Genomic DNA, 72,089 nt, shown 5'->3' on the forward strand with positions numbered 1-72,089 from the left:
TGACTACATTAAAAAAACTGCATGGTGAAAAAAAATAAATAACCAAAGTCAAAAGACAAAAAATAAATAACAGAAGTCAAAAGACAACTGATAAACTGGGAGAAAACATCTGCAACAAATACATCAGACAAAGTGCTAATAATATCTCTAATATATAAAGAACTCTTAAAAACTGAGGGACAGTTACGGGGATGGAGGGTTAGTGAGCATGGGAAGTCATTCCTTAGCAGATACAGAGGTGTGCTTGGGGTGATGGAAATGATTTGGCGATAGCAATTAATATCACTGAATCTACATATGAAATGATTAAAATAGGAAATTTTGTAAAATATATGTTACCACAATTAATTTTTATTTGAGGAACAAAAGGATCAAAACCCCACAGAAAAATGGAAAAACAATACATGAACAGACAATTCACAAAAAAAGATATAAAAATATTCAAACTCACACATACTTGATTGGCAAAACTTAAAAGGATGACAACACATTCTGTTGGTGAGGCTCTGGGAAAATAGGCACTTTCATACATTGACAATGGGAACCCAAACTGATACAGTCCTTCTGGAGGGAAATTTGGCAATACCTGACAAAACTATGACCCAGCAATTGAAGACAAACCTTCAACAACACACGTACACACACACACACGCAAACCCATATGCTCAAGATTATTCACTGCAGCAATTTTTGTAATTCCAAAATATTGAAAACAACCAAAATTCCCATACACAGGGGAGTGGTTGAATAAACAATAGTATATTCAAATAGATGAGCACTATGCAGCAGTAAAAAGGAATATGAAAGATATCTATGAACTGATGTAGATTGACTCCTAGGCTACATTGTTAAGTAATAATTTAAAATAGAAAAGCGAAGTACAAAAGAATATCTGCAATATGCAACCCTTATGTAAAAGAGAAGGGGATATAAGAAAATATTTATGTATCTGCTCATTTGTGAAAATTGAAAGGAGATACAGGAAGAATAAACCAGAAGATAATGAGATCGGGTTTCTACACGGGTTGGATGGCAACAGGGGGAAAGAATGGGAGAAAGGGAGGAGGGTAATGAGAATGAGGGGGAAAGGAGGCTTCTCTGAGTGTGTTGTCTGAAAGGATTTATGTACCCTAGAAAAGCCGTGGAGACATGTCTTCACCCATTCTATGTGGGTCTTGATTACTTTACTGGAATCCTGTAAAAGAGGCGACGTTTTGGAGAGAGTTCCTTCTGAGAACGAGGAGAGAGCTGCATCACTATGACAGAAGGACGAGAGAACCACCGAGCCCACCAGCCAGCGGCCTTTGGAGATGAAGAAGTGGAAGGCTGCTGGGGAGCTTCATGAAGCTGGGCATCTGGAGAGAAAGCTAGCAGGTGCTGCCGTGTTCGCCAGGTGCCTTTCCAGGTGAGAGAGAAACGCTGATCGTCTCGGCCATCTTGAACTAAGGTATCTTTCCCTGGATGCCTTAGACTGGACATTTCTATAGAATTGTTTTAATTTGGACAGTTTCACTGCCTTAGAACTGTAAACTAGCAACCTATTAAATTCCCCTTTATAAAGGCCATTCTGTTTCTGGTATACTGCATTCTGGCAGCTAGCAAACCAGAACTGAGTATACATATATTTCAAAGCTCTGACTTTTTTTTTATTAGAGGAGTTGTAAGTTTACAGAAAAGTCATGCAGAAAAGCTTCTTAGGCTGCTTAAGCAAATACCATGCCATGGATTGGCTTAAACAGTGGGAATTTATTAGCTTACAGTTTTGAGGCAAAAAGAAAGTCCAAATCAAGATGTCATCAAAACAATTTTTTCTCCCTAAAGACTTCCACTACTGGCTGCCAGCTGTCCTTGGCAACTCTGTGACACGGCAAAGCACATGACCATGTCTCCTATTTCTTCCCTTCTTTTCTGGATGCCACTGATAAAGTTCTTTTCACTCTCACTGTCTGAATCTCATTCCATTTATAAAGAACTCCAGTAATAGAGTTAAGACCCATCCTAATTGAAGTGCCACACCTTAACTGAAGCCACCTCATTAAAAGCTCTTATTTACAATGAGTTCATATCCATAGGAATGGATTAGATTTAAGAACATGTTTTGGGGGGTACATAAGCTTCAAAACACCATGGCCCCTATTATTAAGGCCTTGCATTACTGTGGTACATTTGTTTCAATTGATGAAAGATTATTATTATAATTACACTAATTAACTATAGTCCAGAGTTGACATTAGGAGTTCTTGTTTGTATTGTACAGCCCTATATTTTTTAAAACTTTATTCTAGAAATATGTACACAGCTATAAATTTTTTCTTTTAACCATATTCAAATATGGTTAATTACTTTTACAATATTGTGCTACCATCACTACCATCCTTTACCAAAACTTTTCCATCACCCCAAATAAAAACTCTACAATTTAAGCATTAAACTCCATTCTCTCCCCACAGCAGTAATGTGTATTTCAGATTCTGACTCTAATGAATTTGTTTATTCTAATTATTTCATAACAACTGAAATCATACAATATTTGTTCTTTCGGAACTGGATATGGAACACTCAACATGACATGTTTAAGGTTCATTCACACTGTTACATGTATCAGAACCTCATTCCTTTTTATGACTGAATAATATTCCATTGTATATATGCACCATATTTTGTTTATGTGTTCACTGGCTGATGGACACTTCAGTTGCTCCCATCATTTGACAATTGGTAAATAATGCCACTATGACCATCAGTGTACAAATAGCTATTTGTATCTCTACTTTCAATTCTTTTGGGTATACACCTAGAAGTGGGATTGCTGGGTCATATGGCAGTCCTATGCTGAACTTTCTGAGGAATTGGCAAACTGTCTTCCACAGCAGCTGCATCATTTTACAGTCTCAGCAATGGCTGAGTGCTCCTGTTTCTCCACATCCACTCCAACACTTGTAATTAATTTTCTGTTTTTTTCTTAATACCAGCTATTCTAATGTGTGTGAAATGGTATCTCATTGTGGTTTTGATTTGCATTTCCCTAATGACTAATGATATTGAGCATCTTTTCAGGTGCTTATTGGCCATTTACCTATCTTCTTTGGAAAAATGTCTACTCATATCTTTTGGGTTGTTTGTCTTTTTGTTAAGTTGAAGTATTTCTTTATAATTTTGGATACTAAATCCCTGTTGGATATGTAGTTTCCAAATATTTTCTTCAATCCATAGGTTGTCCTTTTTACTTTCATTATGAAGTCTTTCAATATGCAAGAGTTTTTAATTTTGAGGAGGTCCCATTTATCTGTTTTTAGATTTGTTGCTTGTGCTTTGAGTGTAAAGTCTAAGAAACCATTGCCCTACTCAAGGTCCTGAAGGTGCTCCTCTGTCTTCTTTCAGTAGTTTTATAATTCCAGTTCTTATATTTGGTCTTTGATCCATTTTGAGTTGATGTTTGCATAATGACTATTAAAACCATGATAGTGTTTCATATACAAAATATAAATAAATAATTAAAATCAACTAGAATATGGTAAACCTCAAATAGAAAGCAAAGAATAACCAAAAAACTTAACTGTGTTAGAAATGAATAACACAACCAAACTGAAGAGAGTGGTGAAAAAGCACAGCCTAACTATCTTTGGTAAAGAGTATTTTGAGTGGATACTGGAAGGTTAACAACAACAACAAAAAAGTGCACCAATTACACTCTAGTTAGTACGGGTTAGTAATTCTGAAACTATTTTACATGTAAACTAGGTTCAAACAATTAAATCAACATATTGCAGATAATAAAAGTCAGGTTTCTCACCATCAGAGAAAGAAGTTAAAAATAAGGAGGAAGACTAGCATAAGCCCTGTGGTGTTGAATCAGAGGCATCAGTATGAATGCATGGTTAGCTGCATAGATAGTGACAGAAATAAATACAGATGTGCATATTTCCTAGTTCTTTTGACTGAGAAGGAATAGAAGCAATGACATCCTGTAGCAATGAGCACACCTACAGCCCAGATCTTGGTTTTAAATGCCATTCTTCAATAGAAGGAACCAGGACTCTTGGAGAAATGGTTGATTCCAATTCTAGGAGAAACCTGAAGGAACCACCAAAGACCAAAGCTGGCTCTAGTGGCGTAAATGACAATATTGAGTAGTATCAGCAATGTTTTTATTATGATCAATTGAATAGAATAGGATAAAAATTAGAGTCCACATTGATATAAATAAATATTATTTTATTTATCATATATATGATAAATAAATATATATTTATTTTATATTTAAAAATATATATATATTTTTATAAAAATATATATATATTTTATATATATATATATTTTTTATTATATTATATATAAATATTATTAGAACTGTAAACTAGTATAAAATATATATAAAAAATATATATATATATATTTTTTATTATATTTTATTATATATATATAAATATATATATATATTATATATATATATAAAATATATATATAAAAATAAATATATATTTATTTTATATATATTTATCATATATATGATAAATGGGTGAGAAGAGAGTATTCTTCTTTATAATAGATTTCTAATTAATGCCTTTCAAAAAAATAAGGGAAATGGAAAATTATTAGTAAACAAAAACTACAGTAGTAAATGTTGCAAGCAATGGACATTTAAAATTGTGGGCAAAGGTATGAAGAAATGGGATATTTACAGTCTTCAAGTATCTCCCTGTAAATACTTATAAATTAAAAAGAGAAAAATGAGGGCTTCACAGTTGAGAAACCTAACATCATTATTCCTCCTTATCAACTACAAATAAGTCATATTGACATCATGTTACCCCCTGATATGCAGCGCTAAGAAAGGTGCAACATCGTGTCAGGAGTAATCTTACCAAAACTGCATAACCTCAATCTAACCATGAAAAAAAAAATCAGACCATCCCAAATTAAGGGACATCTATAAGTAAATGGCTAGTTTTCTTCAAAAGTGTCAAGGTCATGAAACACAAAGAAAGATTGAAGATAATGCCACAGATTGGAGAAAACTAAGGAGTCATCACAAGTAAACATGATGTAGGGTCTTAGATTGGACCCTGGGCGAGAAAAAAGACAGCAGTGGAAACTGGTGAAACTCAGATAACATCTACGTATAACAATATTACATCAATGTTAATAACATTATCATAATATCATTATGCTAAATGCTAACATAATATCAAGTGTTAATTTCCTGGTCTCCAAACTTTTACTATGGTTATGAAAGATGTTAACATTAGGGGAAGCAGGGTTAAGGATATATGAAAATTCTCCTCACTGTTTTTGCAACTTTTCGGTAAGTATAAAATTACTTCAAAATAGAAAGTTTAAAAATAGATGGAAAAAGGTAAAACAATAAAATGAAATTTTTCTATCTGCAAAGACTTCAAGACTGTTATCTCACTAAGAACATTAAAAAAGTTAACTCTGATTCACGGATGATCAATCTCTTTTTGTTGTTATTGTTCCAGGTAATTCTCATTTTCTTCTTCCCAGAACATAAAGTCCCTTATCACAAACTTGCACAGAAATGGACAAGTTTGAGGAAATAGGATTTATGTGGGGGAAATTGAAAGACATTGTCATAATATTTGTAAAATTCTTCCCTTGTTTATAAGAGAAATGATCATCTTAACATTAGCATGTGTTTTTATGATCCTTTTCTAAGAAGCAAATGCTATCAGGTACAAAAGTCAAAGGAGTGTGATATTAGAAATAGAAAAATGTAGTAAGAGAAGTGGAAACTGGAGGCTCAGGGAAGGCCTCTGAAAAACTTAGCCTGCAGTTGCATGATGAGCAGTTAAATGGCTTTTTGGTCAGAAGGAGCAACTTAAATCAGTCTTTCACTTCCATTAGCCTAAAAATATATTTTTAAATGTCAAAGTTATTTCTGTAATTTTTTCATATTTCTAAAAATATATCCATTTACCTTGTCTGTCAAAGAGGTGAAGAACATAAGTACATTTCTATTGTCCTTCTTGCCTAACTTTATGTACCCTACAGACAAAAAAGAAAGCACCACACCTATGCTCTTTCTTAGCAGTGACATCGTAAAATTCACTGGCAAAAGAAGATTACAAATAGTCAATAAACATATGAAAAGATGTGCAAATCATTAGCCACTAGGGAAATGTAAAGCAAAACCATAGTGAGATACCACTTCACATCCATTAGGGTGGCTAGTGTCAAAAAAAATAATAACAAGTGATGGTAAGGATGCAGAGACATAGGAGTTCTAGAGTACTTCTGTTGGGAATGTACAATGGTGCAGCCACTGTGGAAAGCAAATATGGAAGCTCCTCAACATGTGAAGTATAGAATTACCATATTACCTGGCATTACACTTCTAGGCATATCCCAAAGAAAGTGAAAACAGGCACTCAAACATACTTTTGCACCAATGCTTATAGCAGCATTAGTCACAATAGCTAAAAGGTGGAAACAATCAAGTGACCATCAATTAATAAATGGATAAACAAAAATGTGGCATATACATATGATGGAATATTATCAGACTTAAGAAAGAATGAAATTCTGAGATACATTGCAACATGGAAAAAATTTGAAAACATTATGCTTAATGTAACAAGACACATAAGGACAAATATCGTATGATGTCACTTATAAAAGATGTCTAGAAATAGCAAATCTGCAAAGACAGAAAGTAGATTAGAGGTTTCCAGGAGACAGCAGGGATCAGGGAGGTAGACGAGTGTATGTTTGGTGGATGACTGTGGGTAAATAAAATTTAAACAAATACCTTGTTGGCAGTTTTACCTCACTTTGTCCAGGGTCAGAATTATTTTTTGCATGTCTTATTTCTCTATTACTATATAACCCCCTTGGGAGTAACACTGCATTTGGTAGCCTATTCTAGTTTGCTAGCTGCCAGGATGTGATATACCAGAAATGGAACAACTTCTAAAAAGGGGAAATTATTAAATTGCAAGTTTACAGTTCTAAGTCTGTGTAGATGTCCAAATTAAAGCAAGTCTTTAAGAATGTTCAAATTAAGGCAGCAATGAGAGGTTACCTTCACTCAAGAAAGGCCGATGAAGTTCGGGGTTTCTCTTTCAGCTGGAAGGGCACATGGCAAACACAGCGTCATCTGCTAGCTTCTTCTCCTGGCTTCTTGTTTCTTGAAGCTCCCCGGGAGGCATTTTCCTTCTTCATCTCCAAAGGTCGCTGGCTGGTGGACTCTGCTTCTTGTGGCTATGTCGTTCTGCTCTGCTCTCTCTGAATCTCCCATTCTCCAAAATGTTTCCTCTTTTATAGGACTTGAATAAACCAATCAAGACCCACCCAAATGGGTGGAGACATGTCATCACCTAATCCAGTTTAACAACCACTCTTGACTAAATCACATCATCCAGGGAGATGATCTGATTACAGTTTCAAACATACAGTATTGAATAGGGACTACTCCACTTTTATGAAATGGGATTTTGATCAAAAACATGGCTTTTCTAGGGGGCATACATCCTTTCAAACCAGCACAATACTCTAGGGAAGTTTCCAGTCAGTGGGATAGGCAAAAGCCGAATGGATCTGGGGTGCCATGACCTAAAGAGGTAGGGAGTCCCCAGCATGGTCATACGTAAGATGCAGTTGTAAGGCAGCCAGACAATAGAGAAAAGAGGGGAAAGGCAACACAAAAGGAATCAGAGATGCCTTGACCACGTGACCAGAGAGTGAAGGAAGTGGAAGAAGAGACAGTAGCTCAGGTAGCCTTGATTCACTTGAGGCAGCTTCCTTCAAATCCAAATAGAAGGCAATTTCTGTCCTTGGATTGCTCTGAAATTTCTGAAACCTAAGGAGGAGCCCTAAGCAAAGCAATGGGTCTTAGGGTCAGTACACTTCTTGCCAGCCATCTACACTTTCTATATCTGCAGGAACTGACACTCAGGATAAAAGACTCTGATTAACCAAGGAAACAATTTGCTGGAAAGGAAATCAGATCCACTGCAATTTATGTGATCTTGGGCCTTTCCGATATCATCCACACCTCAGTTTTCCCTTCTATAAAAAGGAACAAATTATAGGTTTGTTGCAGAAATTAACAATAATGTATGGAGTGTTCCTGGCCCCTGGACACTCAAAACTTGGTAGTTGTCCCCTTCATCAAAATAAAATCTAAGAAAAAATCACACACAGGGCTACATTGCAAAAGCTATTCCAAATGCCTGTTTTAAGTTAAAGCACACATCTAAGAAATAATACTTAGGACCTTTAAATAATTCCTACTACTAACTTTAAACTGTCAGTACTTCTTCTAGATTGCTAGCTGCCGGAATGCAACATACCAGAGACAGATTGGCTTTCAATAAAAGGGGATTGATTTAGTTAACTATAGTTCTTCAGAGGAAAGACAGCCAACTTTCAACTGAGGTTGTTTCTTACGTGGGAAGGCACAGGATGGTCTCTGCTGGCCTTCTCTCCAGGCCTCTGGGTTCCAACAACTTTCCCCGGGGTGACTTCTTCCTGCATGTTCAAAGGCCTGGGCTGAGCTCCAAGTGCTGAAATGAGGTGTGCTGAGCTGCTTGGGCTGTGCTACTTTGAGCTCTCTCATTTAATCACCAGCCAACCAAGTCAAACATCATTCATTGCAGCAGGCACACCTCCCAGCCGACTGCAGATGTAATTAGCAACAGAAAGGTTCACATACCATTGGCTCATGTCCACAGCAACAGAACTAGGCACGTTCACCTGGCCAAGTTGACAACTGACTCGAACTACCACAGTACTACTATTTAGAAAATCTGATTTACTTAACAGTACCTTTTGCAGAAGAGAAAATAACATTAGCTATAAACTCTATCAACATTTAAGTAACCTGTGCTACCCCCTTGTACCCAGAAAACTGCATTCCTTCTAAAAGGAAGACAGTCTTTACTTTTTGGGCTTTGAAAGTTTGAGTTATAAGAACTACAAATCTCACTACTTTTAGAAGGCTATGGAAAAATTTTTAGAGAAAATAATAATCTCAAATATTAGTCACACTGTTGAAATATTCATCCATTATTAATAATTTGTTCTTTGGTAATAAATAGAATTCTTCATAGCAAATGCCGCAGAATTGCTTCACTCAGTTACCACAGCCATTTTTCTAAACTTGGCATGTGCAGTCTAATCGTTGATTGATTAAAGTTGGATCTTTTTCTATGCCCATGATAAGCAGTGAACCATGAAGTAAATGAGGATAGATGATGCCCAAATGAGTCAGATAATAATAACTACAGTGGTTGCTGATGTCAAGATTGTTAAAGTGTAATTAATAATTTGGATGGTGGTACTTATCACTGTTGTAAAGTCTAGTAACTGAATTGTTGAAGTATTAATTCGTAGAATTTCAGTGCAGTTAATTTTAATGGGAAATCTGAAATGAAATTACAGATTTAAAGGTACTATAAAACCACTGTATCTGTAAATAACTTAGAACATTTTTGTCATTTAGAATAGTATGCAATACTACTTGAGTGAGCTCTTTTTGGAAAAAATACCAAGTTCTAGTGTTTGCTTCTGTGTATTTTTTTAGTTTGTAAGCTGCCAGAATGCATATACCAGAAATGGAATGGCTTTTAAAAAAGGGAATTTATTAAGTTGCAAGTTTACAGTTCTAAAGCCATGTAAATGTCCAAACTGGGGCATCCAGAGAAAGATACCTTAATTTCAAAGAGGGTGCCAGTGAAGTTCAAGGTTTCTCTCTCAGTTGGGAAGACACATAAGGATGTCTGTTAGCTTTCTCTCCCAACTTCTTGCTTCATGAAGCTCCTCCAGGGGCATTTTCCTTCTTCATCTTCAAAGGTCTTTGGTTGTGTGGGGTCTATTGACTCTGTTGTCTCTGAAGCTTTTTCCAAAATGTTTCCCTCTTAAAGGGCTCCAGTAAGCAACCCCACCTTGAATGGGTGGAGACACATCTCCATGGAAACCAACTAATCAAAAGGTACCACTCACAGTTGGGTGGGTCACATTCTCCATGGGAACAATTAAAAAGATCTCACCCAGCAATATTGAATGAAGATTAAAGAAACAGCTGCCCCCACAAGATTGAATCAGGATTAAAACATGGTTTTTCTGGGGTACATAATACTTTCAATGGCACAGTATTGAACTGAATTTACAGTTCTATCCTAGACATTTTTTTTTTTTTAACATGGGCAGGCACCAGGAATCGAACCCGGGTCCTCTGGCATGGCAGGCAAGCATTCTTGCCTGCTGAGCCACCATGGCCTGCCCTATCCTAGACATTTTGCACTAAAGTAGTCAATTCCATTCTTGTGTCTTTTTTGTTAAGTGCTCTGTACCACTGGTGAGTGCTTCTTCGTTTCCTTACCTGCTGCTACAGAATGTCACTTTATATCTCCTATGGCTACAAAAAAGAAAAGCTATATTTGTAAGCAACACTAACCTTTGACTGCTAAAGTATGCTTGCATTTGCTGTGCCTTGTTACAGCTGCTTTTCTTGTTCATAAGATATGTTTGATGCTCTCCTTGTAAAATCAAATAAAATCTAAGACTTACACTGATCATTTCCACTCCCTTTGTCTAATTAATGGACTCTTCAGCCTGGGGAAGTAGGTATGGTGTAACTATCCTCATTTTACAGACGGCTGGTGGAGGCCTGTGAGTATCCCAGGGCAGAGAACAGTGGAAGAATGCAAATTCGAACACAGGGCTTATGACTGCTGGCCAACTTTTATCTTTCACCATATAGCCTCTCATTCATTCTAGCCCAGAGAGTGCACCCATGGATTAGGAAAAAAATTTGCAACCAAGAAAAAAGTCTTGATTAACCCTCAGTTCAAGAGAAAAATCCATTTCATTAACATCCCCTTTCCCTGGGCTTTCCTGATAATTGAGATTTTACAGTTCTTTGAAATACCCTGAGGTCAACAAAATGCACACACTTACAGCTACCTAAAATAATGGAAATAATGGCGTTCCCTTTGGTAAAGAAAGGGAAATTCATCACATTAGACAATCCCAAAAGAATGACATGAGAGACCAAGACCAGTGCAAGTAAATGTAGAATAAAGGTATGGAGAGGGAGAAGGAAGAAATTATTTCTGGCACACCTAATTACTACAGAAACTCATCTCCTAATCCTCAGGGCAATTCACACTTTTGTAGATCAGTATGTCAAGTTACCTTTTCAGATATTAGAAAATAATCCTGAGAGTTTCAGATTCAAACCATGAACAAATTTTGTATGGAATGATATGGAGATTCCAAATACAAGCTAGTTGCTAAATCTAAATTTGTAAAGCTTCCCTTTCATCTAAGAAAGGTTATAATGATTGTGCATGCTTACCTTCCAGCAATTTTGATAGCTAAAACTATTAAGACACCTGTAATGTCCTAGTATAGACAATTTCAGAGGGGCAAAATGCCACATCACAGTTCTGTTTAGCACCGGAACACTGTGAACACATTATAAGAATTAAGGACCACTCCCTTTGCATTCTTGATCCAGGTGAAAGGATGTGAGACCTGCAGGGCTCTCATCTAACCTCTTGCAGGTCTCAGTTTCCTGGTCCATAAACTAAGAGGCAGGGACAGCATAATCTGTAAGGCCTCACCTAGCCCTACATTTCTAAGTTCTATGAACCTTTCTGTCTCAGTCACTCCTTTTAATCAGGTTTAACAAGGATGTCAGATGACTAAACCCACTTCATTAGCTCAGTCAGTGTTCATTAAGCCTGTCTTGTGTGGCTATAAAACCAGCAGGAGCAGAGGCTCAAGGTCAAGAACTTAGGCTTTGGAATTTACTAGCTCTGTGGCCCTGGGCCAGTGCCCTAACTTCTCTGTACTGCAGTGTCCCCATATGTAAAATTGGGTAATGACCACCTCGCAGGATTGTTGTGAGGATTAAATGAATTATGACATAAAGTACTTGAAAGAGTGCCTGTGCACTGTTAGCTCTCAATAATTATTAGCTGCTCTTTTATCTTTCAACTATGCAACATTCTTTAATTTACACAAGTACAAAGTCTACGGGAGCACCTGCCACCAGGGAGAAAAGATGAAATTCAAACGTTCACTGAGAACAAGAAGAGGAATACAGAACATGCACTGCCAGCTGCAGGCTGCCTCTGGCTAGCTGACCTGAGCTGAGCTGAGTTTCAGGATCATTCCATAAGGCAGACTGGGTAGTAGAAGGTGGGTGAGCCCACACAAATTTTCCCCACCACTGGACAAAGAAGCTGGCCCTGCATTCTCTACTCGTCCTGCTTTAGAGGGCATTGGATGTGACTGACTGCCTGGAACCCAATACTAAGGGTTCCAGGGACTAAAAGAACTTAGGGCCTGATGGAAGAAGCTGGCACTCAGAGTATCTCTGTGAAGCAGTCTTGAGCATCATTTTGAATAAGGGTGGGAAGAGGGCTTGGGAGAAGGGAGCAGAGCTTTCCAGAAGGGAGAAGTAGCATTTGTGCATCCTTGGGCATGAAGTTTGGGAAAGCCCAAATGGAAGAAGGCTAATTGTGTTGCTAGGGAAAGAAAACAAGAAAGAAGGTGCAGCAGAAAAATGGGCCCAGTGATAATCAAGGAAGGTATGTGCCTATTTTGTCAGTTCCCAGAGAAATAATCTCTACAGCCAAATATGCCTTGGGGTCAGATTAGCTACCTTTTACAATTCAATTTAGGCCCATTTTTTCTCTTAACTTGGAAAACCTCCGATGATTGCAACTTCCACATAATGTTCAAGTAGTCACCAAAACCAAGGAGGGCTTTTTTCTCTCTCTCAAATAGACCCCTAAAATTCTAGGTTCCAGAAAAATAGTTGCTAATTCCCTCATTCTTCTGGGAGACAGAATGGCAAATTCTACCTGCCCCACTCTCATCTCCTTCCACTCCATTTACTGGCTATCAGATCATGGTTCAATAAAAGGAAGGAGTATTTTTCTTCTGTGCTTCTGAGAGAGAAAACCAATTCTCCAGGTAAAAGAAAGCTGGGTGAGGATTTCTAATACAGACTTCTTATAGAAGTCAGGGCATTTTCTATCACTCAAGAGAGATAACCACAGGGATTACAGGGATATCATTATAGAAAAAAAAAAATAACATTTAAAACCTCAGATCTCACAAAATTCCTGGTGTGTCAACCAATAATCATGCTCAGTATGTTACCATGGCCCAATAGTTAGATGTAAACCTCAACCCAATCACGAAACTCTTTCATCCGTGCTGCTCACACACAAAACAGAAAAATAACGGAAAATCTTCCAGGAAGGATTTTTCTTTGCTTTTGAAAGTTCATCCTGGGGTTCAGGGAGAACTTGAAGACAAGATTCTAATTAAGAAGGTTATCCTCATTAGAGCAGGCACTCTCCACCAGCCCCTTTCACAAACTACCAGCACATGCTTTACACATTTGCTCACTCTCCTAATGGCACCTACTTCTAGTTCTGTTCAGAACTAACAGAAAGTGTTTTGCTCTTTTGAGACTGGCCAAGGCGACATTCTGAAACCTCTTGCGCTAGACAGTGTGATGGTTTGAAGCTGTGTGTACCTCAGAAAAGACCATGTTAAAGCTAATTCATTTCAGTGAGTGAAGACCTTTGTGGGTGTAACCTTCTAATTAGGTTATTTCAGTTGAAGCATGCCCCAGGTGGACGTTTTTTTTTCCCTCAGGTGGCTCTTAATCCTCATACTGAATCCTTTATAAGAACCTAAGAGAGTCAGAGAAACAGAAAACCCACAGAAGCTGAGAGAGAAGGAGACACAGAAACAGATAGAAAAAGAGATGAAGCCAGAAGCTAGAAGCAACAGAACCTGAGAGAAAAGGGAGAGACCAGCAGACATCACTACGTGCCTTGAGGATCATGGGCAGCCAGTCTTCACCTGATTATTCCTTGATTTGGACATTTCCATGGACTCAGAACTGTAAACCTGTAAGTTAGTAAATCCCCATTGCAAAAGCCAGCCCATTTCTGGCATATTGGATTTCAGCAACTTTAACAAACCAACACAAATAGTGAAAAGGCTCCATGGATTTATCTCTTGAGAGACTGTCTACTGTACATGTATGGAAACTAGGACCCCCATCTCCACCAGCAGGAAGAGTGTGGGGTCTTTAACCCTACTTTCTTAGCAGGGGTGCCCTGGTCTCTGGAAATTCTTTCTCCACGTTCTGTTTCATTCTCCAACCATTTCATTTGCAATCTCCTAGGATATTTGCTTGCAATTCTGCTCCCACTATTTTTTTTTTTTTAGTGTTCATTCAATCATTTATTCATTCAATGAAGCAATCAATATATTTAGTATAGTGAGTGCTTGAGAGCTGTCTCTGGAGCAACACTGCCTGGATTCAATTCTAGCTCTATCACTTTTATTAAAAATATTTTTATTGAGATATCTTCACACCCCATATAGTCCATCCAAAGTATGCAGTCAATGGCTCACAATATCATCACATAGTTGTGTATTCATCACCAAGATCATTTTTAGATTTGCATCACTGCAGAAAAAATAACAAAAAAGACAAAAGACAAACTCATACATTCCATACCTCTTATCCTTCCCTCTCATTGACCACTAGTATTTCCATCTACCCAATTTTTCCCCTTATCCCCCTCTAATATTTATATATTTTCTGCCCTTATTTTTTACTCATCAGTCCATATCCCGGATAAAAGGAGCTTCAGACACAAGGTTTTTACAATCACATGGTCCTATTATAAAAGCTATATCGTGACACAATTGTCTTCAAGAATCAAGGCTACTGGAACATAGTTCAACAGTTGTGGGTACTTCCCTCTAACGATGGCAATACAGCATAAACTAAAAAGGGATATCTATATAATGCATAAGAATAACCTCCAAGATAATCTCTCAACTCTGAAATCTCTCAGCCACTGAAAATTTATTTTGTCTCATTTCTCTCTTCCCCCTTTTGATCAAGAAGGTTTTCTCAAACCCAAGATGCCAGGTCCCAGCTCATCCTGTTTGTTCTGTCCCACATTGCCAGGGAGATTTAAACCTGTGGGAATCATGTCCCATGTAACGGGGGAGCGCAGTGAGTTCACCTGCTGAGTTCCTTAGAGAGAGAGGCCACATCTGAGCAACAGAAGAGGTTCTCTGGGGGAGACTCTTAGGGGTAATTACTAGTGGGCTTATCTTTTCCTTTGGAGGAATAAGTTTCATAAGGGAAAACCCCAAGATCAAGGACTCAGCCTATTGAATTGGTTGTCCCCATTGCTCGTGAGAATATCAGGAATCCCCAGATGGGTAAATTGAATATTTCTTCCTTTCTCCTCAGTCCTGCAAGGAGAATTTGCAAATACTTTTTAAATCTCTGCCCAAATTACTCTGGGATATGTCGGGACATCACATTAACCTGTACAAATCACAAGATCTCATACCCTATTCCAGATTTCATGTCATTATGGTGTTCGAATAAACTGACCATACTAGTTAAATTAGATAATGTGCTACCCAAAATACAATTTTTTGCACCAAGTAAACACCTCTTCCTTTGGTCTCACAAAGGAGTTGAAGTTTTAAAATATGGACCGTATCACCCTTTACCTGGTATTCTGATTTACATTAGTCCTAACCATATCAGCTTCATTAATAGCCCTCGTCAAAATCACTTTTTTTTTTAAACTTTTTTAACAGTTGCTGTTTGGGGTACTGCTGATGTTCGTAGCTTCAGAGCTGTAATTCCGAGTCTCAGAATTTACATGGTGTCATTTACATGACACCAAAGTTTCAGGGAACGATCATGTTACATACAAATAGCTCAGCATCTCAGAATTTAGAAATAACAGTTACAACTCCAGAATAGATGTGACCGCTGTAAGAGCTTACAATCTAGGGCCCTTTACAATAGGCCCCATCCTGATAACCCACGCTCTCGATTCAATTCTCCAAGTTTATATATTATAGATAGTCCGTATAAGTGAAGCTTGATAATATTTGTCTTTTTGTCTCTGACATTTCATTCAACATACTGTTCTCAAGGTTCATTCATCTAGTTGCCTGTATCACAACTTCATTCCTTCTTGCAGCCACTTGGTAGTCCATTGTATGTAAACACCACAGTTCTCCCTTTCATTCCTCAGTTGATGCACCCTTAGGCCTCCTCCATCCATTGCAAAGCACTGCCACCATAAACGCCAGTGTGCAAATGTCCATTTGTGTTCCCACCATCAGTTCCTCCAGGTACTGACAGTGCCATAATTTGGCAACCTCACCCCAGCTTCCTGTGGACCACCAACCACACTGCTCTCCAGGGGGGCTGCACCTCTCAACTTCCCTACCGAAATTGAATAGATCCGTCTCTTTCTCCACATCTTCTCCAGCACTTGTTTCTCTCTGCCATTATTAAACAGTTTTATTCACACATCATAAATCCAACCTAAGGAAAAAAAATCAATGGTTCCTAGTATAATCACATAGCCATGCCTTTGCCACCACATCTCCTTTTCTTCCACAAAGAATCCCATACTCCCCTCCATATACCCCCCACTTGTTGACATTTAGTTTTGGCATATTGCCTTTCTTACATTCAGTGGAAGTATATTACAATGTTACTGTTGACTACAGACCCTACTTCCGTTGATTGTACTTTTTCCTGTGTACCATTCCATTTTCAACACTTTGCAATGTTGACATTCATTTGTTCTCTCTCAGGCAAAAACATTCTTATATTTGTACATTTAATTACCATCATTGTCCACCCTTTGCATTCCTCAGTTATACCTTCTCAGTCTTTATCCTCTATCTTTCCTTCTGGTTTCATATGTGCCTCCGGCCCTTCTCTCTCAATCACACTCACAGTCACCTTCATTCAGTGTACTTGTATTATTGTGCTACAATCAGGTAGAACAGTGCTGTCCATTTCTGAATTTTTACTATCAATCCTGTTGCACATTCTGTATTCCTTCAGCACCAAATGCCTAATCTCTGCCTTCTTTCTATCTCCTGATAACTTGTGTCCTTAATTCTAACTCTCAAAGTTCACTCATAAATATTAGTTCATATTAGTGAGGTCATACAGTATTTGTCCTTTTGTTTCTGGCTGATTTCACTCAGCAAAATGTCCTCAAGGTTCATCCATGTTGTTACATGATTCATGATTTTATTCTGTGTTACAGCTGCATAGTGTTCGATCATATGTATTTACCACAGTTTGTTGAGCAACTCATCTGTTGAGGGACACTAGAGCTATTTCCATCTCTGGGTAATCATAAATAATGTCACTAAAACATCAGTATGAAAATGTGTACTTGTGTCCTTGCATTTAGTCCCTCTGAATAGATACCTAGTAATGGGATTGCTGGATCATATGGCAATTCTATACTTAGCTTCCTGAGAAACCACCAAATGGCCTTCCAGAGCAGTTGCACCACTTGACATTCCCACCAACAGTGGATAAGTGCGCTTCTTTCTCCACATCCTCTCCAGCACTTGTTGTTTTCTGTTTTTTGGATAATGGCCATTCTGGTAAGTGTGAGATGATATTGCATTGTAGTTTTATTTGCATTTCCCTAATAGTCAGTAAAGTTGAGCATCTTTTCATATGACTTTTAAGCAATTTTTATTTCCTCTTCTGAAAAGTGTCTGTTTATGTCTTTTGCCCATTAATAAAAATTTTTTTTGTCTTTTTGTTGTTGAGTTGTAGAATCTCTTTATATATGCTGGATATTAAACCCTTATCTAATATGTGGTTTCCGAATTTTGTTTGCCATTGCATAGGCTACCTTTTTACCTTCCTGACAAAGTTCTTTGATGAACAAAAGTGTTTAATTTTGTGGCAATCCCATTGATCTATTTCTTTTCTCATTGCTAGTGCTTTAAGTTTAAGGTCTAGCAAACCACCTCCTATCACAAGATTCATAAGATATTTTCCTACATTTTCTTTTAAAAGTTTTATGGTCTTTGCTCTAATGTTTAGGTCTTTGATCCATTTTTAGTGTATTTTTGTATAGGATATGAGGTATAGATTATCTTTCATTCGTTTACATAAGGATACCTAATTCTCCCAACACCATTTACTGAAGAGGCTACTCTGTCCCTGGTGGGTTGGCTTGACTGCCTTATCAAAGATCAATTGTTCATAGATGTGAGGGTCTATTTCTGAACACTCGACTCTATTCCATTGGTCAGTATATCTATCTTTATGTTAGTACCACGCTGTTTTGACCACTGTAGCTTTGTTGTAATATGTTTTAAACTCAGGTAGTGTGAGACCTCCCACTTCATTATTCCTTCTCAAGATATTTTTAACAATTCGGGGCATGCTATCCTTCCAAATAAATTTGGTTATTGGTTTTTCTATTTCTACAAAGTAAGTAGTTGGGATTTTAGTTGGTATTGCATTGAATCTCTAAATCAATTTGGGTAGAATTGACATCTTAACTATATTTAGTCTTCCAAGTCCATGAACACCATATGACCTTAAATTTATTTATGTTTTCTTTTATTTCTTTTAGCAATTTCTTGTAGTTTTCTGTGTATAGGTCTTTTGTATCCTTAGTTAAATTTATTCCTAAATATTTTATTCTTTTGGTTGCTATTGTATATGGAATTTTTTTCTTGATTTCTTCCTCAGATAGTTCATTACTAGTATATAGAAAACACTATTGGTTTTTGAGGTATTGATCTTGTACCCTGACACTCTGCTGTACTCATTTATTAGCTCTAGTAACTTGCTGTAGATTTGGGGGGATTTTCAATATATAGTATGTCATCTGTAAACAGTGAGAGTTTTATTTCTCCCTTTCTGATTTGGATGACTTTTACTTCTTTTTCTTGTCTAATTGATCTGACTAGACCTTCCAGCACAATACTGAATAACAATGGTGACAGTGGGCATCCTTGTCTTGTTCCTGATCTTAGAGGGAAAGCTTTCAGTCTTTCTCCATGGAGGATGATGTTAGCTGTGGGTTTTTCATATATTCCTTTTATCATGTTGAGGAAGTTCCCTTCTGTTCCCTCCTTTGAAGTGTGCTCATCAAGAAAAGATGTTGAATTTTTTCCAATGCCTTTTCTGCATCAATCAAGATGATCATGTGGTTTTCCGCTTTGGTGTATTACATTAATTGATTTTCTTGTATTGAACCAGCTTTGCATACCTGGCATAAATCCCACTTGGTCATGGTGTATAATTCTTTTAATGTGCTGCTGGATTCAATTTGCAGGTATTTTGTTGAGGATTTTTGCATCTATATTCAATAAAGAGATTGGTCTGTTTTCTTTTCTTGTATATCTTTGTCTAGCTTTGGCTTGTGGTGATGTTGGCTTCATAGAATGAGTTAGGTCACTTTCTTTCCTCTTCAATTTTTATGAAGAGTTTGAGCAGGATTGGTAGTAATTCTTTCTTGAATGCTTGGTAGAATTCATGTATGAAATCAGCTGGTCCTGAACTTTTCTTTTTGGGGGAGTTTCTTGATGACTGATTCAGTCTTTTTACTTGTTATTGGTTTGTTGAGGTCGTCTATTTCTTCTGGAGTCAATATTGGTTGCTCATGCCTTTCTAGGAAGTTGTCCATTTCATCTATGTTGTCTAGTTTATCAGCATATAGTTGCTCATAGTATCCTCTCATTACTTCCTTTATTTCTGCAGGGTCAGTGGTTATGTCCCTCTTTCATTTCTGATTCTATTTACTTCCATCCTTTTTTTTCTCTCCCTCCCTCCCTCCCTTCCTCCCTCCCTCTCTCTCTCTCTCCCCCTCCCTCCTTCTCTCCCTCTCTCCCTCCCTCCCTCCCTCCCTCTCTCTCTCTCTCTCTCTCTCTCTCTCTCTCTCTCTGTCTCTTTCATTCTCTCTCTCTCTTTTTGTCAGCCTAGCTAAGGGTCCATTGATTTTATTGATTTTCACAAAGAACCAACTTCTGGTTTTGTTGATTTTTTCTATTGTTTTCATTTTTCAATTTCATTTGTTTCTGCTCTAATCTTTGTTATTTCTTTCCTTTTGTTTGCTTTGAGGTTAGTTTGCTGTTCTGTCTCTAGTTCTTCCAGGTAAACAGTTAGTTCCTTGATTTTCCTCTTCCTTCTTTTTTGACATAGACACTTAGAGCAATAAACTTCCCACTCAGCACTGCCTTTGCTTTATCCCATATGTTTTGATATGTTGTGTTTTCATTTTTATTTGCCTCCTGATATTTACAGATTTCTCTCTTAGTTTCTTCCTTGACCCACTGGTTGTTTAAGAATGTGTTGTTTAGCCTCCATATATTTGTGAATTTTCTAGTCCTCTGTCTGTTTTTGATTTCCAACTTCATTCCATTATGGTACAAGAAAGTGTTTTGCATAGTTTCAGTCTTTTAAAAATTTATTGAGACTTTGTGATCCAGCATATGGTCTTTCCTTGAGAATGATCCATGAGCACTTGAGTAAAATGTGTATCCTGGTGTTTTAGGGTACAATGTTCTCTAAATGTCTCCTAAGTCTAGTTCATTTTTTATTTTTCAATATCTCTGTTTCCTTATTGATCTTCTGTCTAGATTTTCTCTGCATTAATGGGAGGGGGGAATTGAAGTTCCAAACTATCATTGTAGAGGTGTCTACTTTTCCCTTCTGTGTTGCCAGTGTTTGCCTTGTGTGTTTTGGAGCCCTCTGACTTGGTGTGTAAATATTTATGACTATTGTGTCCTCTTGTTGAATTGTTCCTTTTATTAAATCATTGTGTTCTTCTTTGTCTCTTTTAATCATTTAACATTTGAAGTCTAATTTGTCAGATATTAGTATAGCTACTCCTGCTCTTTTCTGGTTGTTGTTTGTGTGAAATATCTTTTTTCATCCATTCACTTTCAATCTGTTTTTGTCATTGGGTCTAAACTGAGTCTCCTGTAGACAATGTATATAGGTCCTGTTTTTAATCCATTCTGCCAATCTGTGTTTTTGACTGGGGAGTTTAATCCATTAACAGTCAATTTTATTACCATAAAGACAGTGCTATCTTCTACCATTTTGTCTTTTGGATTTTATATGTTGTATCTTATTTTATTTCTCTTTCTACCTTTACTGTTAGTCTTCATTTCTACACTCTTCTCCAGACCTCTCTCTCCTTGTTTTTCCTATCTGCGTATAGTATTTAGTGTACTAAATCTCCCTTTAATATTTATTGTAGAGCTGGTGTCTTGGTCACAAATTTTCTCAGTGACTGTTTATCTGAAAATATTTTAATTACCCCCTCATTTTGGAAGGACAGTTTTGCTGGGTATAGAATTCTTGGTTAGCAGTTTTTCCCTTTCAGAATCTTAAATTTATCATACCACTGCCTTCTCACCTCCATGATTTCTGACATGAAATCCACACAAGGTCTTATTGAGGTTCCCTTGTATGTGATGAATTGATTTTCTCTTGCTGCTTTCAAAATTCTCTCTTTGTCTTTGACATTTAGCAATCTGATTAGGAAATATCTCTGAGTAGGTCTATTTGGATCTATTCTGTTTAGGGTACACTGCACTTCTTGGATCTATAATTTTATGTTTTTCATAAGAGATGAGAAATTTTCAGTCATTATTTCCTCCATTAGACCTTCTGCTCATTTCCCTTCTCTTCTTCTTCGAGGACACCCATAAGACGTATATTCATGCATTTCATGTTTTCATTCAGTTCCCTGAAACCCTGCTCATATTTTTTTATTCTTTTCCTTATCTTTTCTTTCGTGTGTAGGATTTCAGATGTCCTGTGCTCTAGTTCACCAATCCTTTCTTTTGCCTCTTCAATTCTACTCTTGTAGGTCTCCATTGTTTTTTTCATCTCTTCTCTTGTGGCTTTCATACCAGAAGATTTAGCAAACTAAAACATCCTGTGACCTAGACCTGTCATGGTCCAACCTTCAACCTGCTGGCTTGGGCCTAGCTTCAGATAGTGATGATTCTTACTGCTCTAGAACAAAAACATTGCCATCTGTCTGACTATAAACAGTACTCCCATACCATTTTGAATACCATAGGATGCAGATTGCTTTCTTTCCAAAACTGACTTGCAATCTCCCTCACCTTGTTTAGACCTCTTAACCTTACCCCATTGCCAACTTAATTCCCATTTCTGGCTTTGTCCTTTCCCTGTGAGCTCACTACTGATATTGTTAGGCATACCATGACCAGTGAAGATAGGTTGGAAAGACAAACAGAGCTCCAAGATTTTCCAAAATCAATGAATATTTTACTTGGGGGCAAACTCTAATGAAAAGAAAACCAGTTTACTATATCATCATACAAAGTAGACTTAAAGGCATAATTCATTATTATAGAATTACAGGTAAAGAAGTTATATAGTGATTAAAGTCAACTCACCAGGAAGATATAACCATTCGCAACTTGCATGCAATGAATAACACAGTCTCAAAATAAATAAAGAAATAATTGAGAGAACTTCAAGAAAAATAAAGAATCTACCTTGAAGTGGGAGATTTTTACACACTTTTCTCAGTAAGTGACAATCCTAAAAAGCAATAATATTATAAAAGCCTCTCCAAAGGCTTTTAACTAATGGATTCCAAATTCTTTAATAGTGGTCTTTAATATGTTCACCTCACTTATCTTCCTCCTACTTGAAATTCTCCAGCTTCAAACACGAGCTTCAATTAAGCCAGTTCATCTACACCACTGCTCAGGCTACCTCCCCTAGCTGAAATGTTTTCTCCCCTCCAGGATTTTTTTTCCCTTGAGGCAGGAAGGAACCCTAAAACAGGGCTGGAAGAAGTAAGCTTCTAGATCACAAAAACGGATGAAGCAGAAAAGTGGTATGCCCCAAACACAATGCTGTCTTTAGGCTTTGACTGGAAAGTCAAATTCGTTTCTTGATTTCCCTCCTGGTCAGAGGACACTCATTCCAAGCCGTGTCCATGTCTCAGCCTGGACAAAGTTTGGGGATACTGATCCATGTGGAGTATGCTGAACAAGAAAGACCTCAGGCCCAATGGTGTTCCTCTTTCAAGAGAAAGTCAGTGATCAAGGAATGTAGACTTCCTGGGTCTGGTGGGTGAGGCAGGCAGTATTTGAGATGTTAAGCCAAAACCTGGCAAACATTTGCGGAACCAGAGAATAAGTTGAAGGTCCCAGTGATTGCTTAAGGAATAGGAGAATAGTAGAAGCCAAGACACAAGTTGAAAGAAACAAGTTTAAAATTTTTTAATTACTACCTTATTTTTAGTTACTAGAAATGATCAAGTAGAATAGGTTTTATTGTGGAATTTGTGTCCAGTCTCTTGATCTCAACACTTTTGTTACTTAAAGGAGCCATGGAATGACACTGTGTCGTGGAATGGACCCTTGACATTTTTCCTCTTCTAACAGACAAGACTTTATTAGCATCTAGACATACTTAAAACACTAGCATGAGGGAAAGGGTGTATTGCTTCCCTCTCTCCCTCCAGAGGTTGTAATGCACCTAAAGATAGTCAATGTGTGTGTGTATGTGTGTGTGTGTGTGTGTGTGTATATTGCATACCAGAAGATTTAGCAAACTAAAACGTCCTGTGACCTAGACCTGTCATGGTCCAACCTTCAACCTGCTGGCTTGGGTCTAGCTTCAGATAGTGATGATTCTTACTGCTCTAGAACAAAAACATTGCCATCTGTCTGACTATAAACAGTACTCCCATACCATTTTGAATGCCATAGGATGCAGATTGCTTTCTTTCCAAAACTGACTTGCAATCTCCCTCACCTTGTTTAGACCTCTTAGCCTTACCCCATTTCCAACTTAATTCCCATTTCTGGCTTTATCCTTTCCCTGTGAGCTCACTACTGATATTGTTAGGCACACAATATATATATATATAAAACCAGTGTGTTATGATATATAGGAACAAGTCACAGCAGACATAATGTTCTGCCTGCAACTCCCCCAAAGGATAAGAAGAGCAGACCAGACAATCAACTTTCTGTATCATCCTGTTGTCCTGATCCCATTACTATCATCAATGTTTTTTTGGAAAACTATAAATACATCAAAGCTAAGTGCCAGTTAATAGTTCTAATAAACTCAAAATAATTTTACAATATGAAAGCCATGAAGTCATCTTGTTTGCCCATATCCCTCAGCTATCTAAAACAAGAACAAGAAAAATAATACACCTAATCTGTAAGATAGATCCCTAAATAGAAACTGGAAAAAACTGCATGATGTCAGAAAAGGACATTCTTCTTTCCAATAGTCGGCTAGAAAGCCATGGAAATCAGTGAGCCCTAGAGTATCTCCCCCTGGGGACACCAAGCCCGCTGCTTTCTCTATACTAATCGTAGATGGTCCTGTCCTTACATGGCCTCAGCCCAGCAAGGGGCGGCCAGAAAGACGAATTCACTCAGGTGCAGGTTGAGGCTGACTCTAGCACAGGCAAGCAGGAGAGGGTCATTGAAAAAGGGTTTTAAGCTCCCTAAGAAACCCTCTAATGCTGAGTTTCTCTGCTTTACTCTGAGCAAGTAAGCACAGCAACAAGGAATAGTGTGATATCAATAATATTGGGGTTAATATTGACTCTGAAGAGCAGGTTTCCCACACCGTGACTGACCAAGGGGGATCTTATTGCCTACTGAGGAAAAAGTGAAAGACAGTGAGTACAATGATCTTCACTTGGGTTCTACCGGAGAGAAAGACTTAGTACCAAGACTCCACATTATAAAGAATTCCCTGATTCTAAGGGTTCTCACGCAACTCAAAAGAATAAGCAAACAAAACTTCAATTTTGTTGCAACACTTGGACAGCCAGCTCCTGAGGTCGAAGGCTGAGACCCAGGTTCTTTCTTGGTTTAATGCCACTTTTCCATTCTCTTCATGCCAGACTCTTTGTTGTTTTTGTAATTTACACAATAAAATGCTGTCTGTTCAAAGGGGAAGATCATTAGAGGGTTTGCAGGGGTCTCTCCAATACTCCATTCATTTTTAATGGGGTACTTGACATCCTGCAAAGTTCACACACATGAGGAAGAGATGGCACAGCATGAACTGGAAAAAAAAATCTACTGCCTATTCCTCCACGAGGATGCTGATAATGCTTTATAGGACAGCTCTGTAAATGGTCATGCTTTTCAGCACAAAACAAATTAAAGCATAATAATAACCCCAGTACCACTGGCACCACTGGGTGGCATTCTTTGTGATTAAATATATATCACATTGTTCTCAGGCTGCCAGTGTTTAAACTGCAAAATTCAGAATGGCAATTTACTTCAAGTTTTGGCATTAAAGATGACATACTGGAAAAAAATTTAATTAACACTTTATTTTCAGTTACAAGTCAAATCCTTATGGCGAACTTCAAGGGCATGTCCAAGTACCTTCCCTGCACCATAGTTTCACAGTGTTGAATTTTGCTCAAAAAAAAAAAAAAAACAGATCATTTGGTAAACATTTTGAAATCTTTTCTCAAAGGTTTCAGTTTACTTGGAAAGAAACCCAAAGTGTGAAAAGTCAAATTTACAGAAAAGACAAATTGGAAAGGAGTTGTTATTTACATTCTTTAAAAGAGTACACTGCAGGATTCCTTCCTAGCAACCCCCCCAGCTCTCAGGTGGTTCCTGCACTGTGTGCTCTGGGTAATTTATGTCTCTCAATATTTGGGGAATCAAAGAGAAGCGTTTTATTTCTCCTTCAGAGGGGGAACCTCTCCCAGCCTCCTTTCTCTGACTGCCAGGCCCCCAGAGGAGAGCATGTCCATGTGTCTTGACCAAACTGGGCCACCAATCTTTGCCCCCTGTCTGAGGAAGCCTGCCCATTGTGAGGTATCCTGTCCTCAGCCTCAGGTCAGTCTGCTCTCCTTGCAGCCACTGGCCTCACCAACAACACCAGGTCCTTTGGGCAAGACTTTCTCATGTCCTGGGCACTCACTCTCTTACCCAATGGAGTCTACACCTTGTGGGAAGGACACTGGAACTAGAATCTAAATCCCAATCCTGGCTCCACCACCTCATAGCCAAGTGATCACACAATATCCAGAAGCTTCTGTTTTCCCACCAATAATGCAGGTCACCATATCCAATTCATTGGGCAGTGGGAGGATTAAATGTTGGGAAAGCATCAGACCCTGTGACCGTTACGCAGCAGGTTTTTAATAAATGGGAGCTTTCATGATGACAGCTATTACTTTAGATGTTTCTTTTCTCTTTTCTTTCTCTTGTCTGTTTTTAACATCTTCCATCAGGCCTTCAGTCAGTCTAGAGTTCCATTCTTCTAACATGCATTTCTCACCATAAACTCCTCATCTCTTATGCTACCTTCTTCACCAGCTAGCTTACTGAGCCAGAACTCCCATCTCTCTCACTCCTTTCTCCTAACCTCCATCTGGAGCCAGACACAATTTCCATTGAAAAATGGTACATCTGCATGTCATTACAGTTCAGCCCTGGCTCTGACCAGGCTGAATAGGATGCCAAATCCAAATCCACAAAGACTGTTGGGAAAGAGAGAGAGACTGTCAAAAACTCCTCAGTACGTTTAAAATGGAATTTGATTTATAAAACCTTTAGTGTAAAGGTAACTTTCCGGAATAAGTCTGTAGTTTCTGAGAAGTGAGGTTCACAGTTTAAAAAAAAAAAGTTCTATATGATATTTATCACACTACTGAGCCATTTCCTGGATAGCAAAGAGTAAAGGAATAAAGGGCTAAAATTGATTGTCTATTTTGTGTTAGGCTCTAGGCTAAGTGTTTCACAACCATGATGTTATTTAATTTTCATAATAACCAATAAACTGAAGATTGCTATCTTCATTTTATAGATGAAAAAACTGAAATTCCAAGGGGTCAAGTGACATACTTAAGAAATATAGTCAGTAAGTGGTAGAGCCAAGATATAAATCTACATCTGTCTCACTGTTTATGGTACAGAATGCTTTATGACATGTAAAACACAATAAAACATGTTCTTGTAGTTGACTTAAATAATTTATCCAGTGCTTTGGATCATCGAAGTCAAAAGACCCTCATATACTCAGTGGGAGTGGAAGAACTCTGAACCCCCCACGACATGGGTGGTCACAGCACTCTCAGGTTTCAGGGAGTCTTAAGGACCAGTGTGATCCTTTTTTTTTCAAAATTTCAGGATTTCCAGAAATCCCTAATGGCCTGGCGGAATGTTTTTTTATTCAGTTCTCACAGTCATCAGAAAACACTAAACCCACTGACTACAAATCAAAATCCTCTTTCCCTGAAGCTGTGTATAGACAAAGCTATGGAAAGACTATGAGCTCCTCCATTCAGAGATGAACAAGCAATGGGCCAGCTGGGCAGCTGCCCAGGACCCAGCCCTTACCAGGCACTACAGCATCACTGGAAGTTTAAATTCCACTGGAAATATCACCCAAGAGCGTACAGAACTATATCTACCAGGCCCCCTCTCAGAGAGCATGAGTGTGATGGAGAAGAACGCTCTACTTTAGGTGAGAGAAAGACTTCCTAAGAGCTTTAGGGGTATGATAAAGTCAGAGCTGATGAGCCCCCAATTGTCTTCTAAGTAAAGTAGGTTATGATAACTACAAAGCTCTTGCTTTGTGGGTTGGGTTTTGAATATTTGGATCTTGAGTGCCCAGCATTCAGTCATTCATTGAACAGATATACATTGAGCAACTGCTACATGTCGTGTTCTTTTTGAGGTGCTGGGGTTAAATCAGTGAATAAAATTGGGAACAAAAAGATTCAACTTTCTTCTAAATAAATTGTGAAAAATTCCGAAAGATTTCTCATGCCAGCAGTGTGGCCAACCAAGCTAATGAAGAATCTCACTTCTTCTTAAAAATGTAAAAATGGCTAACATAATGTAACCAACAATGTTTTTAACACTGTTGAGATTGAAATAAAATGTATCTCAGGGGCATTGCAGGAAGATGGCGGAGTAGGGAACTTCAAGGCTCAGCCCTTCCACCAGAACAACTGTTAGGCAGGCAGAACTGTCTGAAACAACCATTTTGAAACTCCAGAGGTGAGAAGAACACCAGGGAAAAGTAGAAGGAAAAGGCTGATAAAGTATAGTAAAGAACAGTAAATTGTTCTTTCCTCATGGTGGCTGCCTGCTCCTATCCACACTCTTGTGACTAGCCCCTGCCTAGCTTGCTGGTGAAAACCTGGGACATAGATATACTCTTCCCCAGGACCAGGAGTGGGCATGGATGATCATCAATCTCAGAGGGAGGGAAGGCTGACGCTGAGAGCAACCTTTATTTCAATCCACTCCAGACAAAGGCGTGGTGGCCATTGGTTCAACCCATACCAGACAAAGAGACTCAAAAATGCTATGATTCCTCAGGGATGTGGGCACACTTAGTCAAAGGGTTGCATGTGCTGGGCAGTTCAAGAGAGCTCAGCTTTGGGGAGCCAATGAAGAAGCTCTTGGCACCCTTCCTATCTCCTCCCGTTAGCAAATTTGGAGCTGGTCTGCATCTCTTGGTGGGTCCCTGGACCGGTTTCAGCTGAGAAATACTGACTTGGGAAAGTCCTCTCCAGTGTGCCTCTCCTCCTAGAATTTTTCATCCAGGCAAAAACAGCTTGAGACAATAAAAAGGATATAGGATACTGCAGAGACAGATAATCTGGGGGAAAGTCTTGTGGTTTCAAACACCTGGGAGAGGGAAGTCTGTCTCCTGGGAAACAGAAGAGATAGCCAAACTCCTGTAAAAAGGGGAACTTGAAAACAAATAACACAAGCTCAGGATACAAAGACCCAGAAAGGCAGGGAAACCCCTGCATATTCCATATGCATTGGACAGACATTCCTGATAGGAGGGCAGCAGCTCAACAAAATCTGTCTTATCACCAGCTGGTTACATAAACAATAAACGGACATCTCAGGGAATAAAGTCCTAGAGTTAACACTTTTAAATTTAAAGTGTACAGTGACCAAAAAGCAGTACAGGACAAACAAAGAAACAGGAAATGATGGCCCATCGAAAGGAAGAGGATAAAAATCACAAAAACACAACAAAGAAGATGAGAATTGGATATACAGAACAGTGTTTTAATAAACTGATCTTAAAATTGCCCAAGGAGATGAAGGAAAATACAGGGAAAGAACTAAAGGATATCAGGAAAACAATGAATGAGAAATATGAGAATTTTAGTAAGAGATAGAAATTTTGAAAAGGAACCAAACAGAACTACTGAATTAGAGACCACAATAGCTGAAATGAAAAACAAAAACGAAAAACACAGAAGGGCTTTAAGAGCAGATTGGAGCTGGCAGAAGAATCACTGAACTCAAATACACGACACGCAAAATGAGTCGGGCTGATAAGCAGAAAAGAGAAATCATTATAAAAAGAAAAACTATCTTGAGATACCTCTGGGACACCACCAAGCATACCAATATACATATTATGAGGGTCCCAGAGGGAGAAGAAAGAGAGAAAGATGCAGAAGGAACATTCAAAGAAATAATGAGAGAACTTTCCAAACTTAGAAAAAGATGTGAATATGCACATCTAGGAAGTCCGGAGAATACCACACAGGATAAACATGAAGAAAAATATAATCTATCATATTTTGACCACACCATTGAACACAAAGGACAAGGAGACAGTTCTGAGAGCTTCAAGAGAAAAACAATGTTATATACAAGGGAATTCCAATTAGATTGACAGCCAATTCTCATCAGAAACCATGGAGGCAAAAAGAAAGTAGATTGAGATACTTACAGTGCTGAAGGAAAACAACTGATAACCAAAGATTTTATATATGTTGAGGCTTTCTTTTAAAAATGGAGAGATTAAGATAAACAAAATATAAACAGATAAACAAAAGCTGAAATAATTCATCACCACCAGACCTGCCTTACAAGCAATGCTAAAGGGAGTTCTTCAGATGGAAAGGAAAGCACACTAGACAGAGGTTCAAAGTGGCAAAAACCTTCCAACAAAGAAAGCTCAGGATTAGATGGCTTCATAGGGGAATTATACCAAATATTCCAAGAACACAGCTCCAATTTTGCTCAAACTTCAAAAAAATTGAAGTGGAGAGAATATTCCCTAATTCATTCTATGAGGTCAACCTCGCCCTCATACCAAAGCCAGATGAAGATACCATAAGAAAGGAAAACTACAGACTAATATCTCTTATGAATATAGATGCAAAAAAAACTCAACAAAATACTAACAAACCAAATTGAACAACACAATAAAAGAATTATACACCATGATGAAGTGGGAATTTGTCCCTGGTACACATGGTTGGTTCAATGTAGGAAAATCAATTAATGTAATATATAACATTAACACAATGAAAGAAAAAAGGCACATGAGCATCTCAGCTGATGCAGAAAAGGCATTTAACGAAATCCAGAACCCCTTCTTGATTAAAAAAAACATTTAGAACACTAGGAATAGAACATTTCCTCAGCTTGATAAAGGGAATATATGAAAAGCCCACAGCTAATATCCTACCTAATGGTGAAATATTTAAAGCTTTCCCTCTAAAATCTGGAACAAGACAGGGATGCCCACTGTCACCACTGTTATTCAGCATTTTACTGGAAGCTCCTGCCAGTGTAATCAGGCAAATAAATAAATAAATAAATAAACAATAAAAAAATGGCATCTAAAGGAGAAAGTGAAACTTCCCTTTTTGCAGATGACATCATCCTCTGTCAGAAAATCCTGAAAAATCCACAACAAAACTCCTAAAGCTAATAAAATGAATTCAGTAAAAATGGTGGGGGCAACACCCCCAAATCAGTAGTTTCTAAACACTAGCAGTGAACAACAGAAAGAAGTCGAGAAAAAAATCCATTCATAACAGCAACTAGAAGAACCAAATATCTAAGAATAAATCTAACCAAGGATATAAAGGACTTGTACAGAAAATTTAAAAAACATTGCCAAAAGAAATCAAATCAGACCTAAAAAAAATGGTCAGATATTCTGTTTTTATGGATTGTAAAATAAACATCATTAAGATATCAATCCTACCCAAAGCAATTTATAGATTCAGTGCAATTCCAATAAAAATTCCAACAATCTTCTTTGCAGAAATGGAAAAACCAATCATATAATTTATATGGAAGGGTAAGGGACCCTGAATAGCTCGAACCCCATCTTGACAAAGAAGACTGAAGTTTAAGTTTTCCTCATCTTAAAACTTATTACAAAGCCACAGTAATCAAAGCAGTATGGTACTGGCACAACGACAGATAAACAGACCAATGGAATCAAACTGAGTCCTCAGAAATTAACCTTAACTTATATGGCTAACTAATTTTTGACAAGGGGTCAAATTGGGAAAGAATGGTCTCTTTAACAAACCATTTTGGGAATACTGGATCTCCATTTGCAAAACATAGTAGGAGGACCCCTACTTCACATCTTACACAGAAATAACTCAAAGTGAACAAAGATAAATATAGGAGCTAGAATAATCAAACTCCTAGAGCAAAACATCAGAAAGCACCTTAAGGACCTTGCACTAGGTGTAATGGCTTCTTTGACTTTATATACAAAGTACAAGCAACAAAAGAAAAAGTAGATCAATTGGATCTCATCAAAAATTTAAAATTTTATGCCTCAAGGGACTTTATCATGAAAGTGAAACAACAGCCTGCATAACTAGAGAAAATATTTGGAAGCCACATAACCAATAAAGGTTTACGATTCCCTATATATAAAGAACTCCTTCAACATAACAAAAAGAGAAACAACCCACTTTAAAAATGGTCAAAAGACTTGGATAGAGGGCGGGCCATGGTGGCTCAGCAGGTAGGAATGCTTGCCTGCGATGCCAGAGGACCTGGGTTCGATTCCCGGTGCCTGCCCATGTGAAAAAAAAACACCTGGCTAGATATCTCTCTAAAGAAGATACACAAATGGCCAGAAAGCACATGAAAAGATGCTTAACATCACTAGCCATCAGGGAAATGCAGATCAAAATCACAGTGAGATACCATTTCACATCCATTAGAAAGGCTGCTATCAAAAAATGGAAAATAACAAATGTTGGAGAGGATGCAAAGAAACAGGAACACTCCTTCATTGCCTCTGGCAATGTGAAATGTTGCAGCTGCTGGGGAAGACAGTTTGGCAGTGTCTCAGAAAGCTAAGTATAGAATTACTATATGACCCAGCAATCCCAAAACTAGATATATACCCAGAGGAATTGAAAGCAGGGTCTCAAACAGATATTTGCCCACTGATGTTCACAGCAGCATTAGTCACAAATGCCAAAAGATGAAAGCAACCCAAGTGTCCATCAACTGATGAATGGATAAACAAAATGTAGTTTTGTTTATCAAAATACAATGGAGTGTTATTTGGCCAAAAAAAGGGAATAAACTCCTGGCCACAAGAAAATGGATGAGCCTTGAAGACATCATATTGAGTGAAATAAGCTGGATTCAAATGGACAAATATTGTATGATCCCACTGATTTGAAATAATTAGAATAAACAAACTTATAGAGTCAGATCCTGGAATGTAGGTTACCAAGGAATGGGGTTCGGTTAGGGAATGGGGAGTAAAGGCATAAATGTACTGAGTTCCTATTTTGAAGGATAGAAATGTTTCAGTAATGGATGGTGGTGATGTTGGCACAATAATGTGAATGTATTTAACAGCACTGAAATATACACCTGAATGTGATTTGAGGGGGTAAATATTAGATTGTATATATGGTAACAGAAGAAGCAATTTTTTAAAAATCCATAGAACTGTACAACAGAGATAATGAATCCTAAGTTGGTAGTATGGTTATGAAAATATGCTCTCATTGATTATAACAAAGGTGTCACATCAATGCAAATTGTTAATAATAGGGTGGTATATGGGAATCCTGTATTTTATGCATTATTTTTCTGTAAATCCACATCTTGTCTAACAAAGGCAAAAAAAAAAAAAAAGAAAAGAAATCTCAAGTATCAAAAAACTACAGAGCCCGTGCAGTCAGAGACTTTTGGAGATGAAGAATAAAAATGCTCCCAGGGGAGCTTCAAGAAACAAGGAGCCTGGAGAGATAGCTAGCAGATGTCACCATATTTGCCATGTGCCTTCCCAGTTGAGAGAGAAACCCTGAACATCATCAGCCTTCTTGAACCAAGTTATCTTTCTCTGGATGCCTTAGATTGGACATTTCTATAGCCTTGTTTTAATTTGGACATTTTCACAGCCTTAGAACATGTAAACTTGCAACTTAATAAATTCCCCTTTTCAAAAGCCATTCTGTTCCTGGTATATCGCATTCTGTCAGCCTGCAAACTAGAGCTCCCCTCAACTAGACTGTCATCCATTTCAACTGGGCTTACAGAAAAATACCTACTCATCTCCCTTCTTGCTACTTTTCTGACTCAGGATCTTTCCATTTCTTACAAAGATTATTGTACATCTTTGAAGAGCTTCCATTCTCTCTCCCCTCCAAATATCCTCTATGTTGTACCTTGAGTGATCTTTCTAAAACACAGATTCTGGGCAGGCCACAGTGGTTCAGTGGACAGAGTTCTCACCTGCCATGCCAGAGACCTGGGTTTGATTCCCAGTGCCTGCCCATGCAAAAAATAAATAAATAAAACACTGATTCTTTTCACTTAAAATTTTAAAGAGTTTTTATCGATATATATATTATATAGTCACATACCATGTAATCATCCAAAGTGTACAATCAATGGTTCACAATATCATCATAAAGCTGTGCATTTATCATCACAATCGACTCTTCCGCTTTTTTTGTGAAAAATAACATATATACAAAAAAGCAATACATTTCAAAGCACATCACAACAATTAGTTGTAGAACAGATTTCAGAAGTTGAAAACAAACATTCTTACATTCAAAAAGTTCTGCTGAATGTCTACTATGTGCTAAGTCCTGATCTACATGTTTGGGATTCAGCAGTGAACAAAATAGATAAAGATGTCCTCATGAAGTTTACATTTTAGACGAGAGAGAGAGAAAGAATAAATGTTATACAAAAATAAGTGAGTATATTATAAAGTACACTATGAGGTGACAAATGCCAAGGAAAAAGTAGAGCAGAGTAAGGGGGATTGAGAATGTTGGAGGGGGGAGTCAGACAGTTGACCAGGCCTCAAGCTTCAATAGAGAAGTCATTAAAAGAAAAGGCGATATTTAAGCAAAGACGGAAGAAGGTGAGGGAGTTAGCCATGAAGAGTTGGGCAAAGAGAATTTCAAGCAGTGTATGACTGAATTGTAAAGACCTAAGGTAAGAGCTCTCATGCCATGTTTTAGAAAGAATGAAAAAGGAAGCCAGTGGATATAGACAGAGTGTAGACAGAGATGCAGTCAGAGAAGATTGTAAGGGCTTTGGCAGTTGAAAAATAGAAGCCACTGGAGAGTTTTCAGCAGAGGAATGATATTAACTGGCTTAAAATTTTTAAAGGACCACTCTGATGTGCTGAAAGTAGATTTTGGGGGGAGGAGGTGGGAGGTGGGAGCTGTTTGGGATTCTGGGGGAGCTCAAGAGTTTGGTTTTAGAATGATAAGCCTGAGGTGTTGTTTTAGTTTGCAAGCTGCTGGAATGCAGTATACCATTAATGGGACAGCTTTTAAAAAGGGAATCTATTAAGTTGCAACTTTACAGTTCTAAGGCCATAGAAATGTCCAACTAAGGCATCCAGAGAAATACCTTAACTCCAAAGAAAAGGGCCAATGAAGTTCAGGGTTTCTCTCTCAGCTAGGATGGCACATGAGGACATCTGTTAGCTTTCTCTCCTCATTTCATAAGGCTTCCCCAGGGGCATTTTTCTTCTGGATCTCCAAAAGTATCTGTCTGGGTGGGCTCTGTTGGCTCTGTTGACTCTGAAGCTTTTTCCAAAATGGTTCCCTCTTAAAAGACTCCAGTAAGCAATCCCACCTTGAATGGGTGGAGACACATCTCCATGGAAATCATCTAATCAAAAGTTACCACCCACAATTGGTGGATCACATCTCCACGGAAACAATAAAAAAGATCCCATCCAGCAATATTGAATGAGGATTAAAGAACTTGGCTTTTCTTGGGTACACAACAGATTGAAACCAGCACAGATATTTATTAACATTTGTAATAGTTTGCTAATGCTGCTGGAAAGCAATATACCAGAAATGGAATGGCTTTATAAAAGGGAATTTAGTAGGAGACAAGTTTACAGTTCTAGTGCCAAGAAAGTGTCCAAACTAAGGCACCAACAAGAGATTACCTTCACTCCAGAAAGGCTGATACTGTCTGGAGCACTTCTGTCAGCTAGGAAGGCACATGGCTGGCATCTGCTGGTCCCTTGCTCCAGGGCTCTGTTTCTTTCAGTCTCAGTTTCCTGTGGGGGTTCCTCACTTGGTGTCTGTAGGATTTCACTTAGCTCCTCCAGGACACATCTCTGGGTTCTGGCTTGTTTAGCATCTCATGAGAAGGCACATGATGACATCTCCTGGGCTCTGCATCTCCAAACGTCTGGATCTCGGTTTAGCTCTGTCAGCTCTGAAGCACTATTCTTCAAGCATCTGCATCTACAAGTGTCTCTATTGGCTCTAAGATTTGTCCAAAATGTTTCCTCTATTAAAGGACTCCAGTAAACTAATCAAGACCCACCTTGAATGGGCAGAGTCATATCTCCATTTAATCAAAAAGTCACACCCAAAATTGGGCAGGGCACATCTCTGTAGAGATAATCTAATCAAAAGTTTCCACCCTACAGTATTGAATCAGGATTAAAAGTAACAGCTGCCCTCACAAGATCGGATCAGGAGCAAAACATGGCTTTTCTGGGGTACATAATAGTTTCAAACCAACACAACATCTAAATGAGGATGCCAGATATGCAGCTGGATCCGTAAGCCTAGAGTTCAGGCAAGATATCTGGTCTGGAGTTATAATAATAAAAGCTAAGCATTTTATATATGCTAACACAGTTAATCCTCACAACAAACCCCAAGAGGTAGTAGGAAACATCATCCATAACACATACCAGAAAACTGAGGCACAAAGAGATTAAGTAACTTGTCTGATGTTACAAAGGCAGTTTGTGGACGAACTGTCACTTGATCTCAGAATCCATTCCTTGAGCCCAATGCAGGTAGTAAATCTGAGCATCTTCAGCATATGAATGATAAAGACTTGAGACCACACAAGGTCACCAAGAGAATATGATAGAGAAACAAGGTCTGAGGAATTAGCTTCAAAATAACATGGGTTAGGGCAGTGCAACAGTGCCTCAATGGCAAGAATTATCACTTGCTGAGCTGGAGAACCGGGTTCGATTCCCAGAGGCTGTCCATGCCAATAATTATAGTAATAATAATAATAATAATAATAATAATAATATGGGTTAAGGCCAAGGGAAGTAGTTGGGAATATAAATGAAATGATTGGCTCTGAGTAGGTAAATGTTGGAGCTGGGTAATAGGCACATGGGAGTTCATTGTACTTTGCTGCTTACTTTGTATATAACTAAAATTTTCTATACTAAAATGTGAAAAACAAAGATAGAGAGAAGAAGAGGAATTATCAAAGGAAAACAAGAATGAACATTAGTGAGACAGAAGAAAACTAGAAGAACGTGTTTTGGAAATCAACTGCTCTGATTGTCTACCGGAACGTAACAGAGTAACTCAAAACTTCATGGCTGGGGGATTCAAGGTACTTCAGTGGTAGAATTCTCACCTGCCATGCAGGAGACCCGGGTTCAATTCCTGGCCCATGCACTCCCCCCTCCCCCACAAATTCAACAAATGGTGCTGCAATAATGGAATACTCACATGAAAAAAGAATGAAATGTGACCCCCACCATACAGCATACAAAACTCCACGTCTTAAAAAATGGCAACCATTGATTTTGCTCACAAATCTGCAATTTGCGTGGGGCTCAGTGGGGACCCATCATGTCTGCTCTCACAGTGTCCACTGGGATAAATCTGCTTGGTCTGAGGATTTATCTCCAAAGTGGCTCACTCACATAGCTGGCAAGTTGCTGGCCTCAGCTGGGAGCTCAGCCAGGGCCAGACAGTCCTCTCTTTATCTAGGGTCAATCCCCAGATTTACTAAAGATAAGTAGTGCAAATGGGAATTGCTTGAAACTTCTTCAAGCATGTGCCTTTCTATCGACTGACAAATGATCCTTCGGAGAATACACAGAAAGATCCCACCAATGCTGGGATTGTTTCCTTTACAATAATTATAGGAAATGAAAGCACATTTGTTATTTAGGTCCTTTTAAATGCCAGGCAAGCTCCTGAACTTTACAGTAAAAGATGCCTGAATTTTATGGATACTCTGGTTACAGCTCCTCCTTGTAACTTCTCCTTTGTAAAATACTTTAAAAAGCCGCAAGTAGCGCTGCAGAAGGTGAAAAGGTGTGTGCAAATTGTTTTGACTCTGACAAATAATAAACAAGAAAACAGAAATCAGTTTTTTCCTGAACTTCTTACTTATCATTCAAATAGTTCAGTTTATGGGGTTTTGGAAGGCTTTGCCCGTGGTCCGGCGATGCTGTCCGCCCTTGCCTGCATTTGAAGGTATTGCCGTTGAAGTCCACCAGAAGTCATGGAGAACTTCTAACTGGAGTGCCATGTCTTTCCCCAAGCACATGTGGCAAGTTTCAGAGGACAGGGGACAGCTGTTCTCAACTCCCCTCCAGGTCCTGAGAAAAGTGTAGTCCCCCCACTTGCTATTGAACTTACACCACTGGGACTTTTGGGCTGTTGCAGAAGAACTGAGGAGGGAACCATTAAAAAAAAACACACAGAGAACTGAAAGGCAAATTTGGTCCTGTTTTCCCCATTTCTGTTAATTTGAAAGTCACAGGGGACGTCTGAAACCATCCAATGTGACTTAGTACATATTTTGCTCATGATGCAGTGTTCTTGAAAGTTACAGCTTTGCCTGCATTTTATTCTCTGAGAACAAATAAGCCGGCTTTTCTCCTTGGTGAAACATTTAAAAGCATCATCCTCAACAGTAGTCAGCTTTCATTGACCCATGTCATGGGGCAAAGTTGAAGTGTTTCTCAAACACTCAAAGACTTGAAGTAATTCTCAGGTATTACCCTCTACCTTCCATTAGTGTTTCACGGAACGTAAGGAGGCATTTGGAGAGCAAACTCGACTTCACTATGGTTCCAAGTAGACTTGGAGTGCTGTCCTTCCTTTGCCTCTCTCATCATTTGTTTGTGCTTACGACTTTCTTGGTGGAGTCCTCTCCTCCTTGGTTTCCAGGAGATCCTTCTCTTCTGATTTCCTCTACCACTCAGTTGCTCTTCCTTAGTTTCCTCACAGACTCTTCTTGAGCTTCTCACACGTCCTCAGCACCGGTCCACTTCTCTCTTTACAGTCTCTCAGTGGCCTCATCCTCACGGTACTGCCGTTTCTGGGGCAACGGTGGCAGTGGCAATAGTAGCAATGGCAGTTAGAGTAACGGCACTTGTGGCAGAGATAGCAGCTGGAGAGTAACAGCACCACCATATTGTTTTCAACTTTAATTATTGTAATAGCTTTCTACAAATGTCTTTGATCTTGCCCTTTCTTATTGCATCCTTCAAACAGCCACCCACAATGCAGACCCAACCTTGTTGCTCTCTCTACAACAACAATGGTCTTTGAATAAAATCTAAATTCTTACATGATATAAAAGACCTGTTACTACCTTACCCTGTGTATCTCAACCCTCTCTACCTCAGCCCTGCCACTAGCACATGTATCCTCCACTGTGACCATGTTACAAGCAACTTGTACGCCATCATATATGCCATGCTGTTTATCACCTCTGTTCCTGGAATGCCCTTCTCTTTGCCTCTTGCTCCACTCTCAACCCAGCTAACTCTATACATCCTTCCAGAAGAGCTAAGGTGATGCTTCCTCTCCAGGAATGTAATCCCAACCTTTCAAGCTATATTACGTGTTCATTCTATGTGCTTCTCTTATTACAGCAGACAATAATTATGATTTTGCTGTTTGTTCATTTGTTTGTGTCCTTCTGTCCAGTATGCCTAGTACTTAATTGCAAGTGCATTATAGATACTTAATAGGTGTTGACTGAATGGATGAATGAATGAATTATAACTCAGTCATGCATTAAAACATGGACTGCTTTTCTTTTTCCAGTTCCAACTTGCTTTATCCCCTGAATTTGCTCAGAGTCTAGCAAGGGAGACAGAAATGTAAATAGATAGTCATCGTATATGAATTTCAGAGGATTCATGACCCTCTTAAGCACATCCAACCAATGAACCAAATGAGGAAATGGACATGCAGAGAAGACAAATGAGAGTGCATCACTGTTTGGTGAGGTACCATGGCAGAACTTTGTCAGGTCTTTGTTTTGCAAAATGAAGGCCAAAGAATGTAGGGCCACAGCCTGCCCTCTGGAATAACAGTAACCCACCAATCAGCATCTTTGGGTCTAGTCATTCAACCAGTGATCAATCCACGTAACCAAGGGCTTGACAAGTGACTTTCTAAAGTGCTTCATGGTAACATTTTGCTTTGCTCTGATCTACCAACCTCATAATCTTTAACAACAACAAAAAATATACAGTGGCTTTTGATTCCTCTGAATTTTGTCCACATAAAGCCTTAAGAATCTGTTTTCTTATGTCCTCTGTGCTCTGACCACTGTCCAAGACGAGTTTCCATTCTCGTTCTCTAACCTCACCTCCCTCGACTGGTTTCTTTTCTACTTCCCTGGCCCTGCTCTCAGCAGTCTAACTCCCAGCACATGGCTCCTCATCTCAGCACCTGCCCTTTGAGCTTCCCACTCTTTTTTTTAATTAGAAATTGTTCTCCCACATTGAGCTTTTTTACTTCAGTACCCCCCCTTCTACTTTGGGCCAGTCCTATACTATGGGACTTTTTCCGTTTTCCACCTTCTAGTTCAACAGCTTTTGATCTGCTCTCACCCAGGCAGCAGCTTATAGTTTACCCAAAATTTAACCTCCAATGTCCCCATTTACTTCACATCTATGATCTTTGCTCACAGTAACAAAAAGCATTACAGACTCACAAGGTATTGGGTCAGGGTTCCTACATCTCATTTCTCTTTGCAATTGGTATGACCTTGGTCTGAGTTAACTGGCTCAACATGTTAGGGTTGTAGTTTTCAAGTTTTTGTGTGCTACAGAATTCCTTATTCAAATGAAATCTTAAAGTATCAGCAAAGAACACTCAAAATGCAGACTTGCTCTGGCCAAAGTGGGTATAGAAGTCTGGAGCCCCCTTTGCCTCTCATTTCCATGGCCCTTAGAAGATTCTGCAGAACCTGAAGGAACCATTGGGTTAGAGCACATTCTAATGAAGTCCAAGTGGCAAGCTCCTACCACCGGGTCAGGTTTCACCATAGGATGTACAATACCCCAGAGAGCAACATGTAATATGAGCAGACCCTGGAAAAAGCCTGCTGGGATTCAAACCCCCACTCCCCACTTACTAGTTGAGGATCACTGGGCAATTACTTCACCACTCTATGCTTAAGCTTCCTCATCAGTAAGGCAGGTATCATAATGGTTTCAGCCTCTTAGTTTATTAAGAGGGTGAAATGAGTTCAGACATAGAGAGGGATTAGTAGAATGCCTGACCCAGAGATGTGGTAGAAAAAGATTTGCTATTATTATCTTCCAAAATCATATCACCATTTTCAAGGGAAACCTGGGATGAAAGTATAACTGATCAGCATAGTCCTTGTGCTATCCCAGAACACAGCCTGTGGTCAACTGTCAGCACTGCCTCCTCTTATATGAGGTACCACAATTGTCCCTTTGCAGATCGCCTCTTGCAGTACATGAAATGGTAGCTCAGTGCCTTAAAAGGGGGCATTGACTTTATCCAACACAGAGACTTGTTCCACAAAGGATTTTACTTCTCAACGTTTAGTATTCATTTAGGTCAAGTGAAAGATTGTACTCAGTGCACAGCTTGTCAATGGAAATAGACCAGACCATTTGATTAGACTTGTAAATCTAAGGTTAATTGGGAGTTCAGTATTGCAATTCTAGTATATACAGTATTTGGTATGTTTGTATATTTCCGTTCCCTGTTTATAGCTACAAACATATGCCATTAATTTATAATTTTACTTCCATAGGTCTTACCAGAGCAACACAAGTGAAGAGATTAGTCATTAAACACAGAAGGATTTTGAGAACAGGACATAAAATTTAAAGACGGTTATACACTGAAAAAAGAATTATGTAAGATGTAAGGCAACAGAATATTAGCTGCTAAATCTTTGAGATAATACATTTTTACAGGTTGTTTTTAATAATTCTGGCTATATTGTACTTTAATCTGTGGTCCTATCAGCTAAGCTAAGTAACTCCCAAGGAAAGAAGGATATAGGCCTTTCAAAGTAGTGGAAATAGGTCTTTCAAATGAAAAAAAATTCAAATTTTTTCTTTTCTGTTTGTATTTTCTTTATTACTTTTTGCCCACTAAACTGCTGCAGGAAATGGAGAATGCAGAACTGACCACTCCCTGAGTGCTCACTTTCCTGACTGAAACCTGGAATAAGACTGGATCTGAGGTTCTTAAGGCTCAGGCCAAATCAGACCCTTTCCTGGTGAGCGTGAGAAAGGTAGGAATAGCCTTGCAGCATCTTCGCCCTCATGTCTCTGATGAGAATGGAAGGAAGTGGTGATGGTATAGGTTCACAGTCCCTTATCTTCAATTCCAAAATCCAGAAAGCCCGTAACCAAAAATTTTTTCATGAATTTTGCACAAAAACTCCTTTGGAGGCAAAACCTGACCTTCTTGACATGAGGCTGTTTATAGTCATTTATTATTTAGGGTGATGATGCAGACGTTTGTGCCGCAGAAGTAGGAATGCATTTGCTTATGGGGTACAGACCCAGACCCCACTGGAAGTGTTATATAATACATGGAATATATGCCATTTTACCTTTCTAAGATACATCTGGCTTGATGGGTTCAGATAAAGGCTGGAAGTCCTGACCTAAGTGCTCTATGTGGGAAGAGGACCGAAAAGAAAGGATATAGTTATGACAGTGCAGAGGAGAATGGCAGGATGAATCTAGAAGTACGGTATGGGGCCTGCTTCAGATGGATGAACTTGAAGCTAGGTCTCAGGGTTCCCCATCTCAGCTTAAGAAGGAGGAAATCGGTGCAGCGCCTGCCGAAAACCAGTCACCAGCACACTTCTTAACTGCCTCCCTTCTCAATTGACTGTTCACCACTCCCCCCGGGTAAGGCCGAGCCCAGGTGAGCAGAGCACCCCAGGAACAGAGAACAGCACTGTGCTTACCCTCTTGAACCTCTCTCAGCATCCTTCTTCATTTTCACACTCTTTATCACCTCTCTCTAAACCGTTTCTCTTCTGTTCTTTTCTCAAATTCCATGTTAATGGCCACTCACCATCCATTTGTGGTGTTGCAAGTTTAGGGAACCTCAAAAGAGCAAAATTTGTTTCATTCTGGCTACAACCTGGATTTTTTATTAGGGGGTACTGACTCAGACCCCACTGGGAATGTTCTATAATATATGGAATATAGACCATTTACCCTTCTAAACTCTGAAAAATTGTTAATTCTAAAACACAACCAGCCTGGTGAGACCATCTAAAACACATCTGGGTTCAGACTGCCTGGGTTCAAGTCTTGGTTGCACCATTTCCTAGCCATGCGACTGCAGACAAATTATTTAATCTCCATGTGCTTCAGTTCCCTCATCCATAAGAGAGGTTGCTGAGAAGATAAAATGAGCTAATACTATGTTTAGCACTTTGAACAGTGTCTGGCATATAACGAGCACTCCATAAATGTAAGATATTATTATTTATGCATGTGTCTGCAATTCTCTTCTAAGTGAGCTCCAAACACAGATATACTGGGTTTTTTTTCCCTTTATAGGATTCTTTACATCCAAGTGGTGGTCAATAATTATCTGCCAGAGATGAAGATGAAGGGAAAGACAAGGAAAAAATAGATGAATGATGAAAACCAAAGTATGACCTTACAGCTTGCTTTCATGATAAATGCTGATTATTACATTCTGGTGGTGTGTATAGTTTCTCCTTTCTACTTTTTCTCCCTCTTGCTAATTTGTTTTGAAATCTAAAGAAAAAAAAACGGAAAGAGGGTAATGAAACATTTGATATGCAAATTTCAAAATAAAACTCTCAGACAGGAACAAATCTTTGAGCAAGTCCTTCAAATTACAGGCACACTTTGTTTTGAGATTAAATGTAAATGTAATATTAATCACGCTGTCCAACTCACAGTGCACTAAGAACAGTTAATTTTGCATTAAATTGAAGTCCAATTACTTAAACATTGCAACTAGCAAAGAAATCTTTCCAAAAACCATATCCTTTTCTGACATTCCACAAGGATGCTATATGCAGAGTTTGATGTTGAAATATGGGCCCTGACCTTCCCCAAAACATCAAGAGTGACGCCTGTTCAAACTGGTATTATGAGTCATCTCCACCACTGGGTTCATAACCTCTGAGTATATTTTTTTGGGGGGTGCATGGTCCAGGAATCGAACCTGGGTCTCCCGCATTGAAGGCGAGCATTCTACCACTGAACCACCCGTGCCCCCTCTGTGAGTACATTTTCAGTGCTTCCAACTCAAGTTCCTGGTTGTAAGTGGAGGCACCAGGAACCCCCATACTCATCACTTCACTCTCACCTCCTGCCCTGACTACCTATGCAAGGTTGGGGCTGGTATGATTTTTTCCCTATGGCCAGCCCCAACCAGAACAAACGCTTATCTGTTTCAGTCAAATTTACTTCTACTCTATTTTATTTATCAGAAAAGTGCTCGCCAAAAAGAATGTCCAACTTAGAAAAAAAAAAAAGCACAGCTAAATATGGGTTTAAAGCTGAAGAGACTTGAGATTGAAAAATTGCCAATTCTTACGGCTCACTCACTCACATGAGGGTTTACAGCTCCTGAAATCATGCCAGGGCTTTGAAAATGAAAGCTTGCAGTTAGAAAATGATGGCTCATGACAGCAAGTATCAGTCATGTGACTCGCCAAGCAGTTTCTGTCATTGCCTTCCTCCATCAGACCAGGCTGAGAAACAGAGGTTAATCGGTCAGAGAGCATACCCGAGGCTGAGGGCAGCAGAATCCGGCTGAAGCAATTAATCATTTAATAGCTTTCTGATTCTCCTTAAATGTCTTTTAAAAAGATATTAAAGAAAAACATTATTGAAAGGACATTTTAGACTATTTAATAAAGATCCAACATACCCTTTGTGAATCAGAAAATAAATGGATCTCTAGCCCAACTCTGATACAAATATTTTCCTGGGGAACATTTACTTATATAGATGGAGGAGTGACAGACTCTGCCCCAGGCAGGAGAGACAGCCTGTACAAAAGCACAGAGAAAAGGCAGCATGGGTGTATTCAGCAAATGAAAATGTTTGCTTGGCTTTGGAGTAGGACGGGATGGGGAGGGAGTAGAGAAGGTAGCCTGGAAACACAGTGGACTCAATTTTAGAGGGCCTTGAATGCCAAGCTAAAGAAACTGGGCTTGATCTACTAGGTAATGGGAGCCATGGAAGGTTCTTGAGCAGAGAAAAACAGCATGGTTAAGCCTCGGGTGAGAATCCTAGTCTTGCCCTTCCTTAGCTGGCGTGAACTTATGCATGTTATGCACCTCTCTGGAGTCTCCCCAGCTGGACAATGGAGGTAATAATGCACTGCAGGGTTATTGCAAACATTAGGAATAACGTTAGGTGAAGCGCCTTGACAGAGCACCCATTAATGGTGGTCATCAGTACTGCTCCTGTGCCATGGGTTAGGAAGGTCCAAGGGGAAGAGATTGGAGGAGGGAGAACAGCATGTAGGAGTTCAGCTGAGAGGTAGGGAGGCCTGGGTGGGATGCAACACAGTCAAGGGAAGGGGCAAAGAGAAAACAGGACGAAGGGACACTACAAACGTAGAACCCAAGGATCTGGTGGTGAGTCAACATGAGGCAGGGAGATGGAGACATCCCAGAGCCTCCAAAGAGCTGGCTGCGATCAGTATAACAAAAGCCAGAGAGATGCAAACTCCTCTGAGGATCCAAAATAAATAATAAACATAAATAAATGCCAAACACTGAGCTTAGATTTCTGGAACGACTATGGAAATAACCAAACCCATATTCCTTTCTGCAATGATCCCATCTGGATTTTTAATAATAAGAGCTGCCTGAAAGAGCAATTTTCAAGTCCACAGGGCCAGGTGATTTGGGTTACAATATTATTCAGCATTGTGCACCAGCAGTATCTTCTTTCCACAGGCTTCCCTGTGGCTCACTTTTTCACCTCACTTCACCAGAGAAGTCCCCAGCATTTCTTCAGACACCTCAGCCTGGCTCCATTGTCAGGACTTGCTCTGTCCTTTCAGAAAAATAACTGCTGATGCTTTCTTCCTGCTGCATCTTGCCTTCCCCATAAGATCCGTGTTCCCCGAGAACAGGTAGAGAAATACCTGGCATTTTAGAACAGCAGAGCAGCAACTAATAACTCACTGACCTGACGTTTTCATTAGGCGCTGCATTATATGTTTCTTCAGGAACCAGCCTTAATAATTTTGTTCCACTCTGCTCAGAGCGGATTAATAGGACTTACTTATACATATGGGCTGCAGACCCTTGCACAGCACAAGTCTCCATCCTTGTCTAGTTCGGTTGTGTATTTCAGCCTTGTCAGCTCCACAGAATTCTCAAAGGAATCAACCCACAGACGCTTCCCAGCCACACATGTACCTGCCAGGATGTGGGAAACTTTATAGCGTCTATGGATGGACTTTAATATTGCAGTGTCCCTTTTGGGATGTATGTTTAATGTGTTAGGCCAGGGAGAAAAGCTGGCAAGGCACTCTGTATCCTTTCAGAGGCCTCTGCTTTGCACTTGCTGGAGAAGTGCAGAAGAGAATAATCTCACCCCATGTGCCACCCTCTTGTTCTCCCCCTAGGAATGCTCTTACCTGAGCCAGCACTTGTTAGATGACTGGGGGATTTGTGTGCCTTCATAGCGCTCCCTTTTTCCATGGAGCTAGAGTTGTCATTTTCTTGGTCATCTATGAGAAAACACTGAAGATGGTTTAAACTTATTTCATCATCAATTTTAGGTCAGATGCCATACTGACTGTCATGGTCAGGTTCATGTGTCAACTTGCCCAGGTGGTGGTGCCCGGTTGTCTGGTCAGGCAAGTGCTGGCCCGTCTGTTGCTGTGAGGACATTTCATGGACTTAAATCATGACCATGTTGGCTGCATCCACAGCTGATTGCAAAGGGGAGTGTCTTCTGCAATGAGTGATGCCTAATCTAATCAACAGAAGGCTTTTAAGGAGGATTCAGATGAGACAGTCACTCTTCCTACTTCAGCCAGCAAGCCTCTCCTGTGGAGTTCATCCAGACCCTTTTACTTTACTTAGCCTTCACATTATTCATGTAATCCTCTCAACTACTCTGTAAGGGATATTCTAATATTATATCCACCTTAAAGATAAAATAATGAAGAATAAGAAAGGCTAAGTAACTCAGTCAAGGCCGTGGAGCCAAAGAGTAAGCAAACTTGGGAGTCAGATCAGTTCTACTTGATTCCAAAGTCCTCCACGTTCCACTATACTCTTCTTGACTGGAATGAAGAGTGAACCCAGACACTTAAGGCACAGTGACACACCTTCAGTGATTTCACACATAACCTTTCTGCCCTTGCCTGCTTGTCTTTCCTCCCCTATGCTGCTTGTTTTAGTTTGCCAATGCTGCCAGCTGCAATATACCAGAAATGGAGCAGCTTTTATAAAGGGGATTTACTAAATTACAAGTTTAAAGTTCTAAGGCCATAAAAAATGTCCAAACTAAGGCATCCAAAAAAAGTTACCTTGACTCTAAAGAAGGGCCGCATGGTGTCCATGATTTCTCTGTCAGCTGGGAAAGTGTGTGGCTGGCATCTACTGATCCTTGCTCCTGGTTCTTTGCTTCCAGCTTCTGATTCCAGTGGCTTCTTCTCTAAGCAGCTGTGGGCCTTCACTTAGGTTCTCTGGGGCAAAACTCTGGATTCTGTCTTGCTTAGCACCTCATATAAGGCACATGGCAACTTCTGCTGGCCTTGGGTCTCAAATGGCTCTCACAGATCCTATGGGGCCTTCTGGCATTTACCTCTGCATCTCCAAATGTCTGCACCTATGTCAGCCCTGAAGCAACTGCAAAATATTTCCCTTTTAAAGGACTCCAGTAATTCAATCAAGACCCACCATGAATGGGCAGAGTCACATCTCCACCTAATCAAAAGGTCACACCCACAACTGAGTGGGTCAGTCTCTGTGGAAACCATCTAATCAAATGTTTCCACCCTAAACAATACATCTGGCCCCAAAAACTAGATTAGGAAAAGAACATGGCTTTTCTGGGTTATATAACAGTTTCAAGCTAGCACTGCCTTTGATCCTATCTGTCTTGAAGGACTCAAAACCTGGAGTAGCAAGTTTCTAAACCAGTGGGCTATTTCATTTGGTTATCACAAAGACCTCCACTGGAATGCTTGGATCCCAGATACAAGCCAAAGGTGATCTAAAACAGTGCATTTCAAATTCCTTTTGGTGAAGGAACAGTTTTCCCCATTACTTCATTGGCAGAAACATGATCCTACTGTGCATGTTTGGTAGGCAGCTCCAGCCACTGGCTCTCACCACACAACTTTAACAACATCTGTTCAACAAGAGTTCCTGCTTTTGAAGCAAAGCAGTGGTGTATTGTTAAATATTTAGCAATGGGTTCTTGGCAAGGGTGAAAGAAGTCCTGCTTTCTAACATTGTTGATATGCATGATAAAAATACTGCCAACCCAGTTCCTTAGAAAGCTAAGTATAGAACTACCACATGACCCGACAATCCCACTAGTAGGTATATACCCAAAAGAATTGAAAGCAGGGAATTAAACAGATATTTGCACACTGAGGTTCATAGTGGCATTATTCACAATTTCCAAAAGATGGAGAAAACCCAAATGTCCAACAACTGATGAATAGATAAATAAAATGTGGTACATACATGCGATGGAATGTTATTCAGCCATAAAAAGGAATGAAGTTCTGATACATGCAACAGCATGGATGAACCTTGAAGAAGGTTATGTTGAGTGAAATAAGCCAGACACAAAAGGGCAAATATCATATGATTTCACTGATTCAAAACAATTAGAATAAGCAAATTCATCAAGTCAAAATCTAGAATATAGGTCACCAGGAGATAATGCGGATACAAAGAATGAGAAGTTAAGGCTTAAAATGCACAGGTTCCTATTTGGAATGATGGAAATGTTTTATGTAGTGGGTGGTGGTGATGGTATCATGACATTGTGAATACAATGGACATGATTGAAATGCATATCTGAATGTATATTCCTTAAAAGGGGAAACGTTAGATTGTATATATGGAAAAGAATAATTTTTTTAAAAAAACCCATGGAACTACAGTACACAACACTGAGCCCTAAGTTAAAACTGTGGACTATAATTATATAGTTAATAGTATATGCGCTGGTTTGAAAGGATGTATGTACCCTAGAAAAGCCACGTTTTAATCCTAATCCCATTTTGTAAAGGCAGCCATTTCTTCTAATCCCTATTCAGTACTGTATGTTTGAATCTGTAATTAGATCATCTCCCTGGAGATGTGACTCAATCAAGAGTGGTTGTTAAGCTGGATTAGGTGAGACATGTGTCCACCCATTTGGGTGGGTCTTGATTAGTTTACTTGAATCCTATAAAAAAGGAAATATTTTGGAAAAAGCTGGAGATTCTGAAAGAGCAGAATGACATAGCCATGAGAAGCAGAGAGTCCACCAGCCAGCAACCTTTGGAAATGAAGAAGGAAAAGGCCTCCCAGGGAGCTTCATGAACGGAAGCCAGGAGAGAAAGCTAGCAGTGATGCTGTGTTCGCCACGTGCCTTTTCAGAAGAGAGAGAAACCCTTAGCCTGTTTGCCATGTGCCTTCTCACTTGAGAGAGAAACCCTGAACTTCATCAGCCTTCTTGAATCAAGGTATCTTTCCCTGGATGCCTTAGATTGGACATTTCTATAGACTTGTTTTAATTGGGACATATTCTCAGCCTTAGAACTGTAAACTAGCAACTTATTAAATTCCCATTTTTAAAAGCCATTCCATTTCTGGTGTATTGCATTCTAGCAGCTAGCAAACTAGAACAGTATATTTACAAAATTGTGCTATCATCAACTATAACAAATGTTCCACACCAATGCAAGGTGATAATAATAGGGTGGTTTATGGGAATCCTGTATTTTATGCATAATTGTTCTACAAATGAACAATCTCTCTAATAAAGAAAAAAATACCACCAACCATGGTGGATTTCACACACTAACATGAAGTCACTGAGTACAGAGATCAGAAAAACGTGCACAATTGGCTCTCTCTTCAGCTGGTACCACCCACCTTCAGCACCTCCCTGCAGCAACATCCAATTGCTGTGCATTTTCCAAATACTTACAGATGATGGATCACACTTTGCATAACACTCATCTGAATTTCTTAAGCTTAAGAGTACCCAAAGACGTCCCTTTAAAGTTCATTAGCTCACTATTTTATTAAGAGAAATTCTAGACCCACAAAGTTTTTAGAAAACATTTTCAGAAAGGGTCTGTTTACCCAATATTAACTATGAATAAATGGGTCTCTGGGACAGTGCTTTCCCATTTCACTTCTTTACTTCTCTGCAGCAAGTTTAAAGTTTTTATTATTTAAGCCTGGTTCTGTGTTTCTATAAAAAGAAGAGCTCAAATATTAGCAAACTAAAATATATCCAAATTAATCCAGTAAATGTACAGAAGCTTGGCTGTACAATATCTGCCTCAGCTCCACTGCCCCGAAACAGTACAGTCAGGACTGTGGTGGAGCAGCAGATAAACACGGCTTATTATTGCAACTCCTTCTGTGTTTTTACCCCAAATTTAACCTTAGTCTAACATTAAATTTTCTTTAAGGGAATTCGTTGTTTTAGTTTCCCAGCTTCTAAAACTAATATCATACAATGGGTTGGCTTAAACAATGGGAATTTATTGGCTCACAGTTTTGAGGAAAGGCGAAGTGGAGCAAAACAATGCTTTCTCCCAGAAAACCGTGGCATTCTAGGGCTGGCTGAGGAGACCCTTGGTACTTGGCTCTTCCATCACGTAGAAGCATCCTCTTTCTTTCGCCGGTTCTGTTGACTTCCAGCTTCTAGCGGCTCCTATGGCTTCTCTCTGACACACTTGCACTCTGCTCTTAAAGGACTCCAGTGATCTGGATTAAAGTCCAACCTAATTTAGTGGGCCACACTTTAACTGAACTTGAAGAGAGCTTATTTCCAATGGGTGCAACCCACCAGAATGCAGACCAAGAGCAAGAACTTGTGTAAACTAGGGTACACAATTCAACCTACCACAATCTTGAACCTCAAGTTCTTAAAAAACAGTCTATCTATTTACCCATCTCTATCTCTCTACCTTTCTATCTTACTCACTCTCCCTGAAAATGCATTAAGAGGGAATCTGCCCTTCTAGCCTAGTAATGCCAGGCAAAGGCAGGTCCTGCTGAGACTTTGAAAAATAGGCTTTGTACTAAAAGGACTCCAAAAAGCTTCACCCCAGAAGAAACAGAACCACCTGTAAGTGAGGACAGTGCTTTACCAGCAAGTGCAGTGGCCCAGAAGCCAAAAATCACAAACTACGAACAGAGCACCCATCTTTCCAATGTAAGGAAGGGCTCAGCTCTCTTTTCTCTCCCTCTTACCCACCTCCATCTAGAAGTATTATCTAAAAAGATTTTCCTATATCCCATTTTTACTTTTTTCTACTTCCCTCCCCCACTTTGCTAAAAGATTGTTCTAGCATTATAGTCAAGTATAAACTTTCCAAAGGTTCATTGTCTTTCTCCCACAATTTAGCGTCATTGCAGGGATGGAACCCTAGCCTTTGTTAGAAGGAGTAACGAGGGGATAAAAGCACTCAGGCAACTCAAGGATAAAACCCAAAGCAGCCAACAGATTAAGGGCCTGCAGGATTAAAGGCAGACAATGGAGAGTTACATTAGTCCTCTTCATCCTTGCTTTCCCAGAGTCAATTTAGCTTTTTTCTTCTTTCTTTTTTTCAAACTCAGAGTTAGCCATTAGTAGAAGAGACAAAGCCTGTGGCATATAGGAAAGGGATGAACAGTCACTGGAGTGGAGAGTGACCTTAGCTGAGTTCAGACAAGAGGCAATTAGGGCTGCCCTTGAGAGGTGGTGTTGAGAATAGAAATGAAAACACAGATACAAGCCATATTTTGAAAGCAAAATCAACGAGATTTGACCACTGATTAGAGATGGATCAGCAAGGGGAAGGGTGAATGATGGTGCAAAGTTTTGAACACTGACTAGCCAGATGAATCATTCTGGAACTCAGGTCCAATTGAGCTACTCAAATAAGAAAAGGCTTTTAATAGGGTCAAGCCCATCACACATGGAAGAAAGTCTAAATTCCTATAAAAAACTGCCACCAACTTTTATCATTAAGATTGAACTCAATTCATTCCTTCAATAAGCACTTCCTGAACAGTTATTATGCATAATGCTGGATCAGGGAATCAAAACTTGAGTAGTTCAGGACCTAGTGTGGGTAACCTTCAAATGAATCAATAAACATGTGCCTGGACTTGGTTCCATTGTTCACATTGTTCTCTTCATCTGAAATACCTTTTCTATGTGGCATGACATAGACAGATCCACAGCGCCTCTTAGCACTGTGGATCCCATCGTATTACTTCTGTTAATTTCCCAATTGGTTTGGGGTTGTCTTCATAGAGAGCTGAGGCAAGGGGGAAATCGCAAAAGGGAGACACCAAAGGAGATAAGAGCTGAAACAAGACTCTTGGAGTTATGCCTATACATCAAGGATTTCTGGAGAACAGCCAGAAATGGCAGAGGAGAAACAAGAGAAGGAAGAGAAAACCAAGCTAGTCATGGCCACCAAAGAGCAGAAGCATCACTAGTAAAGGAGAATCTGAACTGTATTCAATGCAGCAGAGAGACTAAGGGAGACAAGACTGAGAAAGATACTAAAAAGTCACTCATTTCAGTGGATAGATGGCCAAAATTTAATAAAGAGGTAGAGGGGAGGAAATTCCTGTAGAAGGAAAGACCAAGGATGGATCACAGAGCAGGAGGGGTGGTTGCTTTATGAAGACTGTGGAGCAAGAACTGGGAGCATAAAGAAGCCATGGGCAGATGCAGAAGGGTTAGCCTTAGAAGAGGGAAAGACATGTCTTTCCCCAGGATTAGAAAGAGGAAGGGAAGGAGGGATGAATGTGTAGAGACATGGGCGAAGGGGAGTCACGAGGGCCCTATATTGGGTTTGCAGTCAGCTTTGTGTTTGAACCCCAGCTCTGCCTCTTACTTTCTGGATAATCTTGGGACAGTTACTTAAACAATCTGATCCTTAGTTTCTTCATCTATAAAATGGATATAACAATGCCTTTCTCATATGGTTATTGTGAGGACAAATTGAGAACGTGCAACCAGCTGCAGATGCCAGTTCAGTTTACCTTACCAGTCTGAGTTATATACGGGGCATAAATAAATTCTACTGGACTTTGCCACTACCTGCTTACACAGGTTGTGGCTCTTTAAAGTGCCTTTGAAAACTTTCCCACCAATAAGCCCACCCAACTAAGCCCAAGTGTGTCAGCCAAGCCTGTGCTGTCCCCAGAGATGATCTGGGTACCCTCTGCATCTCAATTGCAGTTTAGGTTCTGGAACAAACAAAATGCCAAACTCTGTAGCCATGTACTACAGAGTTTTCCTGAAGCAGCTTCTTTAGATTTTACTTTGAGTCTTCATCCCACTCTCCCTCAACAAGTCTCAGCCAGGGTCTAGACCCAAACCCAGTGACAAGCACCATGCTGTACCCAGCCCCTCCCATGACCAGCTTTGAGTCGGGTGTCTGGGAAGTTCCCTATCCTTCACATGGACACATTTCTACCTCACCCATCCCATTAATATGCTAGACACTTCTTGGTCCATGTCAATCCCAACCTAGGCAGGCATAGAAGATGGCACACAGCAGGGATGCAATATAAATTAGTTTCCTTTCTCCCCTAATCCAGTGCCAGGTTCTATTTATACTTCTGATTTGGGATGTCCTTTCCTCCACCTTCAGTTGCATTTGGGTTTACAAAGACTTGTAACCCAGTGCACAAAGACTTGAGTATATTATATGGTGGTGATACGGTTAATACTTAGCAACCAGCTAGCTCTCTAAGAAAAAAAGCCTGATTGTAGTGTTTGCCAATTTCCATGGTGTAAATATTCCCACCATGGCAGATTTCAAGCTACCAACACAACATCAACTGGCTTGAAAAATTCCTGAAAATTTAACGAATTGGCTCTTACAAGCTGGTATGCGCCTACTCCAACATACCACTGGACAAGTTAACTGAAAGCCTTGGCTAGTGGCTTGTTGAAGCAGCTCTGAAGTCTATGTCCATTTAATTATACCCCATGCATCTCCAGCTCCTGCTTCGTCAAGACAACATCCCGCTCCAAGCACACTGCAATGGGGAAGAACTGTGAAGACACTAAGCCTCATATAGCTGTGCTCACTATTTCCATGTGGTTTGGGGAAGAAATGTATTTAAATGGCATTTTGGCATTTTGGGGGAAGCAGACACACCCTGACGGGTGAAATCTCAGGAATGATCACTGAACAAAAACACTGTCACCAAGTAAGTAAATAGTGACAAGTTTATAAGATGCTGTTGGCAGTAGCTGGATTTCTCAGTGCGGAACACTTGGGCTGGGCCTGGTGGGAGCGGCTGGTTAGCCATTTGTCAGGCAAAGTCAAAACAGCCCTCCAGCTACAGCACAGACGGCAGACTGCAGCTCGTCAGCATTTTATTTATGACTCTTAATTAGCAAGCAAAAAAAAAGGAGGGAAGAAGTTCCCAGCTTGTATATATATACTTATACATATATATTTTGCCCAGAAATTATCTTTGTCAAAATAATTTAAATCCTCACAACCCTGAGAGGTAGGTATTATAATTTACATTTTATGGAGAGGAAACTCCATCCTGGAAGATGTAATTATGTTAATTTTACCAATAGTGGCTCAGAAAGGCCACGTGGATTTTGCAAGAGAACACAGCTAAAACATGGCAGAGCTGGGACTTGAGCCAATCTGACTCCAATTCAAAGGCTCTTTCAAGCCATGGCTGGTTCTTATTTGGCATGTCAGAGCAATAGTCCATTGACTTGGTTAAAAGAGAGTTGACCAACGTCATTATATCTGTGAATAAACTACTTGTTCTTATAAGAAGAATTAGTTATTTGGGGGAGGGAGGCTACGGAGTGAGGGTCACATGGGATGAACTTGGTTGAAGCACTCTTTGCTTACTATTTTCCCCCCTTTGCATGTTTTTTAAATTCGATTTTATTGAGATATATCCACACAGCATATAATCATTCAAAGTGTACAATCAATGGTTCATAGTATCATCATACAATTGTCCTTGCCTGTTTTCGAAAGCCCTGGAGTCTTGCTTTGTGACCAACAGAGTCTAATCTGCCACAGGGCCTGGAATACAGAGCTGACCCCGTGACCCAGCAGAACATGGTCTGAAATTCAAGCCTGCTTCATCTAGAAGTGCTCTGAGCTGCTTGAATGATTCTGAGGCATAAAGAAGTCTTACTGGCCTGGAGACTGTAAACACGTCGGGTTGCTTACATCACCCATTTATTTACAGACAGCATTTCGGAAGTGTTGCAACAGATTACTTCTGATCGCTGATTTGGGAAAGAAAAAAAGAACAACACAACAAAAACCTGATACTTACATGACACAGAAAAGAAAATTTTTATAGAACAAAATTGTCTCTATTATAGGTTTATTTTTATTTTTAACCCCTACCACCCCCAAAGAATGAAGTGTTTATATTTATCCTCAAGGGTGCCTGGCCTGGCTAAAGAATGGACCGGAAGGCACATACTTCCATGCTCTCTGAGCACAGGTCTTCACTGTTATGGAGGCCACCGGTATTCTTGGTGATGGCACTTCTCCAACCCCTTGAAGTTAAGCATGGCCATGTGGCTTGCTTTGGCCAATGAAATACGATCAAAGGTAATGTATGTCCCTTCCAGGTGGAAACATTTAAGCGTCAGTGCGTAATTATCCCACTCTCTTCCCTGCTGCAATCCTGGCAGCGCACACTGAGATGTCAAACTGTCCGTCTGTCAGGTCCCAGAGTGACTTTGTCATGCAGAATCTGCACTGACTTTTGGAATCAGCACAACGACACCTATCCTGATTGATGCTGGAAAGGAGAATAATTTGGTGGACAAGGGGGTTAACTAAAAGGAGAAGGAAAAGGTCAGAAGTCAAAGGCTGAAAACTCCTGGATATTCTGAGTCTCACTGGAAACCTACGAGTCTGAGTCCCTAAAAAATCAATGCCTGTGGTGCTATTCTTCTTGAAGTGGACAAGAGAAGGTGAAAATTGGAATATTGGTCAAAATAAATGTATACTTTCAGAGTCCCAACAGATAAATGTAAAGGAATTTAATAAGAAATCTGAGTTGAACCTGAAATTGAGATTGAATCAAATAAACAACAAGTAGCCATAAGTCCTATTCTCTGCACATCACTATGTTAAACATTGCAGGAAATGCTTAGGAGCTCTATGTACCCCAGAAAAATAAGTTCTTAAATCTAATCCATTCCTGTGGGTCTGGACCCATTTTATGTAGGCTCTTTTGAAGAGGTTACTTCAGTTAAGATGTGACCTACCTCATTCAGGATGGGTTATTCAGTAATCCTGTTACTGGATTCCTTTATAAATGGAACTAGTTCAGAGAGAGAAAAGGAAAGCCTATGGAAGCAAGGAGCTGAAATCAACAAAATCCAAAAGAGAAGGGAGAGACCAGCAAACACCACCATGTACCCTGCCATGTGACATAGGAGCCAAGGACAGTTCAAACAGCCCATCTTTGGGAAGAAAGAATCACCTTGATGATGTCTTGATTTGGACATTTCCCCACACTCTAGCCACAAGTGAATAAATTCCCACGGCTTAGCCAAACGATTTCACAGTATTGCATCAAGCAGCCTGGAAAACTAAAACAGGAGTATAGAATCCCCTTCCTTCTTTCAAGGAGCTTACAATCTAATTAGTGAGCTCAAACATAACATCAGCGAAAATTAAATTTTTTTAAAAAAAGCTTAAGATACACAGTAAATGTGATGCCACAAAGCTGTGCAATTTATGACCAAATGTGCCATGTATAGATATGTCAAGGTGACTCAATCACCTCTGAAAACCTAACCACAGCTTGTAAACTGCTTCCCCCTCATACCCACAGTTAATATATCCCCATCAGTGCCTGAGAGCTGAGACTGGCTACAAGTAGAAGACAGACAGAAATCTGGGCTCTCAATATCAACAAGAAAGAGTTTTTCAAGTTCTTGGTCGCTGAACTGAAAGTGGCCAAAAGCAAATAAGCTATCTCATCGGGCTTGCCTTCTTTTGACACATTCCTTCAATGTAACAGTGATAGGATTAGAGGTAGGCACAAGCCAAGACCAAGAAGCTGCAGCAGGTACCTGGCTGCCATATCTCACATGCCCCCCCCCCCCCTTGCCCCTGCTCCAGATGGCTTGGCTGTGTCAATCAGGGAAGCTGCCAACTTATCGGGCAACAGGTAAGGCGCTCACGGCTGCATATGCCTTGCACTTACGGGTGGCACATTGTCTTTTGATTAAAATTTAAGTTTCAGATCTTATTTAGGAAAACTTGTTTATCATCACTACCCCTACCTGAGCCAGGCCCAAACAAACTTATGCTGTACAGAAATACATCAGGGTTCGGAGGAAAGTCCCTTACCATTTTCTCTAAGTTTCTGGAATCACCGAAAGTTGGGTATGAGGTGCATTTTCCAAGCTGCATGACTGAATTATAGCAAAAAGAGGAAAGAGGCTAAGAACTCATCTCTTGTCAGAGTTTGAGCAACTCAAGAGGGTAGCAGCATCCTCACATCAGGACCTCCAGCAGCACCAAACCTGGGAAAACACTGCTGCTCCTTCCTTGGAAAGGGGCAAAACGGCAGAGTCGGTGCCTACCACAACCACAGCTCTCCTGAGGGGGATGGCCATGTTCTCCACCCAGGCTGGGGTGCAGCAGTGGGTAGGCCCTTAGGGAAGGGGACTCTAGAGCAGCCAGTCATAGGCTGGATCCACCCATGGGAGGTGGCCAAGTCGCAAAAGCTCTGCCCAGTCAGGGATGATGCGATTAACTGAATCAATGAGACTCTCTTTCTCTCTCTCTTGAAATTTAAGGGGAAATACAGGAAAGATCATCATTCTGTTGTTAGTGGGAGCAGAACCTGAACAGATGTATACTGCAAGCGTCTACCGCATAAGAAAGCCAGGGGACAGTGGGTACAAGAATGCCAAAAATACGATTAAGATGAAGAAACAAGCTAAGGAAAAAAACACAGAGTCAAAGGCAAGGTGGAGGTGGTGGCAGGGTTGTGGGGTCACAGAGCCGGGCTTGCGGGTTCTGTGATGGAAGAGGTTGGGGCAGGAGCGACCATGGTTGGGCTGCACAGGGCCCTTGACCGTTGCTGAGTCCAGTGCCAGCCTTCCTGTGGCCTCATGGAGACAAGTTTTCCATGAGATTCCTGTCTCCTGGCAAAAACCCCCCCTTCCCCCCTCAAGCAAGGTCTCGGTGTATCCCAGCTCTTGGTACCCAAACTGCCTATCACAGAGGAGGAGGGGCCGGCGGCACTGAGACCTGGGCGCTGGCCAGTGGAGACCAGCCCTGTGCCTCCTCGCTCGTGTCAGCACATGCTTTTCATCCCAGGCATTTGACACTTAGCGATTAGGTTATATCTGCGCAGGTTTTGATGCTCTCAACAGCAATTTGTTCTGACGAATATTTTTAGCAGGAGATGGGGGAGTGGGGGCTGGGTGCACGGCTGGGGAAAAAGAGAACATCCTAGGAGGGGACCGTGCCTTTTCCATCTTCACATTCTCAAAGCCGTGCTCACTGCCTCACACACACATACACACACGTGTTCAAAAACTGACTGCAAATACGGCCGCCTGAATCCCACCTTCCTGTGTTTACAAAAGACAAGTACAAGCGGTTGAAAATGAGGTCTCAGGGGAGCCCTGGCAACAGCAACTCTTCCTTCCTCCCTCAGGGAACCAACCAGGGAGCAGGGAAGCCAACGGGGTCTGCAGAGAAAGGTGGCACAGGAGGCAGAAGATTTCAGGAGAATAAAAGGAAGGCTCTTGCAAATGCATTTAAAACCTGCTGCGCAGCTGTTTCCTGGACTCTCCGGAAGAACCGAGATGCAAAATGCCGCCCGTCCCCCCGGCGCCCCTCCCCGCCCCCGCTCTGCGGAGCGGCTCGCAGGTGACGCAATGGGGGCCGGGCAAGGCGAGGGGTCCCCGCAGGCCGTGGGGTGCTGCCGCCTCTCGGAGGTCCTCGGCCAGAGCAAGCCTGTGTCCCAGAAGCCGTGTCTCTCGGTGATACTATCATATGTGAGCGGGCAATGCGTTCTGAAAGCATTGCTCGGCGTGCTGGCCTCCTTTTCCGTTTTAGGATTTCAGAGGCCTGGCAGGCGGAACGTAGTGCCAGCCCGTTAGTGGTACCTGCGAGGTGAAATCTAGTCCCTCACAACCACGGCTACACACGAAAGATCGTGTTCGCTATTAATAAAAGGCGATTAATGGTATCACTGAAAAACTCCCAGCGCTACATTGCAGAGCTACAGCTCCAATTTGGAGCTGTGTGCAAATTTCAGAATTTTTTTTTTAAGCTGATGTGATTAACAGTACCTAATTTCTGGGATACGCCCAAGTTTCTACAGGAAAAAGAATGTTTACCAGAAACGTACACAATAATGACAGCTTCCTTCCCCGTTTGTCCCTAAACAGACACACATACACACACACACTCACGCACGTGCAGCCAGTTCAGTTCGTTATTCAGAACTCACAAAGTCTCCCTCCCCTGTGGGAAACCTTATATGTCCATGCTGAAAATATCTAGGGTCTCTGAAGCAGGATACAAATTCCAAGGCCTTTATTGCATGGAGGTCCTTTCGCAATATTTATATTGATCGACCCAGTTCCTGAAAGGAAATAGGCTGTTTCTCTTAGTCTCCCAGGTATAGGTCATTTGAGCAGCTAGGTTGTCATTTTAAAAATCTTTGCATTTCCCCGAAGATAGTGAGAGGATGATTTAAACTGCAACATTAGATGCTTTGGGCTAGATTTTCAAAGCTGTACTGGTAGAGTTAAAAGCGCAAATCCTGTTATTGTTACAGGATTAATGCACAGAAGTCCCAGAGTACCACTTAGGAAGTGTAGCCAAGGAATATTATTTTAATGTACTGTATGTTATTTTTAGACTCTGTTATAGTCCAATTATCAGCTGTTCTATCCAAAAAAAAAAAAGAGAGAGAGACAAGACAGATAGCTGTCTTTAATCCAAAATTCTAATGAGGCTTTGGTGGTTGTGCTTTCTCACCACTTAGAAATGTGGATATTTGGAGGAAAAAAGGAAAAGCTAGAAACTACAGCGGCTACCTCCAACCCGCTCTGTTGCTATAGAGGCTGCTACTTGGACTACTGGTTCTCTGGGATATTTTAGCACAATTCTTGTTTTGTTTTGTTTTCCTTTTAGGGGAGTCAGGTGGTAGGAAGAGGAGGTATGAATCAAAGGACCTCTTGACCACACCACAAAAAAACTACAAATCAACCACAGCTTACTAATGATTTCAAGGTTGTAAGTCATGGTTCCTGCCATCAACCATTTCCATTTATGCTTTTTTGCACATCTTCTTAGGGTTTTTTTTTAAAAAAACTATCTGCAAAAGGTCTTCCGGCTGGAGTAACTTGGACTCCAAGTTTGCCCTGTGGCATCGACCAACATTTATTGATTCCCCAGAACCCTGCTGTTGGGTTTTATTAAACTGGGCTTATCTTTCCTTTTGGTGTTTGAGTAATTGCATAGATCAGAGGGGACCACTGTCTCCAGGCTACATCCAGTCAGCTAAACGACTGCCCCCAGAAGGATTCCTGCCTTTCTGTTAGTCAAGAACAACTCTACAGCAGTAGCTACTCTCACTGACTTTCAGAATCCCAGAGTAACTTCAGGTATCTCAAAAGGTAGCTTATCGTTCTTAAAAGGACAAGTAGGTTTGCACAGATGTGTTTTTATGTATCCCCACTTCATAAACCTTGGGATTTCACTTCAATCAGTGAGGAGGGTTTCTCTTTGGCCTCCAAGGACTAGGGGCCCCAATGCCATCTCAGCAAATAGAATTAACCCCCAACGAAACCACCAGCAACCAACCACCAGCTCTGCCCTTGCTTTTCAGAGCGCTTGTGGGAAGGATTAAATGAGTAACCTAAGAAGCACTTAGCACGCTGCTGCGCATTGCAGTCTCCACTGAATTAAAGAAGTAGCAGCATAAACCATTTTTAAAATTCTCCTCTGCATTTATGGGCATTTTTCACTTCACAAAATTATTTTTTTTATTTTTTCTCATCAGCAAAACAATAGTGAGCTTGGGAACGCCTGTGGCAGGTACTTGATGTCCATTTAATGTGGAGCTAATCCAAGTCACAGGCTGGGTTTTCCCATGTAGATTATACATAGAGGTTGGGCAAGGTATAAGACTTTAAAGTCTCCATCTCAGTTTCTAGGGTCATGTTCACATTATAACCACGATTTATCTGTATTTCTTCATCTCTGAAATGGAAAATTATTGGGCACTAGACTCTCAAAATCCAGAAGAGTGCTCCCACTTATATATTTGAAAATTACAAAAAAATAGATTAATTAGCAATGTTTATGAATATCTACCATTGGTACAGCACAATAAATTAGGTGCTACAATATACACATACTTTATAAACAGTTCTTCTCTCAAAAAACCACACATGTAAAAACTACTGTGGGGCTTGTATATGCCTATATTTTGCCAAAATTAAAACTTACCAGCTCAGTAGCACATCTAATATCTTGTAATTCCACATATTCATGGAATAAATGCATATGCAAATGATCACCAGAGAGTAATTTCAACATGAGTAGGTGCAAACAGGAGAGTCTGATAACTTGTTACCTCATCTGTAAAATGGAAAGATTATTATTATAAGGATAAAGTTAGACAAGGTACATAAAGGCAGGCAACCTTCTTAAAAGGCTCTCAACTCTCCTTGCCTCCTGGTTTCCATGCTCTATGTAACCCTTCTGCCTGAAGTATAAACTGGACCCAGCCACTTGCTACTGATAGAATATGGCAAAAATGATGAGATGTCACTTCTATGATTAGGTTTCAAAGGCCCGTGACTTCTGCCTTGCTAGCCCTCTCTCCTGCTGGCACCATCTCTGGACCTCTGGCTGTAAGATGGTCACATGACAAGGAATCGAGGCAGACATCTGACTTTAGCCCAACAGCCCACGAGGGGCCGACTCAGCCAAAACCCACACTGGTGAGAGCAGATTCTCCCCTTGTCAAGCCCGAAGGTGGTTACAGTACTGGCTGACCTCTCGACTGCAGGCTTGTGGGGTGCAGCCTGAAGCACAACAACCAGTTAAGCCATGCCAGAAATTCCCGACCCCCAGAAACTGAGAGATAATGAAGGCTTTAAAGCATTCGGGTTGGGATAATTTGTTACTTAGCAATAGATAACTAAAATAGGAGCTAGCGAACCGTGGTCAGCTTTAAGTATGTAATATATAAGAGGCCATATTATTTTATAGTGAGGTTGTAAATTTGGGGGCTCATCTACAAGACTGGATTTTTTTTTTTTTTAAGGCAACAAAGAGAATTCCAGAAAGCTGCCTTTACTAAGAAAAATACCCAAGGAGTCAGTGGAAAGGAATGACTACGACCCATTTGGGGCGTGCTCTCCTCAGCTAATCCCAAACCAGGAACTATCCTCTACAATAACCAGCACCAAATAGTAGCAGTGCAGGAAAGCCTTCAGTTCCACAATTTGTGGGCAAGGAAGCATTTGCAGTCATCGCTGCTGAGCAGGGGTTGAAAAAACGGTGGTTTTCTGGAACCACTTCCGTAAACCATTGGGGAAACACAGCCGTTTGGCTTGAACCCTGACCTTGCAGAAATTAAGTGATTCCCTCAGCAGTCCTATTTTGAACTGCTATCACTGCCTGCTGTAGACAGTTGGCTCTTAATCCGTTTTGTAGAAGCACTTTCTGTTCCTTGGATAAAAGGAAGTACATAAATTTCAAGTGCCACATTACCGTGCATGCATGGCTCTGTTTGGGCAGAAGCACGTTGTTCTTCTCATAAATTCTGACTCAGAATGGGAGCTCAGAATTTACCATTTCACTCTTTATAGTTACAAGATCGACCAAACTGATTAAAAGAAGAAATATGTAAGCTCTGAAACTGTTCGCACCAGTGATGTGGTTCAGTAGCTTGCAGAAGTGACGAATAACAAGCCAAAAGAAGGAAATCTCAGGAAAGGCAGGGCTCTTCAAAACACAGGGCTGCTGTTTGTGTTCAGAGCTCAGGAGCAGCCGTTTCTCTTTGGAGCCTGGAACAGCCCTTCGATGCTGCCTATGGCTGGTCAGTGGCCCCTGGAAACTTGGGGCTCATCCCTTGTAAGCCCTTACTTCATTACACTGGAGTTTCCATGACCTTCCTCAGTCAGTGCGGAAAAGTCACTCTGATGGATAGAGTTTTCTCAAATTCTCTAAGTCTTCAGCTACAGATGGTGTGTTTCTGTGCATGTGTGTGTGTGTGTGTTTGTGTGTGCACGTCCATGAATATATTGGTTTGGTTTGGGTTTTTAGCCAGTCAAGAGAAATCCACAGCCCTATTACTAGCTTTTGTTTGCCCCATAAAATACTATACTTGGAGCAGATTGTGCAGCCGTTAAAATGGAAGGTACACATGTGTACAGTCTCACCACTTACTAGCTGTAATTGCACAAATTATTTAAATCCTCAAAGACTCAGTTTCCTCACATGAAACATAGAAAGGTTGAGTGAGGATTGAATATGATCATCCATGGGTTGGGGATTGAATCACGCCCCCCACGCAGAGCACATTTAGGTCCCAACCCCCAGGCCTGTCGATGTGACCCCATCTGTAAATACAGCCTTTGAAGATGTGACTACTTAAGGTGTGCCCAAAGCGAATGAGGGTGGACCCTAATGCAATATGGCTGAAGTTTTTATAAGCAAAGGACACAAAAGGGGATACCGTGGACAGAAGCCAGAAGCTGGAAGCCAATGGAGCCCAGAAGTAAGAAGGGAAGATGCTACCATGTACACTGCCACATGACGGGAAAGCCAAGGAACCCCACAGACGCTGGCCAGCGCTGGAATGCCACAGTCTTTGAAAAGAAAGCATTTCCTTGCCGATTCCTCAATCTTGGACTTCTCTTAGCCTCAAAACCACAATAAACAGATTCCTGTTGTTGAAGCCAACCTGTTGTATGGTGTTTGTCTCAGCAGCTGAGAAACTAAAACATCATGTAAATAAAGCACTTAGCATTGTGTCTGACACATAGTGAATATCATGTAAACAGTAATCGTAACTTACAGTATAATTATTTTTTATGTTATTACTTCTCTTTTCCTGTGTTAAACTGTTAGCTCTTTGCAAAAAAAGAATGTTAGGATTTTAGGCGTGAGTTCCTACAGGTTCACTGTATTTCAGTAAGTTTATCTAGGCTGTTAGAACCGTGCCAACCAAGTCAATAGGCCAAGCCCGCAATCCTGGAGTCTGTTCCTATGAAACTTATCCCTGCGAAGGAGAGGCTAAGCTTACTTAAAATTAGGCCTAAGAGTCACCCCCAGAGATCCTCTTTTGTTGCTCAGATGTGGCCTCTCTCTCAGTCAACACAGCAAGCGAACTCACTGCCCTCCCCCATCTACGTGGGACCTGACTCCCAGGGGTATAAACTTCCTTGGCAGCAAGGGACAGAAATCCTAGAATGAGCTGGGACTCAGCATTAAGGGATTGAGAAAACCTTCTTGACCAAAAGGGGGAAGAGCGAAATGAGACAAATTAAAGTGTCAGTGGCTGAGAGATTTCAAATAAAGTCAACAGGTTGTCTTGGAGGTTTTTCTCATGCATTATATAGATATTCCCTTTTTAGTTTATGGTGTATTAGAGTGGCTACAGGAAAGTGCCTGAAACTGTTGAGCTGGTTTTCAGTAGCCATGTTTCTTGAAGATGATTGTATAATGATGTAGCTTTTGCAGTGTGACTGTGTGATTGTGAAAATCTTGTGTCTGATGCTCCTTTTATCTACCGCATGGACAGATGAGTAAAAAGTATGGATTAAAAATAAATAATAGGGGGAACAAATGTTAAAATAAACTGAGTAGATTGAAATATTAGTGATCAATGAAAGGGAGTGGTAAGGGATATAGAAAAAAATAGGGGGAACAAAGGTTAAAATATATTGGGTAGATGGAAATACTAGTGGTCAATGAGAAGGAGGGGTAAGGGGTATGGTACATATGAGTTTTTTCTTTTTTCTTCTTATTTCTTTTTCTGGAGTGATGCAAATGTTCTAATAATGATCATGGCGATGAATATACAACTTTGTGATGACACTGTGAGCCATTGATTGTACACCAAGCATGGAATGTTAATATGGTAAGACTGTTCGTTTTTGTATGTTACTTTGTTTTGTCAATAAAAATATATTTAAAAAAGAATGTATGTCAAGAATGTTATGTCTTTTTGTTGTTTATCATAAAAATACATATTTTTAAATGGGTGCTCAATAAAGGTTCTTAAGTTAATTGGAGGAATTGTTGTGCAGATAGCTGCTTAAAAAAACCCTGCCAAACAGTCCTGAGGATGCCCTCGTCTCTGTTGGAGCTACACTCCCTCCCTTAGTGATCTCACCCCCTCATGACTTTAAATACCATATGCTGGCTGACAATTCCAAATTTATATCTCCAGTCCAGATCTCCAATCTGAACACCAGCCTGTTGCATCTAACTGCCGGCTTGATGTCTTCATTAGGATGCCTAATGAATATCTCAAACTCAACACATCCAAAGTAGAACACTCAATCTTCCTCCTAAATGCTTTGCATATGAGTTGGTGGTAACTCTATCATTCAGGTGCTCAGCTCTTGCTTCCTCTTTTTCATTCATAACCCACATCCAAGTCGTCAGAGAATCCTATTGGTTCTACCTTCAAAATAGATCCAGAATCTAATCGTTTCCCACCATCATCCTTTTACCGCCTAGTCTAAGTTATCATCAATTTTCTCACCTCCAATATCTTCTTAAAAAAAAATTATCTGGAAAAAATTTTAAACTTACAGAACAGTTTCTAGAACAATGCAAAGAATTCCTGTATCCCCCTCCCCCAGAGTTCCCAATTGAGACCCTCAACTTGATTTGTTCTACACTTTTGAATTCTACTTTCATTTTTGGGTCAGGCCAGAACTCATGCTAAAGAAGTACTTCCCCAAGGACAAATGGCTTTCCCGTCTTACCCCAATCCCATAAAGAAAATGTTGAATAAATGGGTTTTATGCACAAAGATGTTCATTATGGCATTGTTTATGATCATAAAATATCAAAAGCAACCAAAACCAAAACGTCTGCCTTATGGGAATGGCTAAGTAAATTGATGTATGTGCTTTTGTCAGAATTGGCTCTGTGCTTGTGATCCTCCAGCCACACTCAGTGTCAGATCTCCCCAAATTAAATTATAATGACAGATAACATTCATTGAGTAATGACTATGTGCCAGGCACTGTTTCAAATAATTTACATGTGTTATCTCTGGGGCTGAGATACAGTGGCCAAACAGGCATCCCCAGCCTCTTCCTAACCCAGGGCTGAAATCTGAACCTCACTGGAGATGGCACAGCCATGGCTCACTGAGTGACAGACAAGTTGCTGCTGCGCTGTGCCAACGGAAATTGCTGGAAACTCGCCCTCGGGAACCTTCCGGAAATCCGGGCACTGGTGTGTCAGGGAAAGCTGTTTACAGGGAGAAGTTTCGTCAAAGGCACTGTGTTTCGAAATCAGCCAAGAGGAGGTGCTGGGGGGAGCTACTGGACCCTGGGTGCTGCTGACTCTGCAGGAGCTGGGTGCTATGGAAGCTGCATGCACAGCAGGAGCCTTGCCCTGGAGAAGCCACACATGCCTCAGGAGCCCACCTAGGGACTGGCAAACTAGAAACCAGGAAGCAAAGCCCGTTCCTTCTGCAATGTCTCTCAAGCGCCCTCTGCTGATGAAGCTTAACACTGCGTGAGCAGGAGAAGAGTGAATTTGTTTGCTGTGAAGCAATAAATTGATGACCCATCTCCCAAGACAAGAATGCTACTTATTCTTGATGAGTTTGGTTCCAAGAAAGTCCAACCCATAATCATTATCTTCAACAAAGTGCATAATCTGTTGGTGTACATTCTTCCAGAAAAGGGATACCAAAAAGGTGGTTGGAAGGAAGAGGTTTGTGGAGCTTTCCAGAGCCATCACCTACTCTGGAGAGTGTCAGCCGGAGCCTGTGCAGGACAAGGGAAGTTATGCTGAGATATGCTACATTTGCTCCCACTTTCTGAGGATACTTTATTGCCAATAAGATTTTCTGTTTCTGCCTAGTTAATTTGGGAACGTGATCTAAATTTACTCTATATGTATCCTGAAATGCTACATTATCCTATGGAATTTTATGCAATCATCAAAAAATGTTATTCAAAATTTAGAGTTTATTGTAAAATGGGGAAATGCCTATGTTGTCACTGTAAATGAAAAAATAAAAAGAGGATGTAAAATTGTAATATGTGAAACAATCAAAACCACATAGAAAGATCAGAAGGAAATACCTACCAAATTCAGTCACTGTCTCTAGGCAGAACCAAGGTAATTTTTTTTTCTTTTTCCCATTAGTTTTCCATATCTTAAAAATGTACTAATGTGAGCATAGACTGGTTATTCTTTGGGGCAAAACAATTTGTTATATAGATAAACACGTTTTATTACATATAAATATATACAGAGACTACGTATATACACACACAGATTCGAAAACTGAGCCAAGGCTTGGGATCTAGAATTTGAGAAATAGAGTTCTCTATAAAGTACCCAAATCAGTTCTTTTAGGTGACTGGGCCCCAATAGCAATTAGCCAACTGAGATAAGATATTTTATTCTGGGTAAGAAGGGAAAGGATCATATATTTAGAAAACAGAATGAATTCCATTTCCTGAACCTTTGTAATTATTGAAACCTGTGCATGTATCTGGGTAGGATATAACCACAAGAATACAAATATTTAATTAACCAGATATTTAAATTCAGCCAAACCTAAGCAAAACCAAAGGATCTGAAATATCTTCTTGTTTGGGAACCAGACAAGCCGATCTCCTTATAGTTCCAACAGCAGTTCGGGGGAGTTCCCTAAACATTCAATTTCGCTCTTTATTTCCTGGAAATTTTTATTTAAAATTTCCCAATTCAGAGAATTTCCCAAAACCATGGCTCTTCCTAACATTTAGAGATCTGCAACTCAGGGTGTCCTAGAGTTTAGAAAACTCTTGGCAACTATAACCTTTATTCCAATCCCATAATAACGTAAAATAAAAAAAAATAAAAAAAAACAAGATGAAGGAAATTCAAATGGCAAATAACAAAGATTATAGGTGGATAGAATAAGCATGTCTATTATCTGTGGAGATTCTTACCCATCCATCCATCCATTCATTAGGAACAGGCTAATTAACCACCAGAATCAAATGTACTGGAAGGCAAAGGATGACTTCACTACATGTGAGAATCTCCTCTGTTCCAGGACTGTTATTTGGCACAGGCCTGGTGTACAAGGAACATGTTAGAAAGAAGCACTTGGTCTGCAACAGAATAAAAAGAGGAAGAAATGTTGAGGCTGCAAAGGAAAAGGAAGATTGGGGGACCAACTGCCCAGTTCACCAAGAACTGTCCTGGTTTTAGCCCTGGAAGCTGCACATCCCAGGACACGTTGCTGTCAAGCGCAAACCAGAAGAATTGGTCAACCTACTGTGTGGATCTCACAAAGATTAACTTCTTGGGGTGTCCATGCAAATTGAAAGCTTTCATTAAGCTTCATGGAGCCCTTGCCAGGGAGATAAGTAATTATTTCACTTTCTACTAATGATACTAATTTCCACCCTGCTCCATTTAAGCGCAGACCCACCTACACACCACAGGGCTTGGCTCTACAGGTCCTCAAGAAATTAGGAGCATATGAAATAATTGAGGAAAAAGAGAATGTATGGCTCCCTTCATTAACTGTGAAATGGCAAATCCTCCAAGAGAAAGGGCTCCCTCCTTTTGTGGGTTCTATGGCTAGATAAGAAATGTGTTCCTGAATCCTACTAAACTCGGAGACCCATATGGTTCAGTTTTGGTTAGTGCCCCCCGCAGTGAGCACAATTCAAAGACCCAAATAATTTAATAATCAATCCTATTATTTACTAGTTTCTTTTAAAGGAAATGAAGGGGATCCAAATACATGATCAGCACATTACTCTTCTCTTTCCCTGCCTCACTCATCTGCTCTCTTCAGATGTTTTGATGTCTCTCTTCACAACTCTCTGATCCCCAGAAAACCCACCTCCACCCCAGCCTGTGTGGCCTTCTTTCCTTCTCCTCCCTCCACGCTCAGCACATTAGCCCATCTCCAATAAAGACAGAGCCTTTTTCTTCATAAAGAGAAGGGAGGAGGGGAGAAATTAAATTGGTAATCACAGGATTCTCTGTGACAGGCTAGGAAAGAAAGGAAGTCTATGAACATTCCCATGTTCATTATTTTTGAAACACAGCACTTCTACCGTTGGTATCTGACGCATAGCATAGCACGTTGGTGCTGAAAAGGACCATAGAATTCACAAGCACAATCCTCTAATTTCAGCAAATGAGAAAACCAATAGACGAATTATTTGTCCAATGTCACAAAGTATCTTTTCCATCGCTCTGTGCTGGGAGGGCTTAAATCCTGCGACTTGCCATTATCAAAAGGAATTATAATTGTCAGTGGCCTCCAATCAAAGACCATCAGAAACACACCGGTCATTGAATAAGTTGAGTTTATTGCACGTGGCAGCAAGGATGATTACTCACAATGCGGACCCACGCAGTGTCTCAGTAAGAGAACGTTAAAAACGGCTTACAGGATTTCGACTATAATCCATGATTTGGGGAAGGGTTTAAGGAAGTGGACTCTTGCTCTGGTTGGATGCTATCAGGAATCGGGGGTAATTCTACGACTGGATATCTTAATAAATATCATCTAGAAGGAGGGAAGACCAGATGAGTTTAAAGCTGTAAGTGGTTTAAAAAAAAATCAGCAGTCACTCACATTACCCAGGATAAGGGGCTGTTTGGTGATTTTCATGTCTTTGACGATGTTCATACTTTGTCCTTGTACAGACACGATTAAACAGCAGTCTTGTTTTTGGCTGAATGTGTCATGGTCGCAGAGTGGCCCGCCTGATACTGCTGCCCTGTGAAGGGAAGTTCAAGAGGGGACACACCAGCCTCACTGCGGGGGCCAGACCAGCTTCCAGGTAGCAGGGATTGTTTTTTTTTTCTCCCTCATATTCATAAAACTTCCATTTATTAAGTGCTTTTCATGCCCTGAGAGTTTTCATCTTCATCACCTACAATAGGAGGTAGACACTACTTTTTGTCCTGATTTTTACATAAAGAAACCAAGGTTCAGTGAGGTTTGCCATTTGTCCAAAGCCACGCAGCCAGTAAATGGCCGAGCTGGGGCTCAAAACCAGTCTTTCTCCAGAGCTTGTGCTCTTAGTGGCCCTATGGCACTGCCAGGTATGCTGCAGGACACTCAGAGAGAAAAGCTCATCTGTAGCTATGTGGGACATTTTTGCGGTAAGTACCATGAGGAGAGTGAAAGCTTTCAGGGGTATTGCAGGCCTTGCTGAATGATTCAGTCATGAGAATCATAGTGGAAGAAAAGAAAATGTAGAAATAACCAACTGTGACATTTTGAGCATAAAACTTTCTTTGGGAATAGTCTAATAAAAGGGCAGCGGACTTATTGTTCCTCAACTGAAGAATGACTTTTATGATTTCAAATATTATTTTAAACTCGATTCTCTGTTTTCAGTATGAATTTAAATCACCTGACAGGAGAAGGGAGAGCCAGCAGCAATTCCTCCAGCCCAGCCAGTCTGAGGATCTCAGGGCAGCGAAGTGGTAAGGCAGGGTCGTTCTTGTTCAGCGCTTGTGATGGCAGCTGCAGGCGCCTGGCAGCACCAACAGCTTCATCATAATGATTAGGGGGGAAATAGGGTTATTAATAGCCTTAAAATGGGTTCATTCTTAGGAATCACCTTACGGGGTAAAATGACAGAAAGAAACTCAAATCAATAGCCCCCAGTTTCCCCTGACCTCAGTGGGTGTTCTGGGTACAGAGAAAGATCGGGAGCAGGACAGCAACCCAGTCCTAATATTAGAAAGAATTCTTCTCTCTATAAACTTCAAGGCTGCCAAAACCCTAACGTTCTATCTATGCTGTATCCTGTGCTCACCTTGAGTAGAATAGACACTCCTTTCTGAAACTAAAGAAAAATAGGATTAGTTCAGGTGTTTTGATAAAAAGAACGAAAAATCGGGCTAGAAAAGACTGCTCAGATACTGCAGCTTTTTCTCCCATCTGTCCCTATTCTACATTCCTTCCTTAAATCACCATTCAGCAGCCCATTGTGTCCCCACTATGGGCCAGCCAGGAATGAAAAGTCAATTACGTCTTGGTTCCTGCCCTCAATAATTCTATTTAGATTGTGTCTATAATTTTTCTTTGCTCAATACCTTGGATAGTGTTTAGTAGGCATTCCCATTGATGATAATCACAGTGATATTGACGATGATGACAGTGGAAAGTACAACTGTCCACAAATATGAAAAGAGTCCATCTCAAAGAAATGTCTGTGCATCCAAAAAGTATTTATTGAGCAACTGCTTTGTGGTTAGAACTTTGCTCTGGGCTCTGTGAGAAGTACAGAAATGATTTCCACGCTTAGGAAGTCCTAGCGATCACTGGGAACTCTACCTGGAATGGGTAGAACACTCAAGCTTTGGGTCTTCTGAACATCAGGATGACTCAGAAATGGTGAGTCAAGACTTGGCCTTGTTGCCTCATCAACCCATCTCCAAGCTCCAAGTTGGAAGTCAGCCCAGGAAGTGGTCCGGAACAAATAGCAACAAAGGTAAGTAAATTCTACTTATTCTCCAGGTAACAATGCCAAGGGTAAAGCACAGCACATCCCACATTTTAAGGCCATGTGTTCAAGGCATGGTTACTTTTGTGTCCATAGAAGGACAGCATCATGTGAAAATCACATTCGCTCATGCCTGCAGCCCCCCTCCTCCAGCTCGAGGCCTTAAGAAAGATGTATCTGTAGGGGACATCACCTGACTGTGTCATCAACTGGAGTACCAGTTTCATTTCAAAGTGTCAGTGGGCCTTGTGTGGGCAGAGTTGCAGGGTTAAGTGATAAAGTACATGGATAATGTCCTATAGGCATTTCCTAGGAGCAGATAGGGATGGCTGGCTAGGCTATGGGATAGATTCTTTGCAGATGTACATAGCTGCCTCTGACCCGGTAAGAAAGACCAACCCTCCTGTTTTTCTGGATCCTCTCAGATCATGTCCTTGCAAAAACATCTGCTTCCCTGGATTCCCAGTCACCCACCTCATGCAGGCTTCCCAGCACCCTTAGCCACGCCCCATATTTTACATCGACTCCACTTTTCCCTGCTCCAGGGAATGATAGCTTCACATTTGCTACAGTGATCACTGCTGAACCCTGAAGTCAAGGATGGATGTGGATACAGTCATGCTTTTCTGCAAAGGGATGGCCTTCAATTCCATCTGGGGGCTCTTAACCCCCATAATAAAGAAAAGCAAATGGATCGCTGCAGATATCTGGAATCCGAACCTTGAGAAACCCCTTAACGAGTCTCTTCTATCAATCAAAAGTAGCCAACAGGAAGGGAAGTTAACATTTAAGCTCTTTCTATTTACCTGTCCTTCTGCTAGATGCTGAGGATTACCTATTTATCCTCATATCAATCTGGTAAGTTTGATATTATTATATTCAATTAATTCTAAAAAAACATACCTGAGGGTCAAAGGAAGTAAAGAACTTGCCTTAGGTCACCCAGCTATTAAATTAAAGAACTGGGCTTGCAGCCCAGGTCTGTCTAATGTCACAGCTTTTT

At 40.2% G+C, this 72,089-nt stretch overlaps 1 long non-coding RNA gene across 1 annotated transcript; it reads left to right on the forward strand.

The window, feature by feature from the left end:
* Window positions 1-12,825: 12,825 nt before the first annotated feature.
* On the forward strand, window positions 12,826-42,822 carry LOC143666116 (uncharacterized). Its single transcript, XR_013167401.1, has 4 exons — window positions 12,826-12,948; window positions 13,642-13,901; window positions 41,296-41,424; window positions 42,716-42,822. It is a non-coding gene; the product is annotated as an uncharacterized LOC143666116 (long non-coding RNA).
* Window positions 42,823-72,089: the final 29,267 nt, after the last annotated feature.

This window comes from Tamandua tetradactyla, chromosome 22 (assembly GCF_023851605.1).
Source record: "Tamandua tetradactyla isolate mTamTet1 chromosome 22, mTamTet1.pri, whole genome shotgun sequence".
NCBI lineage: Eukaryota > Metazoa > Chordata > Mammalia > Pilosa > Myrmecophagidae > Tamandua > Tamandua tetradactyla.